The sequence below is a fragment of the Lathyrus oleraceus genome, chromosome 5 (genome assembly GCF_024323335.1).
Source record: "Lathyrus oleraceus cultivar Zhongwan6 chromosome 5, CAAS_Psat_ZW6_1.0, whole genome shotgun sequence".
In the NCBI taxonomy this organism is placed as follows: Eukaryota; Viridiplantae; Streptophyta; class Magnoliopsida; order Fabales; family Fabaceae; genus Lathyrus; species Lathyrus oleraceus.
Window position 1 is genome coordinate 534,055,377 of NC_066583.1, and position 72,089 is coordinate 534,127,465.

The 72,089-nt window shown below is 34.6% G+C and overlaps 4 protein-coding genes and 1 pseudogene across 4 annotated transcripts; all 5 read right to left on the reverse strand.

Annotated features, from left to right (window-relative positions):
- Positions 1-13,026: 13,026 nt before the first annotated feature.
- LOC127081882 (uncharacterized) lies at positions 13,027-14,049 on the reverse strand. Its single transcript, XM_051022111.1, has one exon. It carries the CDS (start codon positions 14,047-14,049, stop codon positions 13,027-13,029), a length of 1,023 nt encoding a protein of 340 aa, XP_050878068.1.
- An 8,947-nt stretch (positions 14,050-22,996) lies between these two features.
- On the reverse strand, positions 22,997-24,483 carry LOC127083028 (40S ribosomal protein S11). Its single transcript, XM_051023254.1, has 6 exons — positions 24,472-24,483; positions 24,346-24,386; positions 24,150-24,250; positions 23,398-23,542; positions 23,215-23,304; positions 22,997-23,087 (listed from the first exon to the last, which is right to left on the reverse strand). The coding sequence occupies exons 1-6, from the start codon at positions 24,481-24,483 to the stop codon at positions 22,997-22,999; spliced, it is 480 nt and encodes a 159-aa protein (XP_050879211.1).
- A 1,785-nt stretch (positions 24,484-26,268) lies between these two features.
- On the reverse strand, positions 26,269-29,583 carry LOC127081883 (uncharacterized). The gene is made up of 7 exons (XM_051022112.1): positions 29,542-29,583; positions 27,340-27,452; positions 27,006-27,241; positions 26,785-26,921; positions 26,601-26,683; positions 26,358-26,415; positions 26,269-26,283 (listed from the first exon to the last, which is right to left on the reverse strand). The coding sequence occupies exons 1-7, from the start codon at positions 29,581-29,583 to the stop codon at positions 26,269-26,271; spliced, it is 684 nt and encodes a 227-aa protein (XP_050878069.1).
- An 8,666-nt stretch (positions 29,584-38,249) lies between these two features.
- On the reverse strand, positions 38,250-41,817 carry LOC127081884 (uncharacterized). Its single transcript, XM_051022113.1, has 7 exons — positions 41,743-41,817; positions 39,464-39,576; positions 39,131-39,365; positions 38,909-39,046; positions 38,726-38,807; positions 38,578-38,625; positions 38,250-38,386 (listed from the first exon to the last, which is right to left on the reverse strand). The coding sequence occupies exons 1-7, from the start codon at positions 41,815-41,817 to the stop codon at positions 38,250-38,252; spliced, it is 828 nt and encodes a 275-aa protein (XP_050878070.1).
- Positions 41,818-44,227: 2,410 nt separating this feature from the next.
- On the reverse strand, positions 44,228-47,169 carry LOC127081885 (uncharacterized; annotated as a pseudogene).
- Positions 47,170-72,089: the final 24,920 nt, after the last annotated feature.

The window sequence follows — 72,089 nt, forward strand, 5'->3', positions numbered from 1 at the left end:
AAAAATAATGTAATAAAAATGTTAATTAAAAAAAGAGAAAATATAAAGAAAAGGAACGAGAGAATTTTCCACAAAAAAACACTTTCATTCTTTACAATTATTCTCTTTTTAAAACCAGAAAGTTTTGAAGTTGCTCTATGTTTACTCTTCAAATGAAATTAGTTGCAATGAATAAATTCAACCATACAGACTTAAGCAAGCGCCTCGCTGTTGGTTTGCAAAGTTGTCAGGTGCTCTGAAACACTATGGTTTTCTGCAATCTCGCTCTGATTATTCACTTTTTGTCTTACAAAAACCTGGGGTACACATTGTAGTGTTGGTGTATGTTGATGATCTCATTATTACAGGTGATAATCATGATGATATCACTGATTTTAAAGCCTATCTACATGATTGTTTTTATATGAAAGACTTGGGGATTCTTAAATATTTTTTAGGCGTTGAAGTAGCGCGATCCTCAGCTCGTATATTTCTTTGTCAACGCAAATATACTCTAGATATTATAGCCGAAACTGGGCTTATGGGAGCTTAGCCATCAAATGTGCCAATTGAACAGAATCATCGGTTGACACTCACTACAAGTGGGTCATTTCCTCATCCAGAATAATATAGGCGATTAGTAGGACGCCTTATTTACTTGTGCTTTACTAGACCCGAGCTTTCATATTGTGTGCATGTTCTCTCCCAATTTATGCAGGAACCTAAAGTAGATCATTGGGAGGTTGCTCTAAGAGTAGTTCGATACTTGAAAAGGGACCCAGGACAAGGTGTTTTACTACGAAGGGACTGTGATATGCAACTGTCTGGTTGGTGTGATTCCGATTGGGCTGACTATCCTTTAACTCGTAGATCTCTCACTGGATGATTTGTTTTCCTTGGCTCTTCTCCAATTACCTGGAAGACTAAAAAACAACAAAATGTATCTCGTTCCTCCGCTGAGGCTGAGTATAGTTCAATGGAAGCTATAATAGGAGAACTGAAATGGTTAAAAGGTCTTCTTTTAACTCTTGGTATTGCACATCCTCAACCTATGAAAATTCACTGTGACAGTCAAGCGGCGTTTCATATCGTCAAGAACCCGGTTTTCCACGAACGAACTAAACACATTGAAGTGGTCTGCCACTACATTCGTGACGACTATCTTACTGGGAATATTGCACCAGCTTATGTTCCTACACAAACACAACTAACAGATGTCTTTACTAAGGCTATTGGGACCGCTCACTTCACTTCAGTGTTAAGCAAGTTGGGCATATGTAATTTACATGCTCCAACTTGAGGGGGGTAATGTAATCATTACAGTAATGAATGGCTATTAGTGTGCTAGTTGTCTCATATTAATACCATATAATTCTCTATTATGGTCTAGCCGTAAACATAGGATATTTCCATTAATACCATATAATTCTCTATTATGTTCTAGCTGTAGACATGAGTCACATTGCTTAGTGTGGTATCGGGTTTCTACTGTATGACTTTGGGCTTAAGGCCCTAAAATTTCTTTTAAAATTTAAAATATTAATTATTATTTTATTCAATAAAAATTTATTAATTAATCAAATATCCTATTCATCACGCCATGTCATAAAAAATAATTTTGTATGAGTTGAATTTCAACTTGTACATGAGCAACATGTGATCCATCTTCCCACCTTCGGGTCCCACCCTCTCTGTTTCAAATCAGCATTCAAACAAAAAGTATAAATGGTTTACTTAAAAACAAATATAAGACAATAGCATGAAGTAGATAAGTGGTACATACCAAATTAAGCTCTAGATATTAGTGTGTTAAAAACAAATTTCACCTTTTAAAAGATACAATTTCTTTTCTCAGCATCTAATTAAAAATTATAAAAATAATGTAATAAAAATGTCAATTAAAAAAAGAGAAAATATAAAGAAAAGGAACGAGAGAATTTTCCATAAAAAAACACTTTCATTCTTTACAATTATTCTCTCTTTAAAACCAGAATGTTTTGAAGTTGCTATATGTTTACTCTTGAAATGAAATTAGTTGCAATGAATAAATTCAACCATACGGACTTAAGCAAGCGCCTCGCTGTTGGTTTGCAAAGTTGTCAGGTGCTCTGAAACACTATGGTTTTCTGCAATCTCGATCTGATTATTCACTTTTTGTCTTACAAAAACCTGGGGTACACATTGTAGTGTTGGTGTATGTTGATGATCTCATTATTACAGGTGATAATCATGATGTTATCACTGATTTTAAAGCCTATCTACATGATTGTTTTTATATGAAAGACTTGGGGATTCTTAAATACTTTTTAGGAGTTGAAGTAGCGTGATCCTCAGCAGGTATATTTCTTTGTCAACGCAAATATACTCTAGATATTATAGCCGAAACTGGGCTTATGGGAGCTAAGCCATCAAATGTGCCAATTGAACAGAATCATCGGTTGACACTCACTACAAGTGCGTCGTTTCCTCATCCAGAGCAGTATAGGAGATTAGTAGGACGCCTTATTTACTTGTGCTTTAATAGACCTGAGCTTTCATATTGTGTGCATGTTCTCTCCCTATTTATGCAGGAACCTAAAGTAGATCATTGGGAGGTTGCTCTCAGAGTAGTTCGATACTTGAAAAGGGACCCAGGACAAGGTGTTTTACTACGAAGGGACTGTGATATGTAACTGTCTGGTTGGTGTGATTCTGATTAGGCCGACTGTCCTTTAACTCGTAGATCTCTCACTGGATGGTTTATTTTCCTTGGCTCTTCTCCAATTTCCTGGAAGATTAAAAAACAACAAAATGTATCTCGTTCCTCCGCTAAGGCTGAGTATCGTTCAATGGCAGCTATAACAGGAGAACTGAAATGGTTAAAAGGTCTTCTTTTAACTCTTGGTATTGCACATCCCCAACCTATGAAAATTCACTGTGACAGTCAAGCGACGCTTCATATCGTCAAGAACTCGGTTTTCCACGAGCGAACTAAACACATTGAAGTGGACTACCACTACATTCCTGACGAATATCTTACTGGGAATATTGCACCAGCTTATGTTCCTACACAAACACTACTAGCAGATGTCTTTACTAAGGCTATTGGGACCGCTCACTTCACTTCAGTGTTAAGCAAATTGGGCATATGTAATTTACATGCTCCAACTTGAGGGGGGTAATCTAATCATTACAGTAATGAATGGCTATTAGTGTGCTAGTTGTCTCATATTAATACCATATAATTCTCTATTATGGTCTAGCTGTAAACATAGGATATTTCCATAAATATCAATTTGTATAGCTCAATCTTAGGAGAGGGGTTTATGAGTCTCTTTGTATAAATTCCCACATATCAGTGCATACAAAACAGATCAGAAAATTATCTGTCACTGGTTCCTTTAGTATACCACATGTCCCATATGTTCTGAGAGTAAAGTTTATTGCACGGACCCATGGACCATAGAATTTTGAGATGAAAGAGTATTGAGGCATAAGAGTACCAGACCAGAAAAAGCCATTTGAGATGAAAGAGTATTGAGGCATAAGAGTACCAGACTAGAAAAAGTCATAAGCCAACAAGTATTCATAATCCATCTTCGTCTCTTTGTGTATTTTAGGATTACTTGAGCTCTTTTAATTGGGATCTATGTTGGAGATTTAAGAGGGATTTTTTTTATATAAGGAAATTCTTTTTTTAATTTAATACTTTTAATAAAACAATTTTGATAAATAAATCTTGATTAAATTATTAATCATAAATCAAACATCAAAATAATTTTTTTAATAATATCTCTTGAAATATACTTTGGATTTGATAAAGTACTTTGGATTTGATCACGAATGTTAAAAATACTAAGATCTCTAAATAGTTCACGCGAGAACGAAATCAAATGCGATTGATAATTGTTTTCTTATAGAATATAAAAATTAAGACTCATAGGAAATAAATCTCCCCTGTATGTAGAGATGCTATTAAAATTCTAATACTCTAATTTTTTTTATTTTTTAAAATAAGCCCAATATTATTTATATTTACTTAACATGCTTTAATAAAATGAAATAAAATATTATTTAACTTAAATCATAGTTAATTTAATTAATAGTCAATTCTCATATATTTAATTATATTATATTTAATCAAATAAAATACATTTATATTAATATATTAAATAATACAATTAATATCTAATTAGATTTAATTTTATTTAATTTAATTATTTGTTTCATTATGCAATGAGAAGGTATTAGCACCTTTCGCATCTGATGTACTCAATGAGAATCATTTAGTTAGATTACGATTGGACTGTTAGCTTACGTTATTGGCTTTCGTCGAGTGATAAAATATTGAAAAGGAAAAGAAAAGGGATCGAAAAAAGGGTTTTATTAGGGTGTTTAAGGAGATTGTGGGTGTCGATCCTACATAACCTCAGGTGCGATGAGCAATTCAAAGCAACATAGTTCTTCGTAGAAAACTACGTATTGGTTAGTTAATTTTATTGAACAAATGTTTAGATCGTGCTCTAGTGGTAAAATGTTGTGTGTGCTCGCAATTGGAGGCTTAAAGTGTTTGTTTGTATCACGTTATGATGGACTAAACAATGTTCTTTTGGTAAAAAAAGGGTTTTCGATCGCGTGGGGTGAGAAAAGATAGATTTGATGTATTTAGTGTTTTTAAGCGGAAGAAGAGTGTCCACGCAGCGAGCTCTACAGCCAGTGTATGAATGCTCGAGGAGAAAAGAGATTTAAACCCAATTAATCATTTTTTGTCCAAATTTATTGTGAAAGATGTATGGTGAATTAAGTTAAGGTTCTTTAATAGAAGATGGATCTTCGCACATCGAGCTCTACAACCAGTGTTCCAATAATCTGGGAAGGATAAAGTCTACACCTAATCAATCTTTTTTCTTCTATATGAGAACAAACTAAATCCATATGAGTATTGCGTTTTAATATGGATGACAGTCTTCGAATATCGAGCTCTACATCCAATGTTCAAATACTCGAGGAATAATAAGGCCTACACCTGATTAATCTTTTTTTGTCCAATTTATTATGAAAATAAGATAATAGGTATTTTAATTTGATTTGGAAAATAGACTCAATGAATGTCGATGTTTGATTCGCGTTAATTCAAAATCGATCGAAATGATTTGAAAAAATACCATTTGACGTTGGATCAAGGGTTTTAAAATCATTGAGAATATTTATTTTATCTATCATTTATTTATTTAACAAATTATGACAAACAAATAAAAAAAGAAGATAATAAAGAAGATAAATAAAACTAAAAGGATAGGGCAAAACTATATGGGGGTGATACAATTATCCAATGTAATCAAATAATGGCCCAAGGCCCAAAATAAACAAAAAAGAAGCTAAAAAAGAAAAAAAAAACTGTAGCAAAAAGAAAATGGGTGTGTGCAAGTAGTATATGAGGCCCATAAGGCCTAACGCGCCAAGTTGTAAGGGGGACAGAGTCAACTTCCGTTGACCCAACCTCAACCGCTTGATCTGATTACCACAAGATCAGATGGTGGATAGGAGGAAGATGTGTGATAAGGAGTGGGACGTTGCACACATAGTCAGGTCAAACCACACTGGGTCAGCTAATCCAAAGGCTAGGGCATTGCCAAATGGGGGACACGTGTTGATGCACGGGAATGTGAGGAACGGTAAAAGTGAGGGAGTCCAACAAACTTGGTTCATTTGCATGTCATGATATTTGGTATGGAGATGAAGATGAGATTGTGGTGATGGGAATGAAGAGGAAATTTGTGTGGGGACCTCCAACAAACTTGGATAATCCTTTTTTCTATGTTATAATGTATTTTTCTAATCTTTTTTATTAAAAAAAAAAAAGAAATGTAATAAAACTTATTTTTATTTTCTATTGGTTCTATTTGTGTATTATTTACCTTATCCAAATGATGTAAAAATGAAATGTCTATGTAAAAAATGCATCCTTTTTATGGAAACTTGCTCAAAGATGGCTAGTTCTAAATTTTAAAGGCTCAATAATCAAATAATCATAACAATGCTTTCATATTTTCTGAAAGCAAAACCACTGGAACAAAATCCAATTATCTTTAATGTTTGGTATATGTAAAGTAAGATAATGAATGAATGTATCAAATGACTAACAAAGGAAATAAGACAAATGTTAAACCATGTAAAATGCAAGAAATGACATGTGACCTAAGATGACATAAAGACTCAAAGAACAAGGTCATACTCAAGTTCTAAATGTGAATGCCCATGGTCATAAAGACTCAAAAATATTAGAGGTGATATTTACTATTCCAAATCTCTATTTTAATATTTAATAGATTTATTATTCGATAAGACTATTAACTAATTTGAATAATTTAGTGTAAGTGGTCAAAATTAAAATATGTAATAAATATGTTTAAAAGGACATAATTTTTTAATTAAAAAGTAAAATAAATATAATAAATTCAATCAAATGCTTAGACAAAAAAAAATCAGTCAAATATTCATTTATAACTTTTATTGAATTATGTTTGAAAACGTGTAATACTTTTGACCAAAAAACCTTTATTAAGTACATATGACTTGTTTGTTTTACCTTTAAAAAAATAGTTTTTTTTTGTATTTTCAAAAATGATTTTTATGAAAATGCTTTTAAAATATTAAAAAAAATTCAAAATTTGTTTTTTATAAATTGAAAGACTATTTTTGACATTTTATACTATAAACATATATTATTGAAGTCAAAACATAATCAAAATCGCAATTCTTTCGAAAAGTTGTCAAATATGTCGCTTATATTAATGAAATAACAAAAACTTTGTAAAATGTTTCTATGTATTGAATATTCTGCATAATTTACGATCATTATATAACTATACAAAGAGACAAATGGATTCTATTTTAGGAAGTAATTCATTCTAGACCTTGACAAATTAACTCTAAATCATTGTCACAATCTGTCACAATGAATGCTAATAGACAACTTATGACAGCTTGACAATAATACTACAGCTCATTACTCCCCCTCAAGTTGGAGACTGAGGATGATGAGATCCCAGCTTGCCTGATAGTTCTCGAAATTGTTTTGTTCCCAAAGACTTTGTGAAAATGTTTGCTTGTTGTGACTTAGTTGGTATGTGGACAGTAGCTATAATTCCCTTGACAAGAAATTCTCGAATGAAGTGACAATCGACTTCAATGTGTTTCGTTCTTTCGTGGAAAACCGGATTCGAAGCTAAATGAATAGCAGCACGGTTGTCGCAATGCAGAACTGTAGGAGAATCACATTTTACTTGTAGGTGTGTAAGTAATCTTCGTAACCATATGACTTCACTTGTGGCGTGGGCCATTGCTCTATAATCTACTTCACTCGAGGACCTTGATACGGTAGTTTGCTTCTTGGTTTTCCAAGAAATGGGAGCTGTTCCTAACTTCATGACATAACCTGGTATTGATCTTCTAGTTAGTGGACATGACGCATAATCTGAATCACAATATTCAACTAGTCTGAGGTCATTATCTCTTGGTATGATAATTCCTTGCCCCGGTGAAGACTTCAAGTACCTCAAAACATGCATGGCTGCGTCCCAGTGCCCCTGGTGAGGTTCCTGCATAAATTGACTCAGAATATGGACAAAATATGTTAATTCATGTTCTTTCAACACTTGCAAAATATCTTTTAAATGTTGATAGTGAGCTGCCCTACTCTGGCTGTATATCAAAATGTCGTCAAAGAATACTAGTACTAATTTCCTTAAATAAGGTTTCAGCACCCGATTCATTAGAGCTTGAATTGTAGAAGAGGCGTTGGTCAACCCGAACCGTATTACTAAGTACTTGTAATGGCCCTCATGTGTTCTAAATGTTGTCTTGGCAATATCTTCGTCCTTCATTCTGATCTGATGGTAACCAGATTTCAAGTCCACCTTCGAAAAAACCACTGCTCCACCTAACTCATGTAGCAACTCATCAATGACAGAAATAGGGAATTTATTAGGGATGGTTACCTTGTTTATTGCTCTGTAATCGGTGCAGAACCTCCACCCTCCATCATTCTTTTTCACTAATAACACTGGACTGGAAAAAGGACTAGCGCTATGTCTCACTATCCCAGTTTGCAACATTTCCTTTACGAATTTCTCTATCTCATTTTTCTGGTAGTACGGATACCGGTACTGTCTGAGATTAGGTATACCAGAGCAAATGCTCCTTAGAGGAGAGATGATTCTCTTTCTGCCCAACCCATTAGGTTCCTAACTGAAATCATATTCTCCCCTTCTCGCTAACTAACCATGTCCTTATATAACTAACTCCCTTTTCCTTCTAACAGATTGGTCCATAAGCAGGATTAAACAACTAACCAATTCACTACTATTGGGCTATACTATTGAACTAAGGCTCAAACCAAGTATTCTAACAGTTACTTAGTTTAATGGGGGTAGTTAGTAGTTTTACTGAGAGGTAGTTACGCCAAATAAATAAGGCATGCTTCCTATAAATAGATAGGAGGATTAGAGAGGGCAGCATCTTGTATGTTGAGAGGAATACGACCATATGGCATCGGGAGGTAGGCAGACCCTTGAAGTCCTGTCATTGTTGTAAGCAAAGGGGATTCTTCCCCATTTTCTGTATAATATACCAGTTGGTTCCATCAATACCCCTGTGTTTGGACACTTAACAACATTAAAATGAGGAGTGTCAAATTAACAAATACATGTTTATAGGTAGGGACAGTACCAACCAGATACAATAATATCTTTAGCTAATGTCATTTTCCAGCAGTGCTATCAGTATTTAAAGTTAAGCAATCTTCAGTTTGTCTCAAACCATCAAACACAAACTCAATATATTATTTCAAATATTTCCAATACTTTCACTTAAATGTGACAAAATTAAAGCTGGAGCGTGGTAAATTTAATATTCATTAATCATGTCTCTCAAGAGAAATATAAAATTAAATGGCCTATTTATATAGATGGTCCATTAAAAAATATTAAGGAATCATTTAATCCATGTAACATATTGCCACACCTTGCAACTGAAGCTGTAACCCCTCACACACCCCTTGATTCCTTACCCTTTCACCATTTCCAACTTCAATCACATAGACTAGGGTCTCCACCACCTTCAAATTTAACTTTGTCACTAGCTTTGAGTCAATGAAATTACTAGTGGCCCCTGAATCAGTCAATGTTAACACCTTTCTCTCATTCACAGTTACCCATACCTTGAAAGATTTATCGGAAGTAAATTCTTCAGTCTCCTTCCATGTTTCCTCCACTGACTCCTTTACTACTTCTTTTTCCTCACTACTACTTTCACATAGTCTCAAACTTATGTGTTTGAACTTACAAGTATGGTTCCTATTCCAATTGTCTCCACATTTGAAACATAACCCTTTTTTACTCCTTTCTTCTCTACAGGGTCTAATCTTCTTCCCATGTATCTGTCAGTGTGCCATATCATTTTTTCTCACTTTTTGTTTTACTACTACCTCCTTTTCCAGGGTCGTTAAATTTATAAGTTCCTCCTCTATCCTTCCACCAAGTACTCTTTCTCCTCATTACTTCATTTTTTTCTTCAACTAACAACGCACGACCCATCACCTCTGCAAGATCCTGATTGTCATAGAGCTTTAACTCAAATTGAATTTCTTCCTTTAATCCATTCAGAAAAATAGACCCCAGCATAACTCTCTCTCCTCTTCGCAACCGAGCTACCAATAGTTCAAACTTGCCTTAATATTCCATGACAGTGGTCGTCTGCTTCAGGCTCAACAATGGTCCCAGTGGGTCATGTAGCAGCCCAGGTTAAAAACATTTAATCACAGCTATTTTGAACTCCTCCCAATTCCTCAATGGTGCTTGTTCTTCCCACCATTGAAATCAGTTCAACGTCCTGCCATCCATCGCCAGCACCAATGCATCCCCTGAAAAATAAATATTTATAAAACCTATTCAGAACCATTTGATAAATTGGTTTACATTTTAAAATAAAATGACAAAAATTAATTTATGTTCTCAATAATAATAATAATAATAATATTGTATTTTATATATATGTAAAGTAAAAACCCTGAAATATGTAAAGTAAAAAATTATAGTTTATTTTAAATTATTGTTCTAAAATAATAACTAAGTAAAATAAATTTATATTATAAATTTTATGAACTTACCCGCCACTACTGCGGTAAGGATCTCTTAGTCCATTTGAAAATATAATATTGCTTCCAAACTTTTGAAGAACTAACTTTATATTATGTACTTAGTCACAAAATGTTAAAATTGATTTTTGTTGCTAAGAATAGTCATAATCTTGAAATTGATACTTAAATGTTAGCTTATACATAAAATACGTACATGACCTCCATAATACTTGACATGTATGACACCAAAATCTTTCATACACTTTTTAGCATAGCTCTCAAAGTTGAATGGTTTGGGTTGAAATATGGAAGAATTCCCAATACCAATGGGCATCACAATTTCACAGCAAATTTGTAAAGCATATATTGTTTTTACATCAACAATAGAGAGATTGACCTACTTGCCCCTGCCCTGAATTTTTTTCCCCAAAATGTCATTCGCTGAAAAAAATTGTCCAAGATACCATTTTTTTTGTCCTGTAGTGGGATTAAAATATTGTTTTACAGGGTCCTCCATCCTAGATGGCGGACGCCCCCAGAGATGCAGTTGGGATGCGCCATCTGGGATGGAGTGTGCATTAAAATATATTTTTTTTGTTTTTTAATTTCAGAAAATATATAAAATGATTATAATAAATTTTTAATATTAAAAATTAAAGAAAATATTATATTTAATAAAAAATAAATATAATTTAAAAAAAAAATTAACTACTTTGATATATAATATTTTTCATAATTATTTAATATTAATTAGTTATATTTACTTTTACATATAATTTGTAATAAATATATAATACTAATTAAGAATTATTAATAATAATAATTAATTAATTAAAATTTCAAAATTATATTTTTTTTCTGTAATATTTGTTATAAATATTTAATATTACATAATATTTCGAAATTAATTTAAAAAAAGAGAAGTTTAAATTTTTTTAATAGAGAAATGAATATTTTTAATGATACTTACAATAAATTTATTAAAAGTAAAGTTATTAATATTTGTAATAAGTATATAATAATAATAATTAAAAAATAATATTTATAACAATTAATTAATTAATTGTTTTAAAAATAAATTGTTCTAAAATTAAAATAAATAATAAATAGTGACATGTTATTAGCAAATAATATTTATAACATTTATTTTTTTCCGCCCAAATAATATTTTGATATAGAGTTTTCCCGCTTAAACCATAGTATAATATTATTTTTTATTTTCAATAGGTATCCTATAAATATTGGAAGCATATGATAGATGAATATATTAGTTGTGAATGATGTCTGTGTGTTGCATTGTTTTCTTTGAAACAGATAAGCAAATGAGGGTTTGTTTGAATCCACAATGGAAGTTCAGGCAGTTGGTTTCTGCCATCAACGGAAGTTTTGGACAACTGGGTGGTCCGATTCGACGTGTTAGAAAAATTGAATATTATTGTCCTTACATAACTCTTACGGATGCTAGCACAGATGGGACATACATGCATTATTGGGATCGTGTAGAAAATGATCTGGATGTTACTTATATGTTTTCTGCGCATAGTGGAGAGGTTAGTCGAGGTGTTGAAGATCCACTTGTCTTAGCTGTTGTCGTTTAAAATGATAATATGATCAAAGGTGTTGTAGTGATTAGTTGTTATAACATGTTGGAATAGTTGTAGTTTTTTATCTTTAGATGAAGTTGTTATTATGTTGTAATATGTCTTGTGTTGTAGAAGATAATGTTACGCTTCTAATAGAACTTGTTTTTGGAAAAAGGAAATACACAAAATATAATGAAAATTGAATATACTAAAACTTCAGACATAACTAAGTAGAAGGGTCAGGCCCGGTTGGACATTTTCTGCGCATATGTCCTATTTCTCGACAAATACCACACCTCCTTTTTTCTTTTTCAAGGTTGTCCATTTCAGTTCTAATCCCACAACTGTTTGGGCGACCTTTCTTGTTTCTCCGCATGCGGTCGTTGTGGAATAGCGTGTCACCTTCATATTGTGGCCAACTTGTTTCGGTCGGGATCCCGATGAAACTTTCCTCGTAGACCTTAAATACGTTTACAACTTTGAACACGTCAGCTATATGCACAGAATAGTCTTGTCTTATGCTTGAACACGCTGCAATAACATGTGAGCAAGGGACATGAAACGTTTAGAATCTTCCACACTCACACGTAAGATTCTGAAGGTCGACGTTGTAATGGGTAGTCGGTCTGTCGTCACTATGATGAACAGTCTCCTGGACCAGGAAGCAGAATCTCTCACGATCAAATTGCATGACTGTGTGGCTATTTGATTTGATTACTTCCTCCTCAATTCCCTTAATGCAGTTTTCAGTGAACAATTTGCCAGAACCCAACATTTTAGTCCAATCATGTCCTCTTTTCCCAAACGGTGTGCCCATTCAATAATATGTTGATTTTACCAAAGCGGTAATAGGTAGGTTGCGTGTGGATTTTAAAACCGAGTTCATCGATTCTGCCAGGTTGGTAGTCATATGACCCCAACGTTTCCCTCCATCAAATGATCTCGTCCATTTTTCTCTTGGAATATTATTTATCCATTGTAACGCTTCTATGTTAACCTTACGTATCTCTCCCCTGTAGTATTCATATGTTGCCTCATTTAATGCATACCCTGAAAATGAAAAGGAAAACTAAATTAGTATGTAGAAGTTAATTTAAGATATGGTAACAAAGATATTTTTTGGAAGATACCCATGTTAATAATTTTTTTCCGAAGTTCCTTGTCTCTGAATTCCCTCATGAAATTTTGAGCTATGTGTCTGATGCAATAGACGTGTGAGGAGGGAGGGTGTTGCCAGCCATTATCCGGGTTATTATAGGCACTCTTTATTGACCGATGTCGATCTGATATCAAACATAGGTTGGGTTGTGGTGTCACATGCATTCTAAGATTTCTCAAGAAAAAACTCTATGCTTCTTCGGTTTCACCCTCTACCAATGCAAAAGCTATTGGAAATATGTTCCTATTTCCGTCTTGTGCCACAGCCATTAACAAAGTTCCCCTGTACTTTCCATATAACCATGTGCCATCTACTTGAACCACCGGTTTGCAGAATGCAAAACCCTTGATGCATGGTTGGAAAGCCCAAAAAAGGCGGTGAAAAACTCCAGCACCACTGATTTGAGTCCCTTCATTTGAAAATATAGGAAGGGTCTCGAGTTCTATTATAGTACCTGGTAGAAATGTTTTCATGACCAACAACCATTGCGGCAGGTCGTTGTATGCAGTCTCCCAGTTTCCATAAATAGCAGCGATAGCCTTATTCTTTGAAATCCATGCCTTTTTGTAAGAGATTGTGTAGTTGAATGTCTCCCGAATATGAGTGATTATGTGTTTCACTTTCAGTGAGGCATCACTGTTTATTAGAGACTTGATACTGTTACATATTAGATTAGATTCAAGTTTTCTATGATCTTGAGACATTGTGGAAGACATGCATGTGTGCGGACCGCTAACCTTAGTGATCACCCAGTTACCACTCCCCTTCCCCACATATGCTCTGCATTTGAAGGTGCATTCTTCGTTAACACACTTGATTATGAGTCGTTTAGAATCAGACTTATAAACGGAATAATCAAGACAGTTTCTGATGTGAAATTGGCGAATGGCGAATACACATTCCTCTTTGCTATTAAATTCCATGCCAAGCAACCCCCCCTCTATCTGTAGTGGCTCCGTGGTTTCGAAAATTGATGCATCTTCGTCAAGTGAGTATGTGGGATTTCTCATGTGTAGTGGTGGATTGTACAGATCTTGCACTTGATCTTGATGCACCACGGGGATATCATTGTCTGAGTTGTCACTTTCTCCACTGAAAAGATTCTGCATTTCTACGTACCTCGCTTCTTCATAGTCACTATCATCCCCGATATCCTCATCTGGAACTGGTGTCAACGACATTATAGTCTCTGGAACTGGTGTCAACGACATTATAGTCTCTTGACTCATTTGATATTGATGAGATTGAGAAGTTTGGGTCGGATACGTTAATTGATCACCCTCATCATTGTCACTACGCCAAAAACTGGAATAGACAGCGCACCTTAGAGGGCGCTTTATTACAAAAGCGCTCTCTAAAGTGAAGCGAAAAAATAAGGAGCAATAGACAGCGCACTTTAGAGGACGCTTTTGTAATAAAGCTCCCTCTAAGGTGAAGCGAAAAAATAAGGAGGAGATAGAGGGACAACAATACATGGCGCTTTTTAGAAAGCGCCCTCTAAGGTTACCCTTAGAGGGCGCTTTTAATAAAGTGCTGTTATAAGTCCATGTGCATTTCCAGTTTATAAAGCGCTTCTGGAAAGCCTTAGAGAGCGCTTCCATAAGCGCCCTCTTAGGCCCCCTTTAGAGGGCGCTTTTTTTCCACAAGCGCCCTCTAAGGTCCCCTTTAGTAAACATTAAAATTATAACATACTGCGCGTTTTGTTATTTCACTCTCTGTTATTTTCGTTCTTTTTCACGTTAGGGTTCTAAGGCGTTCTCCTTCCACCTCTGTTAGATCTACGACGTTTCCTCCTTCTACCAATCAAAGGTACACGATGCATACATTATTACTTGCACTATTGCTTTGTTTTAGCTTTGCCCCATTTCAGTTTTATGTTATTGTTGTCTATGCTACGTTTGTTTCGACCTGTAAAGTTTCAATATTCATAGTGATTTAAATAGTTTGGGTTTATTAGGCAATTGACGGTTGGTTTTTAGTGACCATGATAGCGCATGCAATGGGACAACATTACCCAGTAGTTAGGGTTATACGACCTATGAACATCTGATTTTGTGTCAACATCAGTATCATTAGAAACCTAGGTCCGAATGTGTTTGAATTCTTCATTAACAGCCAACCAGTATATAGCGTAGCTAGTAACTTAAGAAGTTTAGGTATGGATGTTATTTGATAGAGTAAATGGAGACATGAATGCCCTGCACAGAGTATCTTCTGAAATTGGTTTCTCTTCTGAAATTGTTTTTTGTTTATTCTAATTAGTAATGGATAATACATGGATGTCTTCCAATCGATTGTCGAGAGAGTACGAGAATGGGGTATCAGAATTCGTTAAGTTTGTCGTTGCGCATGCCGAAGACCCCAGTAGAATGATATGTCCTTGCTTGGGTTGTTGTTATGGGAAACGGGTTGACGCAGTTCAGTTGACATCGCATCTAATGAGGCATGGAATTGATCGAAGTTATACATGTTGGAATTTGCATGGTGAGAAAAGTAACGAGAATGTTGAACCGGGGGATAGTACGACCTATGCCTCAAACTATAGTGGCGCAGATACATACGATTGTGATCGAGTTGAAGAGATTGCAGAAGCACTTGAAGAAGATCTTAAGGATTGTCCCGAAATGTTTGAGAGGTTGGTAAGTGATGCAGAGAAACCTTTGTATGATGGTTGCACTAAATTCACAAGATTGTCTGCGGTATTAAAGTTGTACAACTTAAAGGCGGGCAATGGATGGTCGGATAAAAGTTTCACAGAGTTATTAGCCCTTTTGAAAGATATGCTTCCTGAGGCTAATGTTCTTCCCAATCGAACATATGAGACCAAAAAGATGTTGTGCTCTATTGGCATGAGCTATGATAAGATACATGCATGTCCAAACAATTGCGTTTTGTTTCGAAATGAGTATGCATCGTTAAATGAGTGTCCTAAATGCGATGTCTCGCGATATAAGAACAAGTTGTCTCCAGCAAAAGTCTTGTGGTATTTTCCTGTTATTCCAAGATTTAGACGCATGTTTCGTAGTGAAACCGATTCAAGACACTTGACCTGGCATGCAGATGAAAGAATTATAGATGGAAAGTATCGACATCCGGCAGATTCACCACAGTGGTTGAAAATTGATAATGATTATCCTGAATTTGGAGAAGAATCAAGAAACCTTCGCTTGGCATTATCTACTGATGGAATGAACCCACACGGTATCCAGAGTATCTCACACAGTACATGGCCTGTGATTATTATGATTTATAACCTACCTCCATGGCTATGTATGAAGCGTAAGTACATGATGTTGTCTATGTTGATTTCTGGACCTAAACAACCAGGGAATGACATAGACGTGTACTTGAAGCCCTTAATCGAAGATTTAAAGATTTTGTGGGAGACCGGTGTGGAGGTTTATGATGGATATAGGAAAGAAAGTTTCAACTTGAGGGCGATGTTGTTTGGCACAATTAATGATTTTCCAGCATATGGAAATCTATCAGGGTATAGCATAAAAGGTCAATGTGCGTGTCCTATTTGTGAAGATAAAACAGATTGGAAGCGCTTGGAGTTTGGTCAGAAGAATGTCTTTCTCGGTCATCGGAGATTCTTAAATTCAAATCATCACTACCGTGGATGGAGAAAGGCGTTCAATGGAGAGACAGGACAAGGCAGAGCTCCACCTATATTGACGGGTGATCAAATTTTTGAAAAGGTGAAAGATTTGGATACTCAGTTTGGCAAGCCTTTTGCCCACACACTTGTCAAAAGTGGGTGGAAGAAGAGGTCAGTTTTTTTTGAATTGCCGTATTGGAAGTCCTTGTATGTGAGACATTTTCTTGATGTTATACATATTGAAAAAAATGTATTTGAAAGTGTTATTGGCACGTTACTCAATATACAAGGAAAGTCTAAGGATGGCCTTAAGGCAAGAAAGGACTTGATAGCGATGGGAATAAGAACTGAATTAGGACCCTTGAATAAAGGAAAACGAACATATCTACCGCCTGCTGCTTATACTCTATCTAGAAAGGAGAAAAAAACATTGTATAAGTTTCTAAGTGAAGTTAAAGTTCCAGAAGGGTACTCTTCAGATATTAGAAGACTTGTGTCTATGAAAGACCTCAAGTTAAAGAGTTTAAAGACCCATGATTGCCATGTTATAATGGAACATTTTCTCCCAATAGGTATACGTTCTATTCTTCCAGAAAAAGTAAGAAGCTCTATAACTAAGTTGTGTTCTTTCTTCAAGTCAATTTGCAGTAAGGTGATCAATCCTGCGATCTTACCAATGTTGCAAAAAGAAATCGTTATTACTTTGTGTGAGCTTGAAATGTTTTTTCCTCCATCATTTTTTGACATAATGGTACATCTAGTTGTTCATCTTGTGAAAGAGACACAATTGTGTGGACCAGCTTATATGAGATGGATGTACCCTGTTGAACGTTATATGAAAATATTAAAAGGGTACGTGAAGAACCGAAGTCGACCAGAAGGTTGTATGGTTGAAAGATACATTGTTGAAGAAGCGATTGAGTTTTGTACTGAATATTTGTCTAATGTTCAGTCAATCGGACTCCCCAAGTCTCAGCTTGTCGAAAAGAAAGAAGGAAAAAATCTAATTGGAAATAAAATCGTGGCAGTATCAAGGGTCAAACGGGATCAAGTGCATTTGTATGTTCTGCACAATGAGAATGAGGTTGAGCCGTATGTTGAAATTCACAAGGATGTTCTCCGAGGTTTAAATCCCAATAGAAATGAAAATTGGATAGTACGAGAGCACAATCGATGTTTTATACCTTGGTTTAAGGATCATATTTATTCAAAGTATTATTCAGATCCCGCTTCAATAACAGAAAGGTTGAGATACTTAGCATATGGTCCAAGTTTCCATGTTTTTTCTTATAGCGCATACGCGATTAATGGATACACATTTTATACCAAAGAACAAGATGATAAAAGTACTATGCATAATAGTGGTGTCACCGTGGTAGCTGAAGCAATGCACATATCAAGTGTGAAGGACTTAAACCCCAAATTTGCAAATCTGTCGTATTTTGGTGTTATCGAGCGCATTTGGGTGTTTGATTATGAGAAGTTTCAGATTCCTATATTTGGTTGCAAGTGGGTTGAAAATAATAACGGCATTCGAATGGATAAGTCAGGATTTTTGCAAGTGGATCTTAATAGGGTGGGATACAAAGATGAGTCTTTTATTCTAGCCTCTCAAGCTAGACAAGTGTTCTATGTCAATGATCCGAAAAGTACGAAATGGTCTATAGTTCTTTTTTCCAACAAAGTAATTGATGAAAACACTGGAGATCAAGGTGATATTGATGTTGAGATTGAATCGTTTACCAGAAATGATCAAGATGAGAAATTATATCAAATGATTCATATATTAGAAATGATCATAATTAGGGTATTTGGATCAATCCAACCGTCCGTGTTGTTAAGAGACATGTAGAACATATTCCAACCAAGAAAAGAAAGAGAACTTAGTGAAAAAGGTACAGGTCAAATGATTTTAATTGTTTTCTTTATTACAGGTAAAATGACTTTTATGATTTTAATTGTTTTTACATTTGTCATCTGATTTTAATTGTTTTCTTTATCACAGGTAAAATGGCTATTATGAAGTCAATCATTCGTGCAAGGGGCAAAGGATACTTGAAAGTATCAATTGATATTTGTTTAGATGGAGATGTTCCATTGTCGTCAAGCCTCATTCGCGTAGATGATGATGCTGGATATTTGAAAGTATCCCTCTACGACAATGGAACATGTCCATCTAAACAAATATCAATTCTATCTTCAAAAGATAAGGGACCAAAAATATAAGGGGATTACGCAGCAAATCGAGTCAGTTGCATAAAAAAAAGGTATAAACACAATTATATGATATTTATGCATAGAAAATGTTAATTCTTGATCTTATACATCACCTAACTAATTTTATGATATTTTAGGTTCATGCTATTGATATTGAACAAAAAGAGGTTGTTGCTAAGAAGACTGCTGCTAGCAAAAAAAACATACATCTCAGAGATGCTTTTGCTACTTAGTTTTATTTCTTTTTAAGTTATAAATTGGTTGTATATTTAGAATCTTTAGAAGTTAAACGATTATATATCAGTGGATTGTTGTATATGTATGGATTGTTGTATATAAGGCTTGTTGAATGCAATGTGTGAAAAAGGGCTTCAAATTATACAGTTTTGGGTGTACTGCTTCAATACAGGTTGTCTAAAATAAATAAAAAAATATAGCGCTTTTTAAAAAAAAAATTTTAAATAACCACCCACTTTAGAGGGCGCTTCCCAAAATAAGCGCTCTCTAAACCCTTTAAATTTCCACTTTAGAGGGCGCTTTCCAGTAAAAGCGCCCTCTAAACCCTTAAAAGTTTCCACTTTAGAGGGCGCTTTCCAGTAAAAGCGCCCTCTAAACCCTTAAATGTTTCCACTTTAGAGGGCGCTTTCTTTAAAAAGCGCCCTCTAAAGTGGCCCTTAAAGGGCTTAAAGAGCCACTTTAGACAGCGCTTTCACCAGGAAAAAAAGCGCTGTCTTTACCTATGCCAACGCCAGATTAGAGGGCGCTTTAAAGCGCTGTTATAGGCCAAAAAAGCGCCCTCTTTTCCCTTATTTGGCGTAGTGTGTCTACTAAGCATACGTATAACTCAATCACATTTGACAAATTATACGTTGAATGGCACTGGAACATTAACCCGACGTCATTGTCGTCTTCTATTTTCGTTGTTGTATAAGTCACGATGCTAACACCGTCATTAAAACATGGATATCGATAATAAATATCGGTTATCTGTTGTTGGAGCTTGTTTTCGAGTCTTTCTTTTAGACGCATGTAATTGGATCTGGGGTGTATATTGATTTGCTGAACGTTGGTGTTTTGAAATATGACTCCGACATTAACATCTGGAAAAATACTTCCATTATAATGGATTTGAACTGTGATATTGTTTTGAGCCATTGTGTGTATGGTTTAATCTCAAAATTAAAGCTTCAATTATATACAAGAGTCGTTTGGAAATTGGACGTTGTATGCGTCCTCCATTTGAGATGGGGGACCTAAACTACATATGAAAAGTATGCTAGCATCCTCCTTTTGAGACGAAGTGACAAGGCGTGGGGGACATGAGCAGCATTGGGGTCCGCCATTTCAAAAGGCGTGCGCGTGCAGGTGCCCTCCGTCTCAAATGGCGCGTGCGTGCAGGTCCTCCATCTAGGATGGCGCGCGCGTGTAAGGCAGCATGCAATTGGACAAGTGTAGTGTGTGTCCTCCGTCTTGGTTGGAGGACCTAGGCGTGTGGCATTTTGCTTCTTCATTTGTCCACCAACTTGTATATATACTGCATGTTTGGTCTTATCAAACACAATGTAGAATCTAGACCTGAGAAATTTAAAAGTATCAGCTACCCACATGGCTCTATTAATTGGTTTAATATACATTATTAAACCAAAATCATCTAAAACAGTTGATTCTTGCAATGTTATTTCTGATCCAATATCAATCAGATTATTGGAAAACTTTGGTTTTGACGACATCCAAACTCAGATACTTCGTGTTACCGAGTTTGAGAGAGAAATTGTTGCTCTGCGCTATCGAAAACCATACATCAATTCAAATGGCATGCTACTGTATGAAGAAATTCGAATTTGTAATGATGAAGATGTACGTGAAATGTTTGACAATTATTTAAATTTCATTAACTTAGGGCCATTAGAGTTGTATGTAAGTCTTCGTAGAACTGCAGATGAAATTGTATCATTATGTAAAAGTGAAAACTAGAACACGTCATGAAAAGTTATCTATAAATACTCCTTCATGATTTCATTTTTACCACAACTCACTTCTCTATCATCATCTCAATTTTACCACAACTCAAACTTCTATCATTTTTACCACAAATCTCAATATGTCTCAAACTCCTTTTTTTTGGATGGGTGATAAACATAGGGGAACTAATGATAACATTCAAGCATTAGTAAGTGATACTTATCGTTCTGATAATTGTGTTACATTTGCTTTGATATTTTTTTAACAAATAAAAATATATTATGTATGTGTTATTTTGTTTATTGTTTTCTCTACATGTATCAGGTGGAACCTGAAAGAGCTTTTAGAACCCAAAATCATAAGTTAATTGATGCCCGACATTATATTCAACCTTTTTTGGATACCTCTGGTTTTGCAAACATCGTAAAATTGAAGGATATATTTATTGATACAAGTTTCATATATGCTCTACTTGAACGATGGAGACCCGAAACACATACTTTTCACTTCCCAACCGGTGAGTGCACTATAACCTTAGAAGACGTAAGTATGCTTTTGGGTCTATGCGTCAATGGGAGAGCCGTCGTAGGACCATCCGAGATTAGTGCAAGTGCATGGACCACGTTTTTGGGCCGTCAACCTCCAAAAAATCACATTAAAGGTAGACGTGTTCGTATCTCTTGGTTAAAACAAATACTAGAAGAAACTCTAATATCTGAAAATACCTCCCATGACGAACTCATTATATACACAAGAATTTATATTATATTGTGCATCTCCCTAACTTTATTCCCTGATAAATCGGCAAAAGATGTACATAGTATGTGGATACCATTTGTTCAGGATTTGGGTCAGTGTGGTGAATATAGTTGGGGATCAGCTGTGTTAGCGTATCTATATAGGGAACTGTGCAAAACAGTTGACGTTGATGTTGATGGTATGGGGGGGGGGGTGTTATTCTACTACAAACATGGGGATTTACACGATTACCATTTATACCACCAATTACTTCTGCAGTTCCAAGTCATCCATATGCATCAATGTAAGTCTTAATATTTCCATGAAAATCCATTTCTTTACATTTCTGTTCTCTGTGTCATATAAGATGTTAATCTTTCAATTTAATGTTGCTCTACTTTTTAGATGGGCTTCGACCAACAAGAAAAAAAATTGCTCTAGAAATCCTCGTCATTACCTTGATGGGTATCGTGTCATGCTCGATCACATGTCGTCAACAAACGTAATTTTGGTTTGACTAGTTTTTTATTACATGACACTCAAACAATAAATGGTAAACTTACGTATTTCTTTTAATACAATCACAGTTTATATGGAGGCCGTATCTTGGATACCCCCCATTGGAGAATGATGATCATTTGATTTGGAGCGCAACAACACCAATCTTGTGCTTTTGGATCGTTGAAATGCATCAATCAGATAGGGTCAAATTGCAATTTGGGTATTATCAAGACATACCCAATCCACCTAAATGCCTACAAGAAGAACATACCATGACTATGAAAGAGTCATGGAATTATAGTTACACAACATTGAATAGAAACGAACAACAACTTTGGGAAAACAGACACCGACTGTGTTTGACTGGGGTAACGTTTCAGGGAGAAATGAAGCCAACCGAAGACACTACAACAAACAAGACCTTAGACAGCACTTTTTTTAGCCTTAGACAGCGCTTTAAAGCGCTGTCTAAACCTCCGCTGCTAAAGGTTTAGACAACGCTTTTTTAAATCTTAAAAGCGCTGTCTAAGCCCCCCCCTTAGACAGCGCTTTGGCCAAAAGCGCTTTCTAAGACCCTCCTATTTTAATTTTTTTAGGTATACCTTAGACAGCGCTTTTCAAAAAGCGTTGTCTAAGCCCCCCCCCTTAGACAGCGCTTTTGCCTAAAGCGCTTTCTAATCCCCCCCTTAGACAACGCTTTTTACAAAAGCGCTGTCTAAGGTATACGAAATTTTTTGAAGCTTTTGTTTTAAACCACATTTTTTCCAGGTTTAGGGTTTAAATTAAAAAATATTTTTAATTTAAAACACATCCCATTGAAATTTGATAAGGTTGGGTAATGGGTTCTGTAAACTGAGGTTCTATGTTGGATCACATAGACTTGTTTAAAATACTAAACAGTAATTTAGGGGGAATTTTCTGTCCAAAATTCAAAATATTTGAAACTAGTATTCAATAACCAAAATAAGATCATGCCCAGTAAAATAAACATAATTAAAATATCTTTTATCAAATCACAGTACAGAACTTCAAAAGCAAACAAAAATTACCAAAACTGATAAGAACTTCACCATACAGAAATCGGGAATTACTTTCAACATAGATGATAAAATCTCTATACTAAGAGTGCCAACCAAATCTCATATGCCAGAAAATGCCTTCTTTGCACCACTGGATGATCCAGCTGGGATGACTTTCAATACATTGAACCTCACTGTCTTAGAGAGTGGCCTATAGAAGTGGCACAAGTAAAGGCTTAATCACACACATACATATACCAATATCTATATGATAATATACTAAAATAAAAGTATCTATGGGTTAATACAGAAATGATAGAATTCTGCTAGAGTTTCACCTGCATTGACCAATAATGACATGATCACCTTCCTTAACACGGAAGGCAGGTGACACATGAGCTGGAATGTTGGAATGCCTCTTCTCATACCTAAGTAGAGCACGTAAGGAAAAAGGTTTTACAAATTATGTTTATCCAAGCATGCAAATTAAAAATGAAGAGCATGCCATTAAAGGAGAATACCTCTGATATTTCTTAATGAAGTGAAGATAATTCCTCCTGACAATAATAGTCCGATTCATTTTGGCACTGTGACAGGTTCCGGCTATGATACGACCACGGATGGAAACATTGCCAGTGAATGGACACTTCTTGTCAATAAAGGTTCCTGTATTTGAAATTCAAAGGTCATTTCTGTATTAGAAGCAGAAATAAAATAACCATAACCATATAATAATACAGAGATATATTAAGAATAGTCTGCCTCTATATATTGAGACCATTATTCTGTTTGCAATTAACACTTTCATGAAGCAAGATACAAGCATTTACATTTGCCCCACATATATACCAATTCTTTCAAAATAGATACCAAAACCATTCATTAAAAAGCAACACCTAATAACTTGAACAAGTATTGAGGATTTCTAAGCACATCATAGAGACCCGAGACCTCAATACTTCCAATAGGAATACAATACAAAACACACAACAAAAACAGAGTTGGCAACCTCACAAGTATGAAATCATAGAAAAATATAGAGATGTAATTAAGCATCCACTACACAAATCCAAAATGCTCTAGTAGTATTCTATTGCATTATTTCTATCTTTCTCTAATTTTGATTTGCATCAATTCGCTATCAAAGTGTGTTCATCACTCATCTCCTTCAAAAGGCTACATTTATACATTCAAAACCAAACATCAACACACTCTCGAAGACACTCCATATATATACAAACACTGAGATATATAAATACAGAGAGAAAGGAACCTTCGATGGCTTCTTTGGGGGTCTTGAATCCAAGACCAACAGATTTCCAGAAGCGATTTCCACCTTTACCGGGCCTCTTCCCCTTACCAGATTTCTTCGAGCTACGAAATTGAGCAAAAACAACAAACAAATATGGATCAACAATCATCACAGTTAAAAACAAAACACACATTGAGATATGAAGTGCTGAATATACCATAAAAACACTTTGGGTTGTTTGAGATAAGCCTTCTCAGTCTGTAACAGATTAAAAAATACACATCAATGGAAAATCGAAACATAGCAGAATGAAAAAACGAAAAACAAAGCAACAAGAAGTTACTTGTTCAGCCATGGTGGAATTGCGGAGGAGGGATTTGGTGAAGCCGCACGCACTGGAAACCTTCTCGCTCAGATTTTTGGTAGAGGATGAGAAACCCTAACCTGATTGTTATATGTCTACCCGGTCAAACCTTAAACCTAAACCTGATTGTTCTAATTTTTTTTTAATTGAAAGACTTTAAACAGCGCTTTCTCAAAAGCGCTGACTAAGGTCTATATTTAAAAGCGCTTTCTAAAAGCGCTGTCTAAGGGGGGGTCTTAGACAGCGCTTTCTAAAAGCGCTGTCTAAGACCCCCCCTTAGACAGCGCTTTCATTATTTTTTTAGAACATTTTCCGTGTTTTATTTTTATTTTAACCTTAGACAGCGCTTTCTTTTAAAAGCGCTGTCTAAGATGCGCTGTTAAAAAACCTTTTTGGCGTAGTGAGAATATATTAATTGGCTACGACATCTTCCATTACAATACGCGTCAATTGAGAAACTACTTATTGACCCCCACCAACATTGTAACACATCACAAATTTCGACTGCACCACGACCACCATTAAGAAACCCCCGAACAAGAATCCCTCCCAACGAATATTATACACAAACTTCAACTTCCACCCAACATGAACCACAAAGTCAATATACACAACCCTACCAACAACAAACACAAAACACCCAATACCATCAACCAAACTACCAAACCCAAACACAACACACTTCATACCAACAACCAAACTTCCACACAATAACCCAACAAACACCTAATAACTACCCATACCAAACACCACAAAACCCAATACACTACACTTCTCAAACCCAACAACAACCATACATACGCCCCCCACATAACTACACACCCATCCCACCACCTAACTTTGATTACTCTACTACACATCAACAATCAACAACCACCGATGTGAACGACTATTACATCGCAACCATAGAAACTTTAAACCCAAACCCAACCTCATTCACACAAATATTAAATAACTTTTCTCCTAGTATGGATTTTGAAAATTTTGAGGCATTCAAAATTTTTCGTGAGCAACCACCCATTCTTCAAACCACTGATATTCCATCATCAACTAATGCCCCTACTATACCTACCTCAACACAACCATTAGGTCGTGGTCACCGTGTTCGAGTACGTGCAGGATGTGGAACTGGTAGTCATTTCGTCGATGAAGATCCCAATCAACGTCGTAATTAATTGTTTTTAAATCTAATTTTCATTGTAATTATTGTTTTTAATTAATATTATATGAAATTATATTTTTTATTTCATTTATAAAGTTTACTAAAATTAATATGTAATCATCGATTAAAAAATTTATTCTTAATAAATTTATTGTAACTATCATTAATTTTCTTTTTTATTAAAAGTATTACGTAACAATTAAAAAAATTTAAACTTCTCTTTTTTTTAAAATTAATTTCGAAATATTATGTAATATTAAATATTTATAACAAATATTACAGAAAAAAATATAATTTCAAAATTTTAATTAATTAGTTATTATTAATAATAATTCTTAATTAGTATTATATATTTATTACAAATTATATGTAAAAGTAAATATAACTAATTAATATTATATAATTATGAAAAATATTATATACCAAAGTAGTTAATTTTTTTTTTAAATTATATTTTTTTTTATTAAATATAATATTTTATTTAATTTTTAATATTAAAAATTTATTATAATCATTTTATATATTTTCTGAAATTAAAAAACAAAAAAAATATTTTAATGCACACTCCATCCCAGATGGCGCACCCCAACTGCACCTCTGGGGGCGTCCGCCATCTAGGATGGAGGACCCTGTAAAACAATATTTTAATCCCACAACAGGACAAAAAAAGTGGCATCTTGGGCAATTTTTTTCGGCGAATGACATTTTGGAAAAAATATTTCAGGGCAGTGGCAAGACTGTCAGAGATGTCATTCAAAACCCTGAAATATATGTATTCAGGTAATACCAAGACGCCCATACCATTAACCATAGGAAGTGCAACTGTCAGAGATGTCATTCAAAACCCTGAAATATGTAAAGTAAAAAATTATAGTTTATTTTAAATTATTGTTCTAAAATAATAACTAAGTAAAATAAATTTATATTATAAATTTTATGAACTTACCCGCCACTACTGCTGTAAGGATCTCTTAGTCCATTTGAAAATATAATATTGCTTCCAAACTTTTGAAGAACTAGCTTTATATTCTGTACTTAGTCACAAAATGTTAAAATTGATTTTTGTTGCTAAGAATAGTCATAATCTTGAAATTGATACTTAAATGTTAGCTTATACATAAACTACGTACATGACCTCCATAATACTTGACATTTATGACACCAAAATCTTTCATACACTTTTTAGCATAGCTCTCGAAGTTGAATGGTTTGGGTTGAAACATGGAAGAATTCCCAATACCAATGGGCATCACAATTTCACTGCAAATTTGTAAAGCATATATTGTTTTTACATCAATGATATATGTGCCCGAAATAATGAGAATCTTCAATAATTATTTAAATGCAACTACCTGCCAATGCCAACCGTAAAATGGCTTTACATCATATTCTTTTGGATTAACTTTACATGTGTTGTTTCCTTCGTAAACAACAGCAGCTCCGTATATCTTACTGAGGACATCACTTCCAAAGGCAGCTCCATCAATGGCCTTACAGATATCCCTAACTAGAGGAAAACTGTACTGAGCTACAGAGTTATAAAGTAACCGCAAATAGTCTTTCAATTCATGGCTATGCTCTAATGGACTTCAAAAGATAGAAGTATGAAATAAGTTTTATTTTAAATTTAAATAGTATTTCAAACAAAACAAAAGAGAGGAAATAAATAGAAATATTATTTTTACTAGCATATGTTGAATTTATTGCTCAAAATGGAAAGACCATTTGGCTGAGAAGCAATTTTGTCAATGACGTCCCAAGAATTTAGTATAACTTTGTAGCAACTTTCACTGGTTTCCTGCATAACAGATAGTTAATTAAGACAACGTTATATATACTTTCTTGTTTTCTCACAAATGTCAGGTAGGGGTGTGAAAAAAACCGGTTATCCATAACTAAATTGGTATCGAAATTGATTCACTTTAAAAAAAACCAAACCAAATACTAAAATAAAAATTTGGTTATCCATTTTGTTATCCAAATATAAACTGTTACCCCTTATAAAAATTTGGTTTTGTTATTGGTATCCAAATTTTCCTATGCGTTAAATTTTTATATTGGTATGTTTTCATGTTTTATCACCTTATAAATCAATTTTAAATTTTAAATTTTTTTAAATTTTATAAAAAAATTATTATAAAAATAAAAATCAGATTTTTTTTCTCTTTTCACCAAAAATATTATATTTGGATTTTATTTTCGAAAAAATTATATTTGATATTTTTTTTCAAATAAAATTATTATTTTTTTCTAAATAAAAAAAAATATTTTTTATCAAAAATATTTTGTATTTTTTTCAGTAAAAAAATGTTTTTTAAAAAATAATAGATTTTTTAAATTATTTTTTTTATTTTCAGAATATAATTTTATTATTTTCAGTTTTTTTTTATATATTTTTTTTCTTTTTTCTGAATATTTGTTATTTTTTTAAAAAAAGATTATTTTTTTTTATGTTTTTTAAATTTTAAAAGAAAAATTATTTTAAAATCTCATAAAATTTGTTTATGAACAATTATGAGAGATTTTAGAAATTTGAACAATTTTTTTGATAAATTATTTATTTTATGAACAATTATGATTTATAGAGATATGATTCATAATTATTTTATTTTATGACCGTTTTTATGTAACACATCATACTTTGAGATTGTTTTTAATTGATATATTATTTGTGGTAATTATAAAAATCAAATTTAAAGTAATTTTTTAAAATGAATATTTTTTTATATAAAATAGTTTTATAATTAGTGAAAATAAAAAAGTTAGTTAAAAGAAAATAAAATTATTTTTGATATAAAACTGATTTTTAAAAATATAGTTTTAAAAACTATTTTTTTTATAAAATTGATTTTGAAATTGATTTTTTTAAGAAAATAAAAAATTGGTTTTAAAGAAATTGATTTAAAACTGTTTTTTTTAAACTATTTTTTTTTTGAAAAACCGGTTTAAAACCGAACCGATCCACTTATAAACCGATTTCTAAAAAATAAATTGGTTTTATGAAAATGGTTTTAAGAACCAAACCGAACCATATATATGGTTCAATTTGAGTTGGTTCATGATTCATGCACACCCCTAATGTCAGGTATAAGTTCTTGCTTTCTTTATAAACCACAATTAATTTCCAAAATTGTAGACTCATGTATTTAAGTTTTTTTTTAACTGAAAAAAACAAATACTCCTAGAACAGGAAATAAAATACATATTTTCTTTGTGTCTATGAAAAGAAAGAGAAAATTTAAACAATTACATATGAGATTAAAAACAGGGAGAAAAAGAGAGTTTCTTGAGGTTGATTTGAGAATTTGAGAAATAAATAAATAAATACTATTCCAAAAAAAGTTTGTTTTGTAATGTCTATTGATTTTGTGAATTAAAAGGCTGATTTAACAATTCTATTTAAATAAACCTTACTAGTAAATGTAAAATATAATACACATGGACTCATCAAAATTATCCATATCATATAGTATCGGTGGTCCCTAATAAAATTTTAAGGGTGCAGAAGTAATGACCAAGAAAAAATATTATCACTTAATTCATAAGGAATTTACTAAAACTATATGGGATGAAGAACTCAAGAGTTTTAGAAAATACCAAAAATTTAAAACAAAATTTAGAAACTTAACTCCCACTGCACGATCCTCCGACAACAATCACGGGAGATTTCTGAGCATGCAGCTTTTCTTTCAAGTGTATGAGCAGTGTGGCATAATCCTCAAGAGCTTGTGCGGAATTAAAATAGTCTAACGTATTTTTCCGTTCTTTATTGGAATCAAAAGACACAGAACTCCCGTAAAAACGATGTTAACCAAGAAAAAAAGAATTTCATTAAAATTTGTTATGCAAATGACTTAGATTTAAAGAAACGTTTTTTTCTTTAATACCTCAATATAAACTAAAAGAGCGAGCTTTGAACGAAGTTGCATTCTCAGTCATGATTCCTACAACTGAAGGGATACCATCAATTGTAGACTCTACTCCCAAAAGGACTAGTATTGGAGCGTTAGAACTTGCACCGCCCCAGTATTTAAAATTTATGAAGTACCTCTGTTGAAATTGTGTGTTGCTTCCTGGTGCATTGTTGAAATGATCCAACAACTGACTATAAAAATAAGTTTGGACATCATCTAAAACGAGGCTGGTAGGGATTGAAGTATTGATTGTACTTGTAGATAGGGAATTGGACATCTTCAAGGGAAGAGATAGGGAATTGGCAGCCACAACAAAGAAGAAAAGAAGACTATAAAAAATGATAGATAGTTTCATTGTAAAAGCTATTGAAGAGAAGTTTGAGGGTATGGAGAACTAGTTGTAAATTAAATTCATCTTAAAAGTAATGAGAGATCAATCATAACTGTGTATTTAAATTTATTTTTTTAAAACATATTAAAGTTATTGTCACTAGACGGGAATTTGTCCCGATATAACAAAATTCATATATATTATTTATATTGTGTGTGTTTGTGCGCGCGTGTGCGTGCGTATGTGTCAGAGAGATAGACACCATATCACAAAGTTTTTTAGAAACTAAAAATTAAATAAATAATATCCGTTTATATTTTGATGCGTGTGAATATTAAAAAAATAGACAAATAGGTAATATATCCGTTTATATTTTGATGCGTGTGAATATTAAAAAAATAGACAAACAGGTAATATATCTGTTTATATTTTGATGCGTGTGAATATTTAAGGAATGCATATTTTGATGCGTGTGAATATTTAAATTACTTCCACGACATGTTTAGTTTTGGACAGTTATATGTGGCTTTATCCAGGGGTGTTTCACATACTACAACAAGAGTTTTAACCAGGGAATGAAAATTGAAAGGAGAAGATGGTGACTACACAAAAAATGTAGTCTACAAACAAATTCTTTTATCGCACCCGCATGTATTTATTAAGTACATTGAAAAAATTGTTCACACGTTGATTCTCATTTTGGTTACACGATATACCAAGCTTATATTGTATTATTTATATCATAGATAGATAATAACTAAATATAATTTTTTTTTCCTTTAATATACAGCCAAACTAGAACACGGTGAAATCTTTCAATTATGTAAGGAGTTGAGACGAAAGAATGTTGAAACTTGCTTCGACATGAAAGTAAGATATACCTAATCATTTATTTTATGCTTTTATGTTAGATATAAATGGGGTGATAGTTATTCTCACTATTCCTATGCAATAAATTTTAGATAACAGGCTTTGAAGATAAATGGAACACATGAAAGGATGAACAAAGTATTTCATCCATCGGCAAACTCGACAATAAGGTGTATTTATCTTTTCCGTAATACGTATAAAAAAATTCTTGCACTTTCATCACTCTTTCAGTAACATTTTTATCATCCTCATTAAAACAGGTCAAACGTTTGAAAATTTACTCCATCGGTTGGAGCTCCACAGTGATAACAGATAAAACACAACTTTGGAAAATGGTGAAAAGAGAAATAATATCTCAAAGAATGGAGAGGTTTTTATTTAATTCATTTAAGAATATATTTACTCTAGATTATTTTTGAATGCATGAATTTAACTGCTATTTGTGGTTTATGTAAATAAAACCATATATATTTACTAAGTCCATTGTTTTCCTTATTTACCAGAAATCCAGATAATTCAGAAACAAGTCATAATTGTTGTTCTACCAAATCTACACTAAAACAAAGTATCTCCATTCTCCAGTATTATTTGTGTCACAATAAACCATATTATATTCAAACGAGTCAAGTGTTCTGAATGTATTTCTTTTATAATATGACATTTCGTCATGAATTTGTAGTTTTTTAAATCTCAAGAGCGCATTGATAAATGGATGTACGAAGAATTGATTCGAATCTTTATAAGGTAAGCAAAAACTTGATTACACTACTTACTATTAATTTTACTATCTTTTTTGATAAAAAAATTCTAATTTAAGAGTCTTACATTTTTTCTTTACTACGGAAAATAATTGCAGAGAAAAAGAAAATACTTCGAATGATTTCATGTTCGACATTCCTCTTAAAGAACGTCATTGATTACACAGTATCAATATTACTTTGCATGCTTCGATATAATTTTGAATATCTTTATTTACCATTTTTAAAATGTAATAATATTATTTTTAATGCGACCTAAAGTAGAAACCTCATAAAAAGAAAAATAAATATTTATTTTTCTCTATTGTGCGCATTAAAAAAAGTGGGCAGACAGGCACGGGAGTGCCCGTCTGTACGCTATTAGAAATAAAAGGGATGAACATTCACACCAAAAGTTCCACATTTTAAGTAACCATAATAGAAAGCAATGGAGAGATAAAGGGATATATTATCGTGGAGCAATGCTAAATTCATGGAAAATGTTTGAAACACATTTATGATTATATAAATTATTACTTTTCTCATTCATTCCTTAAATATTCACACGCATCAAAATATAAACGGATATTATTTTTCCACGCCTTACATTTATATTATATATTTAGACCACACTATACTATATCACCAAATTATTGATAAAATACAAACATCATACCATAAAATAAAAGTCTAGTGAAAGGGCGAGAGATTTGGTGAAACACTGTATTCAGAGTACACCACTGAAATCAACAATATAACTACTAAATTAAACTACTACCACTTTCTCTAATTTACCATCATATCTTCAAAACTTTTATACTACATAAAAGATTAATGGATAATTGTCAAATGCATAATTAATTCACAAATTAAACTTTTTCAATGACATATGGCACTACTTTCTCAAATTTCTTTCTTTTAATTTTGGTTTAATTACAATTTTAATAGTTCTAATTTGTTTTTTCTTTATCTCCTTTTTTATAAACTATGATTTTAGTCATTTTTTTAAATTTTGTATTAAATTTTGCTCCCTTTCTTAGGGTTAAAATTCAACACAAAAATTTAAAAATAAAAAAATATGTTTTTTAAAATAGAGGATCAGAATCTAAAAAAAAAGTTTTATTCATTGCTTAGGGTGGATTTTCTCTTTGCTTTATCTCCAATTTAGTCTTAAATTTTTTGAATTGATGCTATATTTCTATTAGTAATTGTTAATGCTTATGTATTACTAAACTTTCAGGTATTAGTACCATGATCATCAACTTTTGTTTAAGTGTACTACAAGATAGGAAAACATGATAATATATTTGATCTTGAAAGTCATGTAGTAAATAAGGTACTTTTACCACATAAATTTGTGATTCTTGAAGTAATTCAAAACATAGAGCCAATATGTTTTTATTTTATAATTTGTTTGAATTTCAAACATCACACTCATACATCTAATAGTGAACATGAAAACAAATTTTACAGTATTATACAATGAACCTTGTTTGTATTTTGTGAGCAAGCAAGCCCATGCAAATTGAGATCAAGATCGAGCTTCCTTATTGCAAATAAAAGGTGAATTTTGTGAAATTTTTCTTCTTCGATTCTCCCTCAGTTCTCCATCATTTCACTTAATTTTTAATTGACTGAAGTCCTACCAATATAGGCAACAAGATTGAGTTGCTTTGAGGTCAAATCGAAGCAACTGAGTTCATACTCCTCAATTTTCAATTCCATGTATCTTTCAATATAACAAGAATTGAAGAGTTTTGAGGACATATTTCGATTCCTGACAATTTTATCTTCAAAATAATGTATGCATCTTTTATTTTCATGCAAGTTGGTGGTGGACCAGTCCGGTGAGGTCCACCGGAGAAGATGATCGGAGCCCTAACTCCGGTGATGTGGTGGCCTGCTTATATCCATAAGATAATCTCCCATCGTTCTAATCCTGATCATCTATTGTGATTACCATTGTTCCAACGTATTGACTGAAGTGCATGGTGCACCATGAGCGTGTGGCCATCAGATCTGTCACCTCCATTAATGAGGGAGATCTGATGACCCTTGTTTTTTTATTTTTATTTTAATTTCTGATTTTCTTTTAATTACTTCTATTTTATTTAATTCATATAAATTTTATTTTCAATCCAAAACATATGGGACTTTCACAAAAAATCTTTAAATATTTTCCTCTTTCATATTTTGAATTAAAATAATTTTTTGGATTAATTTTGATATTTTATGTGAATTAAATGATTTTGGACTTATTTTTAAATATTTTAAAATACTTCTGACTTTCTAAAAATTCTCAATTTTTTTGTCTAAGGTCATTTGACCTTGTTTGACCTATGATAAATCCCTTGGCCTTTTATTTGGTGATTTGAGGGATTTGAGGTTTTGTCCATTTAAAAATACATTTTAATTCATTTTAAAATTGATTTTTAATTGTTTAATTGTTTAAAAATATTATTGAGTCATTTGGTTGACCTTGTGATGTTTGACTTTCTGCTTGGCCTTGATCATGGTTGATTTGAACTTCCATTTGATCAATACTATTGGATTTAGGGGGTTGATGAAATGTACATTTCATCCCTCAAAATAAATGGTTAGTATTAATCAGATGAAATTCCCCATGTGTTCAATTTGGTTTCTATTTCCCTTTCCCTTTTCATCTTCATCCCTATTCTTCCACAATCCATCACTGACCAATGAATTCTCTACAAGTCAAACGTTAGTTGATTCATCAATGACCTTGTGTTAGATGAATCAACATGAGCCTGATTCTGATAGGTCATTCCCACTTTATTTTTGTGTGTGGTATGTTTTAGGAGCTTGGTTCTTTGTAATAAGTGTCTAACATGTATTAATACCAATATCTTTATTGTCCAGCCTCAGATAGTTGTGATATCTACATAAGTCCAATTATGATTACTTAACATAAAGCTAAATTTGTCCCACAAGACATATCATTCTTGTCAGTGAGATTGTAAGTCTACCATTACTCATGGCATTGTGTACAAACTTGACATTTTTTCCATTCATGAGAGCTAGTGGCATACTTGTTTATTTATCCAAGTTGGAGCCCTTCTCATGGATGATGTCTTGGTTCATGTCTTCATACTTGTGAATGGATGGTTGAGTGTTCTCCGAGGAATGACTTAAACAATAAAAGTTTTCCATTAACAATTGACTAACTCCTTCTTAACATTGCTCTACTTTCAAGTCATTTACTTAATGCAATTTAAATTTCAGTACCTTTATCATTCCCTGCCATTTACATTTCATGCAACTTGTTTATGTTTTAGTCATTTTTACTTTGCTCACTTGAGCCATATCTTGTGATTGTATATATTGTGTGCTTGTGATTCTGTTTATGGTCTTAGGACCTTAAGATACTTAATAAACAACAAAAACCCTAAAAAATATGTTGGTGGACTGTTGGATCTCTCCCTTTGACTTGATCTGAACTCTGGGACTTAGAAGTAGGCAATATTCCATATGCTTTTAAGGACTTGGCCAATGCCATTATTTTGAGACTGAATCATCCTTGATAATGCCTTTCATCTGATGCAAGCCTTGTGATTTCCACTTGGGTTCATCTGTTACTTTTTCTCTGCACTTAATTGTTATATCATTATTATTATTGATATCTGATGATTATCTTTGTGAGTTTGCCAGGGAATATCTGCATCTGATACATTTGAAGGCACTAAAGACTGCTTGTTATTGGAGTGCTTGCTTGGATTTTGTGGTTATCTTTATTTGATGCTTTGGTCTTCATTATTCTTGTTTGGATATTGCTTATGCTTATTGTCTGCTTAATAGTCCAAAAGAAATGGGTTTCTATCTGACATTCTTGTCTTGTGGATTGCTTTCCATTGGTCATATCTTTTCAACTCTTGACTTTTAATTTTTGTCTAGGGTAGCCTCTTCATCTCCTCCCACTTCTTTAATTTCAAAAATTCTCTCCCTCTTCTCAAAACTTTTTTTGTTTTAATTTCAACTTAGACATGTTTTAATGAGTAGAAACTTTAGCGTTATGCCAATGAATTTTTTGAACTTCTTCTTAATAAAACTTGTAAATAAACTTAATCATATTGACCTCAATTTCAAAAGACAAAAAGAATCAACAACTTTGTTTAAATATTTTGGCCACTTTGTGTCCCTTTTCATTTAAAACTTTTGTTAAAATCAATCCACCAATCTTTTTGAAATTTTTACCACAAACTACGGAGTTTTGATCTCTCATTTTTATGTTGGTACATAGGCATAAGACCGAAGGTCTTGTCAAACATACAGATATAATAAATGAATTCTTTTCTCATCTCCCTATTCCATTTTTATCAAACATCTTTTCGACTAAAACACTTGCACACAAAAAAGGGCTCCCTAGGAGTACCCAGGACACTTTGGGTGATAATATCTTCCCTCTGTGTAACCAACCCCCTTACCTATAATCTCTAGCATTTTATTAGTTTTGATTTGAAAACTTCTTATCTTTGGGTTTTGATCGTACTTTTCCCTTTTCATTTAGAAACAAATAAGATGCAGTGGCGACTCTGATTTTTTAATTTACGTCGGGTTTATCCGTAGCTCGATGGTCAGGAATGCACCACTACAAAAATAATATGGCGACTCTGCTGAGGAGTAGTCCTCAATGGATTTAGCCTACTTTTTTGTGTGTAATATTTTGTTGATATTTGATGTTTATTTGTGGATATTGTTTGTGTGATATAATTTGTCTATTGTGCTTGGTGATCTCTGAGTGATGAGATAAGTCCTAACCCGAACTTGAGAGCAATTAAGATAAGAGGATGGTATAATCATGTTCGACTCGTGTGGATTATTCCTTAACGAGTTGTCTTGAGACCCGCCTACTTAGTGGAGACCCCCTTGGAATTACTGATGTCACACGAGTAAGTCGTGGATAGACATTTCTTTTTCCGACCTGGGAGTCCGAGAAGATGAGGGTCGTAGAACATTTAACCCAACTTGGCTTATTTAGGACGTAGTGCAAAGACTGTTCAAGTATAGACTTGATAACAGTTGTTACACGATACTACACTCAGACGAGTTTCTCTTAAGAATACTATGCGTTGATGATTCAGTCATCTAAACCTATAGTATCCGATAGACGGGACCACGACTATAGAAACTTTTTTAGAACATGCTCTACAGGTGTTTATACGTAGTACACTCCTTTGAGATGGTTCTTAACCCGACTTCATGCCCATGACTCGCAACAAACCCTTTGATTCTCGGTTGATCCGATCGGTCTCATCAAAATCAATGGATCTTAGGTGTTGATAAGGAGAAAAACCATAATCCCCCAAAATGGGTGATTGATCTTGATGATGAATTGATCCATCCCGTGACCTTTGTTTGTTTTCCTTGTGTGTGATCCCTTGTATGTGATTGTTACATCATGCATTCATGGGCATCATAACATTCACCATAGCCATAAATTTTCAAGGAACTAAGGTCTTATTAGCAAATAATTTTCAGAACATGGATTATGGACGAAGGAACACCAAAAAGTACAGTTTCAGATGTCCTGATTTGAAGGAGTTAAGGAAGTTGTCATCCTTTGCATTAGATCCCTTGGATTTCAAGCAACGTCATGGGAAGCTTTTGTTCGTGTTATCTACTGATGTGGTTGAAGGAATCCTGAGTGTCTGGATCCAATTTTATGATCCGCTTTATCGGTGCTTCACTTCTCCGGATTATCAGCTTGTGCCCATGTTGGAAGAGTATGCCCATCTCTTGGGTATACCCGTATCTAACAAGGTGCCCTTTAGTGGATTATAAGAGATTCCCAAATCTCAAGTCATAACTGAGGCTCTTCATTTGAAGAAAACTGATATTGATGCCAACATGGTTAATAAAGGAGGGATTCAAGGGTTGACTTTTGAGTTTCTCATTGGTAGAGCTACTACTTTTGCTCAAGCTGGTAGCATGGACGCTTTTGAAGCCATGTTTGTCTTGCTCATATACAGATTAACTTTGTTCCCTAATATCGTACCCCAAAATTTCCCCTCCTTTTTTCATTTTTCTATCTGACCTTTGGATTGTGTTTCATCTGCATACATTCCTGTCAATCTCATGTGTATCATACAAGCATCTTAGCGTCTATAAGCATCTTCATAGACTCTGAGGTTTGTAGTTGGAGTCATGACATTGTTTTCATGAGGTTTGTCCCCCAAACCCTACCTTTTATCTGTGGGATGCTCTTGGCTCTTAATTCAATCCTAAACCCTAATGCTAGAGGCATATGATACGGGCTTGCTTCTTGAGCCATGGTCTATGTTCACTTCACCTTACATCTTGATCATGTTAAACCCTAATTTGTGACTGTGAGGCTTGCAACCTCTGTTGTTTGATTCATCAGTGCTTGGCTGATCATCTTTGTCCATGTGATTTGCCTAGTGGCTTGGGGTTAAATATGAATCTGTATTTTAAGGGGGTCCATCATTTTGGCTTGACTGGTGATCCTTTTGATCCATATGCATTATATCATCCAAATTCATCCATACTCATTATTTATAGTGCATTTTTAAATTATTCATAATTCATTTGATTCATACTTCGCCATTCCTAATTCACGACTCCATACATGATCCCTTAGTCCGTTAATATAGTTAGATCCATTCATTTAAATTCATAATACATGTTTCAAAGCAAAGCAATTCAAATATGAACTCGGTGGGAAAATGCCAACATTATTTTCTATGAACTTGATTCAACACTTCATTTCATATCCCATTTGCATCAAGTTCATCGTAGTATTCTCTAATCCACCTGTGGATAATCATCACTTCTTTCTTCCTTTGCTCAACCAACCAGCTGGGATCGTCTTCATCGGCAGCAAGAATATCCATACAATGGGTTCCTGAAAAATAAATATTTATAAAACCTATTCAAAACCATTTGATAAATTGGTTTACATTTTAAAATAAAATGACAAAAATTAATTTATGTTCTCAATAATAATAATAATAATATTATATATATATATATATATATATAAACAAAACAAATATTTGAACTATATGTATTCAGGTAATACCAAGACGCCCATACCATTAACCATAAGAAGTTCAACAAGACTGTCAGATATGTCATTCAAACCCCGGAAATATGTAAAATAAAAAATTATAGTTTATTTTAAATTATTGTTTTAAAATAATAACTAAGTAAAATAAATTTATACTTTAGATTTTATGAACTTACCCGCCACTACCGTAAGGATCTCTTAGTCCATTTGAAAATATAATATTGCTTCCAAACTTTTGAAGAACTAGCTTTATATTCTGTACTTAGTCACAAAATGTTAAAATTGATTTTTGTTGATAAAAATAGTCATAATCTTGAAATTGATACTTAAATGTTAGCTTATACATAAAATACGTACATGACCTCCACAATACTTGACATGTATGACATCAAAATCTTTCATACACTTTTTAACATAGCTCTCGAAGTTGAATGGTTTGGGTTGAAACATGGAAGAATTCCCAATACCAATGAGCATCACAATTTCACTGCAAATCTGTAAAGCATATATTGTTTTCACATCAATAATATATGTGCCCGAAATAATGAGAATCTTCGATAATTATTTAAATGCAACTACCTGCCAATGCCAACCGTAAAATGGCTTTACATCATATTCTTTTGGATTAACTTTACATGTGTTGTTTCCTTCGTAAACAACAGCAGCTCCGTATATCCTACTGAGGGCATCACTTCCAAAGGCAGCTCCATCAATGGCCTTACAGATATCCATAACTAGAGGAAAACTGTACTGAGCTGCAGAGTTATAAAGTAACCGCAAATAGTCTTTCAATTCATGGCTATGCTCTAATGGACTTCAAAAGGTAGAAGTATGAAATAAGTTTTATTTTAAATTTTAATAGTATTTCAAACAAAACAAAAGAGAGGAAATAAATAGGAATATTATTTTTACTAGCATATGTTGAATTTATTGCTCAAAATGGAAAGACCATTTGGCTGAGAAGCAATTTTGTCAATGACGTCCCAAGAATTTAATATAACTTTGTAGCAACTTTCACGGGTTTCCTACATACCAGATAGTTAATTAAGACAACGTTATATATACTTTCTTGTTTTCTCACAAATGTCAGGTATAAGTTCTTGCTTTCTTTATAAATCACAATTAATTTCCAAAATTGTAGACTCATGTATTTAAGTTTTTTTTAACTGCAAAAAACAAATACTCCTAGAACAGGAAATAAAATACATATTTTTTTGTGTCTATGAAAAGAAAGAGAAAATTTAAACAATTACACATGAGATTAAAAACAGGGAGAAGAAGAGAGTTTCTTGAGGTTGATTTGAGAATTTGAGAAATAAATAAATAATACTATTCCAAAAAAGTTTGTTTTGTAATGTCTATTGATTTTGTGAATTAAAAGGTTGATTTAAGAATTCTATTTAAATAAACCTTACTAGTAAATGTAAAATATAATACACATGGATTCATCAAAATTATCCATATCACATAGTATTGGTGGTCCCTAATAAAATTTTAAGGCTGCAGAAGCAATGACCAAGAAAAAATATTATCACTTAATTCATATGGAATTTATTAAAACTATATGGGATGAAGAACTCAAGAGTTTTGGAAAATAGCAAAAATTTAAAACAAAATTTAGAAACTTAACTCCCACTGCACGATCCTCCGACAACAATCATGGGAGATTTTTGAGCATGCAGCTTTTCTTTCAAGTGTATGAGCAGTGTGGCATAATCCTCAAGAGCTTGTGCGGAATTAAAATAGTCTAACGTATTTTTCCATTCTTTATTGGAATCAAAAGACACAGAACTCCCGTAAAAACAATGCTAACCAAGAAAAAAAAGAATTTCATTAAAATTTGTTATACAAATGACTTAGATTTAAAGAAACGTTTGCTTTGAACGAAGTTGCATTCTCAGTCATGATTCCTACAACTGAAGGGATACCATCAATTGCAGACTCTACTCCCAAAAGGACTAGTATGGGAGCGTTAGAACTTGCACGACCCCAGTATTTAAAATTTATGAAGTACCTCTGTTGAAATTGTGTGTTGCTTCCTGGTGCATTGTTGAAATGATCCAACAAGTGACTATAAAAATAAGTTTGGACATCATCTAAAACGAGGCTGGTAGGGATTGAAGTATTGATTGTACTTGTAGATAGGGAATTGGACATCTTCAAGGGAAGAGATAGGGAATTGGCAGCCACAACAAAGAAGAAAAGAAGACTATAAAAAATGATAGACAGTTTCATTGTAAAAACTATTAAAGAGAAGTTTGAGGGTATGGAGAACTAGTTGTAAATTAAATTCATCTTAAAAGTAATGAGAGATCATCATTAAAGGATACTATGTATAACGAATACAAAACTAAACTGTGTACACATATTCCCAAAATAGATGAGAGATCAATCATAACTGTGTATTTAAATTTAATTTTGTAAAACATATTAAAATTATTGTCACTAGACGGGAATTTGTCCCGATATAACAAAATTCATATATATTATTTATATTGTGTGTGTTTGTGCGCGCGTGTGCGTGCGTATGTGTCAGAGAGATAGACACCACATCACAAAGTTTTTTAGAAACTAAAAATTAAATTAATAATATCCGTTTATATTTTGATGCGTGTGAATATTAAAAAAAATAGACAAACAGGTAATATATCCGTTTATATTTTGATGCGTGTGAATATTTATATTTTGATGCGTGTGAATATTTATATTTTGATGCGTGTGAATATTTGAGGAATGCATATTTTGATGCGTGTGAATATTTGAGGAATGATTATTTTGATGCGTGTGAATATTTAAAATACTTCCACGACATGTTTTTGGTCATGGACAGTTATATGTGGCTTTATCCAGGGGTGTTTCACAGATTACCACAAGAGTTTTAACCAGGAAAGGAAAACTGAAAGGAGAAGATGGTGACTACATAAAATTTTTTATCATCCTCATTAAAACAGGTCAAACGTTTGAAAATTTACTCCATCGGTTGGAGCTCCACATTGATAACAGATAAAACATGACTTTGGAAAATGGTGAAAAGAGAAATAATATCTCAAAGGATGGAGAGGTTTTTATTTAATTCATTTAAGAATATATTTACTCTAGATTATTTTTGAATGCATGAATTTAACTGCTATTTGTGGTTTATGTAAATAAAACCATATATATTTACTAAGTCCATTGTTTTCCTTATTTACCAGAAATCCAGATAATTCAGAAACAAGACATAATTGTTGTTCTACCAAATCTAGACAAAAACAAAGTATCTCCATTTTTCAGGTATTATTTGTGTCACAATAAACCATATTATATTCAAACGAGTCAAGTGTTCTGAATGTATTTCTTTTATAATATGACATTTTGTCATGTATTTGTAGTTTTTTAAATCTCAAGAGCGTATTGATAAAGGGATGTACGAAGAATTGATTCGAATCTTTATAAGGTAAGCAAAAACTTGATTACACTACTTACTATTAATTTTACTATCTTTTTCGATAAAAAATTTCTAATTTAAGAGTCTTACATTTTTTCTTTACTACGGAAAACAATTGCAGAGAAAAAGAAAATACTTCGAATAGAGATTTCATGTTGGGCATTCCTCTTAAAGAACGTCATTGATTACACAGTATCAATATTACTTTGCATGCTTCGATATAATTTTGAATATCTTTATTTACCATTTTCAAAATGTAATAATATTATTTTTAATGCGACCTACAGTAGAAACCTCATAAAAAGAAAAACAAATATTTATTTTTCTCTGTTGTGCGCATTAAAAAAAGCGGGCAGACAGACACGGAAGTGCCCATCTGAACGCTGTTAGAAATAAAAGGGATGAACATTCACACCAAAAGTTCCACATTTTAAGTAACCATAATACAAAGCAATGGAGAGATAAAGGAATATATTATCGCGGAGCAATGCTAAATTCATGGAAAACAATATGATGTTTGAAACATATTTATGATTTTATAAATTATTACTTTTCTCATTCATTCCTTAAATATTCACACGCATCAAAATATAAACGGATATTATTTTTCCACGCCTTACATTTATATTATATATTTAGACCATACTATACTATATCACCAAATTATTGATAAAATACAAACATCATACCATAAAATAAAAGTCTAGTGAAAGGGCGAAAGATTTGGTGAAACAGTGTATTCAGAGTACACCACTGAAATCAACAATATAACTACTAAATTAAACAACTACCACTTTCTCTAATTTACCATCATATCTTCAAAACTTTTATACTACATAAAAGATTAATGGATAATTGTCAAATGCATAATTAATTCACAAATTAAACTTTTTCAATGACATATGGCAATACTTTCTCAAATTTCTTTCTTTTAATTTTGGTTTAATTACAATTTTAATAGTTCTAATTTGTTTTTTCTTTATCTCCTTTTTTATAAACTATGATTTTAGTCATTTTTTTAAATTTTGTATTAAATTTTGCTCCCTTTCCTAGGATTAAAATTCAACAAAAAAATTTAAAAATAAAAATATATGATTTTTCAAATAGAGGATCAGAATCTAAAAAAAAAAGTTTTATTCATTGCTTAGTGTGGATTTTCTCTTTGCTTTATCTCTAATTTAGTCTTAAATATTTTGAATTGATGCTATATTTCTATTAGTAATTGTTAATGCTTATGTATAACTAAACTTTCAGGTATTAGTACCATGATCATCAACTTTTGTTTGAGTGTACTACAAGATAGGAAAACATGATAATATATTTGATCTTAAAAGTCATGTAGTAAATAAGGTACTTTTACCACACAAATTTGTGATTCTTGAAGTAATTCAAAACATAGAGCCAATATGTTTTTATTTTATAATTTGTTTGAATTTCAAACATCACACTCATACATCTAATAGTGAACATGAAAACAAATTTTGCAGTATTATACAATGAACCTTGTTTGTATTTTGTGAACAAGCAAACCCATGCAAATTGAGATCAAGATCGGGCTTTCTTATTGCAAACAGAAAGTGAATTTTTTGAAACTTTTCTTCTTCGATTCTCCCTCAGTTCTCCATCATTTCACTTAATTTTTAGTTGGTTGAAGTCCTACCAATGTAGGAAACAAAATTGAGTTGCTTTGAGGACAAATCGAAGCAATTGAGTTCATACTCCTCAATTTTCAATTCCATGTATCTTTCAATATAACAAGAATTGAAGAGTTTTTAGGGCATATTTCGATTCCTGACAATTTTATCTTCAAAATAGTGTATGCATCTTTTATTTTCATGCAAGTTGGTGGTGGACCAGTCCGGTGAGGTCAACCGGAGAAGATGATCGGAGCTCTAACTCCGGTGATGTGGTGGCCTGCTCATATCCATCAGATAATCTCTCATCGTTCTAATCCTGATCATCTATTGTGATTACCATTGTTCCAACGTATTGACTGAAGCGCATGGTGGACCATGAGCGTGTGGCCATCAGATCTGTCACCTCAATTAGTGAGGGAGATCTGATGGCCCTTGTTTTTTTTGCTTTTTATTTTAATTTCTGATTTTCTTTTAATTACTTTTATTTTATTTAATTCATATAAATTTTATTTTCAATCCAAAAAATATGGGACTTTCACAAAACAATTCGAATATGAACTTGGTGGGAAAATGCCAACATTATTTTCTATGAACTTGATTCAACACTTCATTTCATATACCATTTGCATCAAGTTCATCGTAGTATTCTCTAATCCACCTGTGGATAATCATCACTTCTTTCTTCCTTTGCTCAACCAACCAGCTGGGATCGTCTTCATCGGCAGCAAGAATATCCATACAATGGGTTCCTGAAAAATAAATATTTATAAAACCTATTCAGAACCATTTGATAAATTGGTTTACATTTTAAAATAAAATGACAAAAATTAATTTATGTTCTCAATAATAATAATAATAATAATAATAATAATAATAATAATAATATATATATATATATATATATATATATATATATATATATATATATATATATATATATATATATATATATATATATATATATATATATTTTTTTTTTTTTTTATATTTATATATATTAATATTAAAATATGTAAGATATAAACAAAACAGATATTTGAACTATATGTATTCAGGTAATACCAAGACCCCCATACCATTAACCATAGGAAGTGCAACAAGACTGTCAGATATGTCATTCAAAACCCTGAAATATGTAAAATAAAAAATTATAGTTTATTTTAAATTATTGTTCTAAAATAATAACTAAGTAAAATAAATTTATATTTTAGATTTTATGAACTTATCCGCCACTACTGTATGGATCTCTTAGTCCATTTGAAAATATAATATTACTTCCAAACTTTTGAAGAACTAGGTTTATATTCTGTACTTAGTGACAAAATGTTAAAATTGATTTTTGTTGCTAAGAATAGTCATAATCTTGAAATTGATACTTAAATGTTAGCTTATACATAAAATACGTACATGACCTCCATAATACTCGGCGATCTAATGTCAATGAGGTATGACACCAAAATCTCTCATACACTTTTTAGCATAGCTCTCGAAGTTGAATGGTTTAGGTTGAAACATGGAAGAATTCCCAATACCAATGGGCATCACAATACCACTGCAAATCTGTGAAGCATATATTGTTTTTACATCAATAATATATGTGCCCGAAATCATGAGAATCTTCAATAATTATTTAAATGCAATTACCTGCCAATGCCAACCGTAAAATGGCTTTACATCATATTCTTTTGGATTAAATTTACATGTGTTGTTTCCTTCGTAATCAACCGCAGCTCCGTATATCCTACTGAGGACATCACTTCCAAAGGCAGCTCCATCAATGGCCTTACAGATATCCCTAACTAGAGGAAAACTGTACTGAGCTGCAGAGTTATAAAGTAACCGCAAATAGTCTTTCAATTCATCGGTATGCTCTAATGGACTTCAAAAGGTAGAAGTATGAAATAAGTTTTATTTTAAATTTTTTTTTTTGATAATCACTTGTATTAATATGCACAAGGGGTGCAACCCAATACAAAAGGAACAAAGTTACAATCCAATGCAATTAGCAGGATTAGCAAACCACAAATCTCTAGTAATATCTATAATCCCCTTAGACAAAATAGAAATCCAATCCCACCCAATTGATTTAATAAGCAATAAAATCTCAACCACATTCCAATTAGAGTGTTCAAAGACCAAACTATTTCTAGCATTCCAAACAAAACAAAAGAGAGGAAATAAATAGGAATATTATTTTAAATTTAAATAGTATTTCAAACAAAACAAAAGAGAGGAAATAAATAGGAATATTATTTTTACTAGCATGTGTTGAATTTATTTCTCAAAATGTAAAGACCATTTGGTTGAGAAGCAATTTTGTCAATGACGTCCCAAGAATTTAGTACAACTTTGTAGCAACTTTCACTGGTTTCCTGCATACCAGATAGTTAATTAAGACAACGTTATATATACTTTCTTGTTTTCTCACAAATGTCAGGTATAAGTTCTTGCTTTCTTTATAAACCACAATTAATTTCCAAAATTGTAGACTCATGTATTTAAGTTTTTTTTTAACTGAAAAAAACAAATACTCCTAGAACAGGAAACAAAATACATATTTTCTTTGTGTCTATGAAAAGAAAGAGAAAATTTAAACAATTACATATGAGATTAAAAACATGGAGAAGAAGAGAGTTTTTTGAGGTTGATTTGAGAATTTGAGAAGTAAATAAATAAATACTATTCCAAAAAAAGTTTGTTTTGTAATGTCTATTGATTTTGTGAATTAAAAGATTGATTTAAGAATTCTATTTAAATAAACCTTACTAGTAAATGTAAAATATAATACACATGGACTCATCAAAATTATCCATATCACATAGTATCCGTGGTCCCCTAATAAAATTTTAAGGGTGCAGAAGTAATGACCAAGAAAAAATATTATCACTTAATTCATAAGGAATTTATTAAAACTGTATGGGATGAAGAACTCAAGAGTTTTAGAAAATAGCAAAAATTTAAAACAAAATTTAGAAACTTAACTCCCACTGCACGATCCTCCGACAACAATCACGGGAGATTTCTGAGCATGCAGTTTTTCTTTCAAGTGTATGAGCAGTGTGGCGTAATCCTCAAGAGCTTGTGCGGAATTAAAATAGTCTAACGTATTTTTCCGTTCTTTATTGGAATCAAAAGACACAGAACTCCCGTAAAAACGATGCTAACCAAGAAAAAAAAAGAATTTCATTCAAATTTGTTATACAAATGACTTAGATTTAAAGAAACGTTTTTTTCTTTAATACCTCAATATAAACTAAAAGAGCGAGCTTTGAACGAAGTTGCATTCTCAGTCATGATTCCTACAACTGAAGGGATACCATCAATTGCAGACTCTCCTCCCAAAAGGACTAGTATTGGAGCGTTAGAACTTGCACCGCCCCAAAATTTAAATATTTAAAATTTATGAAGTACCTCTGTTGAAATTGTGTGTTGCTTCCTGGTGCATTATTGAAATGATCCAACAACTGACTATAAAAATAAGTTTGGACATCATCTAAAATGAGGCTGGTAGGGATTGAAGTATTGATTGTACTTGTAGATAGGGAATTGGACATCTTCAAGGGAAGAGATAGGGAATTGGCAGCCACCACAAAGAAGAAAAGAAGACTATAAAAAATGATGGACAGTTTCATTGTAAAAGCTACTGAAGAGAAGTTTGAGGGTATGGAGAACTAGTTGTAAATTAAATTCATCTTAAAAGTAATGAGAGATCATCATTAAAGGATATTATGTATAACGAATACAAAACTAAACTGTGTACACATATTCCCAAAATAGATGAGAGATCAATCATAACTGTGTATTTAAATTTAATTTTGTAAAACATATTAAAATTATTGTCACTAGACGGGAATTTGTCCCGATATAACAAAATTCATATATATTATTTATATTGTGTGAGTTTGTGCGCGCGTGTGCGTGCGTATGTGTCAGAGAGATAGACACCACATCACAAAGTTTTTTAGAAACTAAAAATTAAATAAATAATATCCGTTTATATTTTGATGCATGTGAATATTAAAAAAATAGACAAACAGGTAATATATCCATTTATAGCGTGTTTCTTTTATGGATTCTGATGATGATAATCATCAAAACAATTTGATCAAAAATGAAGAACTTGTAGAATATCCAAAAAATCTGGATAAACTCAACAAATGGTCTCTTCCCCAGGAAATAGATCCTGAACCTATCCTTAATAGGGATATAGATCAAATAATTCAAACTACTGAAGGAGACCTAGAAATAAACTTCACTCCTAAAAGAATAATTAGGATACCCAGATCTCTATCTGCTAGACACTCAATTAGTGAATTTTTCACAGCTTCTATCAAATTACCTAGACCTTCTACTTCTCAAACAAGAGAAGAGACAAAGGTCGTTGAGAATATAAGAATTAGCGAAAATAGAATTCTCCAAGGAATTTATCAAAAACCTAATACTCCAAGAGTAGAATCACCTACTCCGTCAGACATGGATTTCCAGTTATAATGTTAGATTACTCCCCTGGTAGCAAGATGAGACAACTCATCAATGATGAGTTTTAACATGAGAGATATACTCAATTCAGAGAATGGTTTTTTTTCTAAATTCAAAACCCGAATTAGCTCAATTTAAAGATGAGTACTACACTCAAATGAACCTTGTGCAGAATTTCATTCCTTTTGTGAAATGGTTTGTTAACTATTTCATAAGTAAAAAATAAGAAGAAATCCTTGTTTTACAAAGACCTTGGGAAAATGTTAGAGGAGAGAAAATGGAAGCTCCTTTTCCCCCTGAACTAACGATAAGTTTGAGTCAAAATACTGAAGCTACCCCTTACCTTAACCTTCAGTTACAAAGAGTTAAACAAAATCAAGTTACTCTTAAGGAATTAAATTCCGTCATTAGGTCTCAGAATTATACCAATGCTTAACTTGTTTGCTTAGGAGAACAGTTTATCTCTATGGAAAAAGATCTATTATCCATAAAAAATCTTTTAGAAAAACAAATAGCACGTCAAGATATCATTATTGACCTCATAAATAAACATAAGGACCATATGTCCACATCCACTATTTCGGATGTTCCTATAGTACAACCTCTTGTTTCCATAGAGGGATTTAAAATGGAAACCAATGGTCAAGAATTTGTTCGTATTTTAGAACAAAAGTTAAAAGGTCTTAATATCACAGTTATGTCCCATGAAGATTATTCTGAGGATAATAACGAAAACCATATTGATCAATTATCTGATACGTTTGCTAATTTAGACATTAGTAACCTTGACATTAATAATACTAATAATATAAACACTGTTTATTCTCCTAGACCTATAGAAAAGTATTATTACAAACGCCCCTCACCGCAAGATTTGCTCTTTGAGGAACCTGAACTATTCCAGAATTCTTATTCAGGAAAAGCCATTTATGAATGGAATGTTGATGGTCTTAATGAAAAATAAATTATAGATACAATCCATAGGATGATCATGTATTCTACTGTTTGCAAGCAATATGGAAATTCAGATAGTTCTATAGCATCCTTTATAACCAAAGGATTTGTTGGCCAACTTAGAGGCTGGTGGGATCATTATCTCACCGAATCCCAGAAACTAGAAATTCTTAATCATAAGAAAATAATTAAGATCGAGATAGAAACCAGTAGAAGCACTACTTTGGCTACGACTACCACGGGAGAAGAAGATGCAGAGTATACTCTGTGTCTCTCCATCTTACAGCATTTTGTAGGAACCAGTGTCCCCATTGGAGAAAAAATCTAGACACTCCTCCAAAACCTTAGGTGTCCTTCTCTTACCCACTTTAGATGGTATAAGGATACTTTTCTTTCAAGAGTTTATCAATTAAACAATCCCAATTCTTTGCATTGGAAAGCAAAATTTATTGATGGATTACCCCATTTCTTTTCTGAAAAGGTTAGACAATCTTTAAGACAGAAAAATGATGGGATAAATAAAAAATTATTCTGATCTTACTTATGGTCATATAATTAGCACTTGTGTTAATGAAGGATTAACTTTATGTAATGACATAAAGCTTAGAAATCAACTTAAAAAGCAAAAGCTTTCGGAGAAACACCAACTTGGTGAATTTTCCGAACAATTTGCTTTTGATCTTTGAAAATATCCAGATAATAATAAGAAAAAAGGAAACACTTTCCGCAATAAACCTTATAAGGATAAGTCAAAAAATTCTTATAAAAATTCTTATAAGAATAAGAAAAAGGGTCACTACAATAAAGGTAGACCTAAAGAAAAATCTTTTGACCCTAAAGGTAAAAGAAAAGCCAAAAAGCTTGACATAACGTGTCATAAATGTGGCAAACATGGTCATTATGCCAACCAATGTTGGACTAAAAAAGCTCTTAATGAGATAGAAGATGAACAATTGCGTTCTCAATTAGAAAAAGTTTTACTTCTCAATTCTAATTCTGAAAATTATTCTTCAGAAGAGGATATTAATATGATTTATGAATCCTCTACTGAATGCTCTTCTGAAAATTCTGGCAGTAATGATTGTCAATGTAATCAATTAGATTATTGGAAATCAATTGTCGATATGAATGAGTTAAATGTTTTAACCTCAGAACAAGACGAAGCTATAAAAGCTATAGAATCTATTTCTAATAAAGAACTAAAAAGAAAAATGCTTGAGGTCTTAATACAAGAAAACTCTATAAAAGATTTTCCTGTTATTACAGAAGCACCTTACCAATTAAGTGAGGTTTTGTCTAGATTTCGGCAGTCTAACATCCGTGAAACTCCTGTTTCTATTATGGATTTAAATAGAGAAATAAATCTCTTAAAGAGTGAGATATCTCAGAATAAAAGAGAAAACTTTGGTTTATCTCAAAGACTCACTTTGTTAGAATCTAGTAATTCTAAGGTTGAAGAGATATCTTCAACTAGTAATCCTTCACCTAGTGATGAATTCCTTTCTCTCATTGATAGGGTGACCTCTCAAAAATGGTTTGTTAGAATAACTTTAGTTATTAATAGAAATTTCATATTAGAAAATGAAGTTGCCCTTATTGATAGTGGCGTTGATTTAAACTGCCTTTAAGAAGGAATTATTCCCACTAAATACTTTGATAAAACCACACAATCTCTTACCCAAGCTGGAGGAGATAAACTCACGGTTAATTATAAGTTGTCTAATGCTTATATCTGTAACAAAGATATTTGTTTACCTACTCATTTTATTCTTGTAAAAAATTTAACTCATAGAATCATATTAGGAACTCCTTTTCTACATAAAATTATGCCTCTAATTAATGTTGATCAAAAGGGAATTACCTCCATTATCAATAACAAAAGAATTACTTTTGAATTTATTATTGATCCTCATACTAGGATGATTAATGAAGTTAAAGATATTCTTCTTAAAAAAAGAAAAACTTATTTGTTTTCTTAAAGAAGAAGTAGATTTATTAAACATTACTTCTCAACTTAAGAAACATGAAATTCAAAATCAAATTAAATTAATTGATCAACAGTTTAGAGATGAAATCTGCAATGATTTACCTAATGCCTTTTGGGATAGAAAGAAACATGTTATTTCTTTACCTTATCTTGATGACTTTAATGAAAGTCAAATTCCCACTAAAGCTAGGCTTGCTCAAATGAATCATGAGTATTTGGATTTATGCAAAAAGGAGATAGAATCTCTTTTAGAGAAAAATTTAATAAGAAAATTCAAATCTCCTTGGAGCTGCACAACTTTTTATGTTAATAATGATGCCGAAAGGGAACGTGGGGTCCCTAGACTTGTTATAAATTACAAACCTCTTAATAAAGTGTTAAAATGGATTAGATATCCTATTCCTAATAAAAAATATCTTTTAGATAGATTAAACAGTGCTTTAATCTTCTCTAAATTTGATATGAAATCTGGTTATTGGCAAATTCAGATTAATGAATCTGATAAGTATAAAACAACCTTTATTGTTCCTTTTGGACATTATGAATGGAATGTCCTTCCTTTTGGCCTTAAGAATGCCCCTTCTGAATTTCAATATATTATAAATGATATTTTTAATCCTTATACTGAATTTATAATTGTTTATATTGATGATCTCTTAGTTTTTTCTAAAACTATAGATCAACATGTTAAACATTTAAAAATATTCAAAGGATTAGTTAAACATAATGGATTAGTTATATCTGCTCCTAAGATGAAACTTTTTCAAACAAAAGTTAGATTTTTAGGTCATGAAATTGACCAAGGAACTATAATTCCTATACAAAGAAGTATTGAATTCGCTTCTAAATTCCCCAATATTATTATAGATAAAAAACAATTACAAAGGTTTCTTGGTAGTCTTAAGTATATAGCAGATTATTATGAAAATATTGCAAAAGATATTGCCATATTACATGCTAGGCTTAAAAAGAATCCTGGCCCTTGGACTGATAAACATTCTCAGGCAGTCCAAAGATTTAAAAATAAAGTTAAATATTTGTCTTGCTTATCCCTTGCTAACCCTAAATATTTCTAAATTGTTGAAACGGATGCTTCCGAATCCTTAAACAAATTATACCTGATACATCAAAAGAAGTTTTAGTCAGATTTACCTCTGGAAAATGGAATCCTGCCCAATCAAAATATTCTACTATAAAAAAAGAGATGCTCTCTATTATAAAATGCATTTCAAAATTTCAAGACGATCTTCTTAATAAGAAATTTTTATTAAAAATTGATTGTAGCTAAGCTAAATCAATTATTGAAAAAGATGTTAAAAATCTTGTTGCTAAGCAAATTTTTGCTAGCTGGCAATCTCAATTATCTATGTTTGAATTTGACATTCAACACATTAAAGGTGAAAATAATTCACTTGCTGATTATTTAACTCGTGAATTTTTGCAGGGAAAAAATGATGACCCCGTATAGGGGAAGAGGCCGCGGTTATGGTCGTGGGGGAAGGGGGAGTAACAATATGTTACCCCAGTCAGAATCAAACATTCCTCTAATATGGGATTAGACTACAATTTACAAAGGTAGAAAAATGCAATAATTACCTGCATCTTTATCTAAAAAGGAAGATATTCCTTCCTCCTCCTCTAATAAAATTACATCTTACAAAGAAGTTGCGGTTAATAACCCACCTCAAGAGCAATTGGATTATTTTGAAAATCCAGTAACTGAAAAAATCATGTATATTGATGAAGAAGATATCAAAATCAATCCAAATGATGGATGGTCTATCAAAACTAGATACCTCGAATCAAGAGGATATCCAGGCCTACATGGAAAATCTAGGCCTCACCTAGAAATTCTTCTAACCGTTACCGAATCGGTAACATTTATTCACCATTACCAGAATAATAATCCTGAAAGTTTTATAAACTTCAGTAAATGTCACATTAATAAAATCATGTTACCGGGAGAATGGGGTCTTAATCCAAATGGTGAAAAGGAAATAAGAATTGCAGAAGGAATGTATATTTACTTTAATTACTAGGACTATGTCCAAGCTTTTACTCAAGCTTTTTATTATCAAAATCCCAAGAATAAGCATTCTTGGTTTTTCATTATTAATCCAGAGATGATTAGTAGACCTATACCAAATTGGTTTTATGAATGGTGGACTAAATTTGGTCCGTCTTTGGAAATACTACCCAAAGAATTACTTGATTTATACAATCCCTGGTGTGACAATAGCCCACTTATTGCAAATATTTTATCTGATAATTTAATCACTGGACAATGTCCATTTTGGTTCTTTACCAAATTTCAGATTCCATGGATATGGAGATGGTCAATCACCATATCTCAGGATAAATTCAACATACCCATTTTAGAAAGAAATTTCTTCTATAAATGGTGGAACAAAATGAGTTCCGAAGAAGTCCATAAAATAGGAAAATTAATTCAAACAGCTATAGCTAAAGACCAAAGTAATAAGGTCAAAGAGCAAAGCTCCCAACAAATGTCTATGAGAAATCTGAAGAACTTCTTCCAGAGAAAATATCCAAATGAATCAGAAGATGAAATCATGGTTAGAACTTTGGACCATATGAAAAACCAATTATTCTCCACTTTTCCAACAAAAGCATCAAAATATGAGGATTCATCTATGAAAACCAGCTCTTCCATGGGATCAATTGATTCCCACAACTTTGACTGTTTGGCAGGAGAAACCCAAGCAGAGGACCCAACTGTAGAGGATTTCTGGGACGCAATGATTCAATCCATGGCCCAGAAAGCAAAAGAGAAAGCAAAAAATAAGAATCAATAATCAAAGGCAGAAGATAAGAAAGAATCCTATCTTGTTTGCCATTTCAAAGCAATAATGAAAAAGAATCAATAAACAAAAGCAAAAGACAAGGTTAATGGAATAAGAATCTTGTCAAAAGCAAAAGACAAGGTTAATGGAATAAGAATCTTGTCAAAAGAAAAAGTTGCCAAAAGCAAAAGATAAGAAAGAATCTTATCTTCTTATCTTAAGGGAATAAGAATCTCTTGTCTTTAGGCATAAATGTATGCACTTAATTTTCTTTTGTAAAAGTTTTTTGTTTTTAGTCCACCTACTATTGTAGGTAGATGTTACCGGCTTAAATAGTAAGCATTTTCTTCCCTATATAAGGGGATTTAAGTTTCTTTTGTAATCAAGTTTTTGCAAGATAAGTTTCTAAGAAAATTCTCTATACTTCTCTAGACTTCTCTACCATTTCCTTTAGTATTATATATCTCTCTGACACATACGCAGGCACACGCACGCACAAACACACACAATATAAATAATATACATGAATTTTGTTATATCGGGACAAATTCCTGTCTAGTGACAATAACTTTAATATGTTTTAAAAAAATAAATTTAAATACACAGTTATGATTGACCGTTGTCGTATGCCCTAGTCCACTTCTCCAATGGAATATTGTCGATCCACCGTACTGCGTCTGCGTTTGACAATCTTATTTATTTGCGGTAGTGTTTGAAAGAAGATTCTAATAATGCGTAACCTGCGTTGACAACCTTCTTTCGCAACATTTTATTTTTGATCTCCCGCATGAAATTTTGAGCGATATGTCTAATGGAGAAGACATGCATCGACAGAAGATCCTGCCAGCCATTATCAATGTTTTTATATGCACTGACTATTGAAGGGTGTCGATCGGAGATCAAACATAAGTTAGGTTGAGGAACAACGTGCAATCGGAGATTTCTTATGAAAAATTTCCATCCCTCAGCAGTTTCCCCTTCAACAAGGGCAAAGGCGATTGGAAAAATGTTGTTGTTTCCATCTTGTGTCACTGCCATCAGTAACGTTCTTTTATATTTTTTGTACAACCATGTACCATCAATTTGCATAATAGGTTTACAGAAAGAAAAACCTTTGATGCATGGTTGATACGCCCAGAAGAGACGGTGGAATATTCCATTTCCAATAGCACAAGTCTCGTCTGATGTATACATCGGCAACGTTTCCAACTTAACAATAATCCCTGGAGCATATTGTTTAAGAGCCAACAGATATTTTAGAAGTTGTTTGTAAGACTCCTCCCAATTGCCATACACTTTTCCAACCGCCTTTGTTCTAGCTATCCAAGCCTTCCTGTATGATGGAGTATAGTTATATTGTGCTACAATATGCGAGATTATTGTACTCACCTTTAACGATGAATTGTCGCTAATGACAGACAAAATTTCATCGCATATTAACTGAGACTTAAGTTTTCGATGGTCTTGCATTGGGTTCGTGAGCATGCATGTGTGAACTGGACTCACGGATCCAATCTCCCAAGAATCACTCCTCTTCCAGTATGAAGCTGACAATTTGAAAAGGCAGTGCTCCTATTAGCTGGTAAATTTCGGCTAGGGGAAAAGCCAATTTAGACCAGGGGTTCCGTCGGAAGCTCCTCGACAGACGGGTGGACGAGTCTGTTGGTCGACACATGCAAGCTTCGGTCGAAGTCGAAAGGTTTTGAGCGGAGAATGAGAACATGGGCACGTAAAGAAGTCGTGGGTAGTTATGCGCCAAGATAGGGGAAGTGGACCGACACGTGGCACCTCAAGAGGGCTTTGTAACCTCCCGACGGTTATTTTGAACTAGTATTTAAGTCAATGTTAGGTGAGAATTCAAAAGGTGGAAATTTGAACATTTACAGTAGGGGTAAAGCTTGAAGTGCCAAAGCGTTTACGAGAAAAAAGTTAGTCTCCTCACAAACAATGTATTTTGCCTCCACTTTATAATTACAAGTTATTTAATCTTCGCAAAGCTTATCTTTTGTCTTGTCTCACTTTATCGTTTATCATCTTTCTTTCAGTACTTTATCGTTTCTACTTGTCATTTTATCTTTATTATTTCCTTGACTCGTCAAGAGTCTCGTTTACACCTTTTCAACCGTCAGAAACATTGTTTACCAAATAGCCATACACCAAAAACACTAAGTCTGGGACTCCTTAGCTGGTCCTGCAAGTAAACCTCATATAGAAAGGCTAGAGATTGTTGCGCAAAACAATAGCTCCTCCTTAACATAGTCTCGTACTCGGTTGACTATAAATTTATTCTTGCTTTGTTGGAGAGATGGAGACCCGAGACCCACACATTTCTCCTTCCTTTCGGTGAGTGTACCATCACACTTGAGGACGTCTACATGTTATTGGGTCTACGTATCGATGGTAAGGCTGTGAGTGGTAAAGTTAACCAGGATAACTCTATCTGCAATGAATTATTGGGTGCCCCTTCGTGTGACAATCAAGTTGCGGGAGAGACATCCGGTCAAGCTAGGGGGCAAGGTATTAATTTAAGATATCTCAAATAATATTATGCGAGTATAACATTGACCAAAGAAACTACCAAGTACGAAAAAATAATTAAAGTTCGGTGTTGTATTATGATTTTATTTGGTAATTTTTTATTTTCCAAAATTACTGGTAATACAAGAAATATTATGTATTTACCGTTGTTAGCAACATAAATAAGGTAAGCACATATGGTTGGGGTTCAGCTGTTTTGACTCATCTATATAGTGCGATGTGTAAAAATACCAACAACAAAAATACTTGTACTTTTTATTCATGCGCGTATTTGCTACAAGCATGGGGTTGGTCAAGAATGTCGTCACTCGCCCCGGTAAATGAGAAGTCATTCATATTTCCGTTTGCAACAAAGTAAGTTTAAAACTTTACCATATAATTAATTAGACTTTATATTACAATTAACTGTAAATAATACTTTTCAATTTTTTTTATCTAGGTGGTCAGTTAAAGGGATGAACTATAATAGGTGTCTGAAACACGCTATAGTAGTCTATCGCAACCTATTGGATCACATTGGGCTAGACGATGTAATACTCCTACACAACTCTATTTTAATTTAAAAATACTTATCAAACTATTTATCATCTAATCATGTCGTATTGTTGTACAGTTTATTTGGAGGTCATATTTGGGTTTTGATCATTAGGTTAACCATGATGATCTTGCAGTTTGGACAGCAAAGACACCAGTTATCTGGTTCACTACTGTAGAGATGCACCAGAGTGACCAGGTAAAACTGCAGTCCGGCATGCAACAACAAATTCCAAAACCTCTGACGTGTTTGGGAGATTGGCATCAAAAAAGAGTCGATGTCCAATGGAATTATTTCGACTAGAGAGACTTCGTAAAAGAGATGTATCATCATTTGAGGAATCAAAGACAACACATCTTAAACGAACCAGTCATACATGGTGCTAGACCAACTCAACAATATATGGCATGGTTTAGGTCGGTTACAACGCAACAATTTGTGTCTGAGCCAAGGTATTTGATTGATCCATACCAACTAGCTTCGTCATCATACGCCCAACAACAAGTCTCCGTCCAACACCAATGTCAAACCACCCAAACCCAACAACCAACCTCACACTATCACCCTACCACATACACCTAACAACCAAACACCCAACTTCATAACCCATTCATGCCAAACACCCAACCCCGCAATCCATTCATGTCACACACCCAACCTCGCAATCCATTCATGCCACACACCCAACCTCAAAACCAAGAATCAAATCCTACCCACTAACAACAATACGCAGCCACCACAACAGTCTATAGCCGAGATGATTCATATGATTCACTTCATCGTAGCCCCCCACCAATGACCACCTAAACATCTCATCACCACAACACTCAATCATTGTTTAACTATAATACACCCCGGGAACCATTGCTTTGTTTCCAAAATGATTCAATGTCCCGATTTGGACAACTATACCGTCCATAATTCACCCAACCACATTGACCCAACTACGACAACATGGGCACTGAACTCCATTACGGAAGCGTCGTTGGCCAGAGCCCCCGGCTATTGGAAACAAATGATAACACATCTATCAAATACCACGAGACCTTCCACCGAACCTTCACACCAACCACCATTGGATCATGTCAGCACTCAAAGACCCCAAACACCTTAGAAAAATCATGGGAGACCTCGAAGACAGGTTAACGCACTTGGATGTGGAACAAGAGGCGTTTCGATCGGGCCGGTCATTGAATTTTTTGTCAATTCCATGTAATTTTTATTATAATATAAATTATTATTTTTCAATATTTTATTTAATTAATTGTTAAATAAATCATTAAAAATTAAAAATATATATATTAAGGTGTATGCGCCAGATGAACTGGCGCATACACCAATGCATCAAACACATGCGTCATGGTTGCTGGCGCCTCCATACAATGCTTTGAAAGCATGCGTCAGCACCCGTGACGCCTCCTCTTCATGTTAAATGGATGCGTCAGATCAGTTTGCACATCTGTTTGGAAAGGTTGTTATTTCAATAAGTTTTTTGAAAAAATAATTATTTTAAGATTTAATTTGAAAAATATAATTATTTTTTTAAAAAAATTGTAATCTATAGTATATTCCTTCCCATAATCTGAAAAGATATAAAAATAAATTTATTGTACACATTTTCTATGAAGTGTAGTAATTGTTCATTCAGATAATCTAAAAACTTACAAAATTAGACTTATTGTACGCTATCTAGAACGGCTAATTAAAGGGAACTTAATTTCTAAATTAAATTCACAACTTTGTCTTTTCCAAATATTATCAACAATTTCAGATTTTAAAATATTACAATAAAAATTAAGTTAAAATATTGAAGATACAAGACGAATAAACAATGGTGGATCTTTGGAAAGCGGAAGGTGCTATTGCACCCTCAAAAAATTAAAAACAAATTTTTTAATATAATAGGATACTATTTATCCTTTGAAAGGAAAAACTAAATGTGTCTAGCATTGCTATTTAAAATGGATGTGTCTTATTTAACCAGTTTTCTTATTATTTAAAGTTTTTATATAATATTATATTTTAATTAATATAATATTTGAATTAGTAATTAAGGCTCCCCCTAGTATTTTAGAGAAGATTCGTCCCTGCGAATTTTTTACCAAAATAACCCAATTTTTCAAGGAAATTTTCAAAATATCCCTGATTACAAAAAAAATCTCAAACTACTCCACTTTTAGGAGGAGACGTAAATTCAATTGACGATTCCTCTTAAAGATTGAATGGAAGCGCCAATTGGATTGGCTAGGGCATGTACCCTAGTCAATCCAATTGGCGCCCATGTGTATTTTTACAAAGGAGACGCTAATTGGATTGGCACCTCAGTGTAAAATGCAATTTTTTTGTTATAAATAGATGTGTTGTGTGATTCATTGTTCCACATCTCAATTAATCATTTGGCAATCATGTTTGGTGTTCTTCGCCGATACGGAAAGGTGATTTATGCGAGAGACAAACCTCAGATGCTGATGCTCTTTTGGAACATCACTAGGTTCGAGCAACTGAAGAGGGAGTTGGTTCGTTGGTTAGATGGGAAAATACCAGAAGGGGAAAAGTTAGAAGTATTGAGAGACTCGACAGGATCTTTGGTTGGGTGTGAATGAAGACTGATAAGGATGCTAGGGAAATGATGTTCGATCGAGATGACATCAATTTGATTGTTGTAATCAGTTAGAAATATTTATGTTTTCAGTTAGCTTATTTTGTACTGATGTTTGTGTGAGCCTCGTTGTAACAAAAACTTTATGATATATAATGATTGAATGTTACAGAAATACAATGTTACAAAAAGCTTATGACCCAGATGATGCTCCTCAATTGGGACAACTGTTCTTATTGTGTCCTGGTTAACGACAGATACTATATAATCTTATCATTTTATCTGTCGAATCCATTTCTATCCTGATACGTGTGTTGTTTTGCCTTCCTTTTTTCTTTCTACGCATCTCGTCGTTGTGCCAAACTATATCACCTTCATATGGAGGACAGTATTTCTCCGTTGATAGTACCGAGAAGCTTTTATTATATATATTCATGACGGTGACGGCCTTGTACACATCAGATAAATGGTTGTAAGCATCTTGACAAGTATATGCGCATGCTGCAATGACATGGGAGTAAGGAATGCGGAAGGCCTGGAATTTTCCACAGTCACACCAACTTCTGTTTAGTCTAATAGCATAGGCAAAATTTGGTTTCCCCACATTGTGGCCCATTGTTTCCTGGACGCTGAAATTTTGTCTATGACGGTCAAAGACTGTTACAGCGTGTGTGCTAGCTTTGATGCTCTCCTCTTTCATGACTTTCATGCAACACTCACTGAATACTTGCCCAGACATTAACACAACACTCCATCTTTCACCTCTGGTTGCGAACGTAGAAGCCAACCTATAATAGGTCGATCTTACCAAGGCGATTATTGGCAGATTTCTAATTCCTTTGGAAAACCCTTCATGCATTCCACAAGGTTTGTTGTCATGTGGCCCCATCGACAACCTTTGTCAAATGCCCTTGTCCACTGCTCAACTGGTATGTTATTTATCCATGTCCTTGCGTCTTCATTAGATAGTCTAATTTCATCACGATAATATTGAAATGACAGCTGAGTTAGAGCATACCCAGCATTCACCACCTTCTTGCGAAGATTCTTATCTTTTATTGCACGCATGAAGTTTTGTGTAATATGTCTAATGCAGTAGACATGGTGTAGCAACCTGAAAAATACAATGCGCGAAAAAACAACCGGCGAAAGAAAATGACAGAAGAGTCGCCACCGCGCGTTATTCATCCCAAAGGAGGGAAAGGAAACGCTCGAAGTAAACCTTAAAAAGGAAAGGACAAGACGGGGTCTCGCAACCAAATCTTGGGTTCGGGAGTCGGTTATGCGAAGGGAAGGTATTAACACCCCTACGCATCCGTAGTACTCTACGGGATCCACTTTTGTAGTTTTTGTCTAAAGGGTGTGAGTTTATCTTGTGATGTTTACCCAAAAAAAAGGTTAAATGAAAATGACTCGCGCGGATGTCGCATCCACTGCATACGTACCTCATCTGAATATGAGAATCAGAGTCTTCGTAGCTCGGCTGACCTATGGGTTGGGGGGATGTGTGCTTGCTAAGACATCGCGTCTTGTGCCTACGTATCTCATCTGGAATGAGAATCAGAGCAAGCCATAGTTCGGCTAACTACGGGGTTATGGAGTGGGTTTTGGACGAACGACGTTACTATGTAATCTACCGGATGCTCGACCTTTGGAGACTTACTCACCTGTAGTAGAAGGAGTAAACGTGTGTTTAGGAGAAGAAAAATCAATGAAGGGTTAGGGTTTGGTGAACTCATGCAAAAAGGCAGTCCTTGACGAAGGAACCTGTAAAAAAACACACAAAAACATTGCCTCCTATCGAGGTCTTCCAGCTAGGAAAGCAGTAAAATGCGGGAAAAATGTAAAAGTACCACGCGGATAAAGATCCGAAGTAACAGCAGTTAGAGGAATGGGAAATCCAGGGATCCTTCCAAGCTAAACACCATCAAAGAAAGTGAGTCAGTACAGGTAATCGGAATGAAACCTCCAGGGGGTATCCCACAAATAAAGTGGAAAACCACGCAAGTTATCCCTGCAAAAGTCATGTGAGCCCTCACAAAAACTCAACAAACAGGTTAGAGACAAAAAATAGGGTAATCAAGGGTTGCCCCCAAATCAAAATGTAACCACATGAATCATGCCATTAAAATTCACAAAAAAGACATGCATCAAAAGGGTATCAAAAATTCACCCATAATACCTCATACATTTAGAGCATTCAAATTAAAGGCATAAAGATGATGGATATAGGGTAAACCTAATTGGAGAGCTTGATTGAAATTGAGTTGCACCCGTGAGGTTTACAAAACAATCTTTAGGGTTTATGTGAGGCAGAGGTGATTCTGTGCAGTTGAGTTCCCTTCAGGGTTTGGAGGCTGCTCTGAACTTTGTTAGCTCTTCTCTCACTATCTTTTTCCTCAGGGTAATAGGAATAGAAAATCCATCTTTGTTTCACTGAAACTCTAGTATTTATAGCCTAATATTGGTAGCTTAGTGGGCTTTTGAGAGAGGTCCAAGTCTGAGATTTTTTCTTTTATTTATTTATTTATTTATTTATTTATTTATTTTTATTTTTATTTTATTTTTATTTTATTTTATTTTTTTAAAAAAGTTTCTTGGATCTAATTCTGATTGACATGATGAAATGCAATGTATCTAATGTTAAATGACCTAAAAATGAATGCATGCATGAGGTGCAAAGCGTATGCTTTCAGGAAAAATGAAGGGTAAATTTTGGGGTATTACAGCTGCCCCTATTCAATCAACTGGAGACCTGGAAAGAAGATAGCAGCGGCCTTCGTACTTTCGAGGTATCAAGGGATTGAATACAATAAAAGCCCAAAAATTTGCACTGAAGTGAAATGAAGTAACAATGTCTGTCAGAATCGGCAAAGAGGTGGTCTTGAAAGAGGAATCCGTCTGGTACGGTGAGAGTCAGTCTGAATACCAAAAAAGAATGTTAACTTGGATACCAAAATAAATTGTAACACAGAAATAACCATGGCCTGAATGCCGCTCATCAGTCTGAATACTGGAAATGACTTCGATCTGAACATCGGGAGATATGAGATTATTAATATCGGTCTGAACACCGAGAGGCTGGCCTGAATGCCACAAGTTGCGTCGACCTGAACGTCGGAAACTTCTTCGATCTGAACATCGGAAAATTGGCCTGAATGCCACAAGTTGCATCGACCTGAACGTCGGAAACTTCTTCGATCTGAACATCGGAAAATTGACCTGAATGCCACAAGTTGCATCGACCTGAACGTCGGAAACTTCTTCGATCTAAACATCGGAAAAACTGGCCTGAACGCCACTTCGGTCTGGATACCGGAAACTGGCCTGAACGCCACTTCGATCTGAATATCGGAAATTGGCCTGAATGCCACTTCGGTCTGAATACCGGAAAATTGGTATGAATGCCATTTCGGTCTAAATACCGGAAAAGTGGCCTGAATGCCACTTCGGTCTGAATACCGGAAAATTGGCCTGAATGCCACTTCGGTCTGAATACCGAAAAAGCTTCATGTCTGTCAGCATCGGCAGAAATAGGGAAAGATAATAGAGGCGGCGCATGGGCCAATGACACTTGCTGGGGATAACAAAGGTAAGTTATGAACAATCTTCAGTCTGAGTACTGGAAACAACTTCTAGCTTATCACTTGGGATACCGAGAATGTTTTATGCTTACATGCGTATGTTTGAATTTTTCAATGGCGTAATGCTCCATGAAAATGGAAATGCTACGCGATTTGGAAGGATGCAATGCAATATGATTCTACATGCAGGGATGCGAAATGCTGGGTAGAATGCCAATCTGAGGCAAGGGGATCTGCTGGGGAAATGATCACCATCTTCTGGACCCTAGCAAGGCTGCGGGAGATGCACAGCGCAAAAAATTACATGGGGAAATGACCCGCCACACGGTGTTCTAGCAATGACGAAATGTCGAGATTCAGACCGGGGAGAGAACGACACTGAAAACCTGCTGTTAGGGAAAGCGATAGTGGTTCTGGCAACCACGATCTGCGAGAGATGACTCAGCAGGGGAAGCAAACACTGATACGGTACCGAGGTTCTGCTTCAAGGAAATAAAACATGGATCTGGCATTGGGATTATCGATCTGGCCTCGAACTCTAAGGAGCAGCCACTTCTACTAGGAAGATACAGTCTGGCACTGTCAACTCCGCTGGGGATATATATTCTGGCACTGTCAACTCTACTGGGGAGTGTATGTCCTGAAACAAACGCTTGGGGAAGTACAGTGGAGATAACCTGCTGGGGATTGAAGAATCCAACACTCTGATCAGCTCTGCAGGGATAAGACACCGGTTTCGTCTGTTGGCGACTTCACTGGGGAAGATATTCACGATCATCTGCAGGGGATTTTAAGGAAATGCCCTGAGGGTATCTGTTCTGAATAGACGATCCAAAGCACTTAAAATTTACAGCAATTTTGAATGTTTATTAAGCATGTACCTGTAAAGCCCTTAGGTGTCATGATGCAATGTTTATCAAAAATTCGGACGTCATTTTTGCAAACAAAACAGTAAAATGAAAATGAAAATAGAGATATACTGAATAACATGATTTTATTGATTGGATGGCCTCTGAATAGGCATTTACATCAGGAAGCAATCCCTGGAAAGAGGTAATCGCACAAAAGATAAAAACAGAAATTAATCTAATGGCAATGTGAAATGGATTTCTATTGGGTTCCAATTCTGCTATGACTTGCCCGTCTCCAAGATCCTCCAGATGATCAGCCTTCTAAAAAGGTGATTGGACTGTTTCCTACCTTTCGAAAATTTCCAGTCATCGACATGAGATGAGATTCAGAACTAACTCAGAACGCAGTCATTCGCTTAATCCCTAACTTTTGCCTGGATCGCCCTTTTCGGGTTTTCAATCCACCGGGATACCCATTTTTGCCTAAGTTGCCTTTTCAGGTTTTCAACTTACCGGGTGTACGATCTTTTCATTTTTAATCCCTAAGTTTTGCCCGAACCTTTTCATTTTCTTGGTTCGTCGGGATGCCCATTTTTGCCTGGACTATTCTTTTTACTGTCCAGCGGGTCTATTTTATGCGAAGTATTTTTTAACTGCGTCTGAGTTCACAGGGGAAGTGAAGTTTTCACCATCCATAGTTGCATGCATTAAGGCCCCACCATCAAAAACCTTGGTGACAATATACGGTCCATCATAGTTAGGAGTCCACTTGCCCCTGTGATCTGTCTGAGGAGGAAGGATCCTTTTCAACACTAAATCTCCGACTTGGAAACAACGAGGATGCACTTTCTGATCAAAGGCTCTCTTCATCCGACTCTGATACAACTGCCCACGACAAATGGCTGCCATTCGCTTCTCTTTGATAAGACTCAACTTATTGAACCTTGTCTGAATCCATTCGGCTTCGTCTAACTTGACATCCAACAGGACTCTTAGAGAAGGAATCTCCACTTCAACAGGTAGGACTGCTTCCATACCATACACAAGGGAGTAAGGGGTTGCCCCGGTCGATGTACGTACTGAAGTATGGTACCCATGCAAGGCGAAAGGTAGCATCTCCTGCCAATCTTTATACGTAACGACCATCTTCTGCACAATCTTCTTTATGTTCTTATTTGCCGCCTCAACAGCACCGTTCATCTTAGGGCGGTAAGGGGAAGAATTGTGATGGTGAATGTTGAAGTTCTGGAACAACTCCTTCATCATTTTGTTGTTGAGATTAGAACCATTATCAGTAATGATTCTTTCGGGAATCCCATAGCGACAAATGATTTCTTTCTTGATGAAACGGGCAACCACATGTCTGGTGACATTCGCGAACAACGCTGCTTCGACCCACTTGGTGAAATAGTCGATGGCAACAAGGATGAAGCGATGCCCATTGGAAGCAGTCGGCTCAATCTTTCCAATCATGTCAATGCCCCACATAGCAAACGGCCACGGTGAAGTCATCACATTCAGAGGATTTGGCGGCACATGCACCTTATCAGCATAAATTTGGCATTTATGACACTTCCGAGCATATTTGAAGCAATCTGATTCCATGGTCATCCAATAATAACCCGCTCTCAACAATTTCTTAGCCATTGCATGTCCGCCGGCATGAGTACCGAAGGAACCTTCATGAACTTCATGCGTTAACATGTCTGCTTCGTGTCTATCCACGCATCTGAGCAAAACCATGTCGAAGTTCCTCTTATACAGCACATCGTCTTTGTTCAAGAAGAAATTGCCTGCCAATCTTCTCAGAGTCTTTCTATCATTGTTGGATGCCCCTGCAGGGTACTCTTGATTCTTCAGAAAGCACTTGATATCGTGATACCAGGGCTTGTCATCGACTACCAGTTCAGCAGCAAACACATACACGGCCCTGTCAAGGCGCATCACATCGATCCTGGGAGCATGGTTCCAACGAATTACCTTGATCATAGAGGATAGAGTAGCAAGTGCGTCTGCCATCTGGTTCTCATCACGAGGTATATGATACAATTTTACTGTTGTGAAGAAAGTCAACAGTCTTCTCGTGTAATCTCTGTAGGGGACCAGAGTGGGCTGGAGAGTATTCCAATCACCATTCACTTGATTGATCACCAGAGCTGAATCTCCGAAGATGTCCAGAGTCTTGATTATCATATCAATGGCTTGCTCAATACCCAAGATACAGGCCTCTTACTCAGCTTCATTATTTGTGCACTCAAAAGTCAAACGAGCGGTGAAAGGCATGTGGGCACCTTTCGGAGTAGTAATGACAGTGCCAATTCCACTTCCTCTAGCATTGACAGCCCCATCAAACAACAAATTCCACTTTTCGTTTGGATCAGGTCCCTCCTCAACAACTGGCTCTTCACAGTCTTTCATCTTGAGGAACATGATGTCTTCATCTGGAAAATCAAACTTCATCGGCTCATAATCATCAATCGGCTGCTGAGCAAGATAGTCTGACAGAATACTCCCTTTGATGGCTTTCTGGGATGTATACTGGATATCGTACTCTGTCAGTACCATTTGCCAACGAGCCACCCTTCCGGTGAGAGCTGGCTTCTCGAATATGTATTTGACTGGATCCATCTTGGAGATCAGTAGGGTTGTGTGAGACAGCATGTATTGTCTCAAACGCTTAGCAGCCCATGCAAGTGCACAACATGTCTTCTCAAGCATTGAGTATCTCGACTCGCAATCTGTGAACTTCTTACTCAAGTAGTAGATGGCATGTTCTTTCCTACCTGTCTCGTCGTGTTGACCGAGAACACAACCCATAGAATTGTCCAGTACTGTCAAGTACATAATCAGCGGTCTCCCTGGGACTGGAGGCATAAGGATAGGAGGATTCTGCAAATACTCTTTTATCTTCTCGAAAGCCCTTTGACAATCTTCATTCCACCTGATAGCCTGATCTTTCCTCAGCAATTTGAAAATTGGCTCACACGTGGTTGTTAGGTGAGAGATGAACCTTGCAATGTAGTTCAACCTCCCTAAGAAACTATGGACTTGCTTCTCTGTTCTTGGCTCTGGCATTTCCTGTATTGCTTTCACTTTGTCAGGATCCACCTCAATCCCTTTTCCGCTAACAATGAAACCCAGCAATTTTCCCGATCTCACCCCGAAAGTACACTTGTTCAGATTAAGTCTCAGTTTGAATTTCCTTAACCGTTCAAACAATTTCTGCAGATTCACCAAATGTTCTTCTTCTGTCTGAGATTTGGCAATCATATCGTCCACATAAACCTCGATTTCATGATGAATCATATCATGGAACAGAGTCACCATAGCCCGTTGATATGTCGCTCCGGCATTTTTCAGACCAAACGGCATCACCTTGTAGCAGAAGGTGCCCCATGGGGTTATGAAAGTTGTCTTTTCCATGTCCTCTGGTGCCATCTTGATTTGGTTATAGCCAGAAAAGCCATCCATGAAGGAGAATACCGAGAACTGAGCTGTATTATCCACCAAAACGTCGATGTGAGGTAATGGGAAATCATCTTTAGGGCTAGCTCTGTTCAGATCCCGGTAGTCGACACACATCCGTACCTTTCCATCCTTCTTAGGTACTGGGACGATGTTTGCAACCCATGGCGGATAATTGGTGATTGCTAGAAACCCTGCATCCAACTGCTTTTGCACTTCTTCCTTTATCTTGACAGCCATCTCTGGTCTTGTTCTTCTGAGCTTCTGCTTGACCGGAGGACAACCTTCTTTGAGAGGCAAGCGGTGTACCACGATGTCTGTGTCCAGCCCGGGCATGTCCTGATAAGACCAGGCGAAGATGTCAACGTATTCTTGTAGCAATTCAATCAGCCCTTTCTTCACATCATCTCCCAAAGCAGCCCCTATCTTGATTTCTCTCCTGGCGTCCTCGGGGCCGAGATTAATCACTTCAGTAGGCTCTTGATACGGTTGAATGACCCTTTCTTCCTGTTTTAAGAACCTGGCAAGTTCTTCAGGGAGTTCACAGTCTTCATCACCCTCTTTTTCAGCTTGAAAGATTGGATTTTCAAAGTCGAAGCGAGCCATAGCAGAACCGTTATCAATAGGATTCGGTGACGTGCATCTGCATGAGTGATGGTATGTGCTTATGAGTGTGAAAGAAAAAAGTGGAAACTAAACAAAACATTGCCATTTTTTTTATTTTGAAAAACTGCAAAAATAGAAAGACGGGGAACGAAATATTTGAATGCAAAAAGACGTCCTTTATTTATGATAAAAAATGCAAGTGTCACATAGATGAGCCCTACAATGAGTCATTACGCCCTGGGCGGAACGTAAGACTTGGACATGCATGAATAAACAAAGAAAATTACTCCTTCAGAAAAGTGACTTGGACAATCTCCTCAGAAGACCAATTTTTGATGACTTCACCCGGGATCCTCGGACGCACCCAGTTGTCGATGTCGCAATCACTATCCCCATCTTCATCGTTGATTGTAGAGATCTGGCCATACTGAATGATATCAGCACTGGAGACATTGGGAATTACAAAATCAGTAGGAACAACATTTGTAAATTCATCAGCAGCATCTTCAAACACCTCTTCCTCAACCCCTTCCACAGACTCTTGGACAGACAAATCTTCAACCTGGAGGATACCTTTGTCGAGCAAGGCCTGGATACCTTGTTGTAGCTTCAAACAACCTCCACTCTGAGTGGCACAATCCAAACAATCCTTCCCACAACCGGGGAAAACATCGGCCTTCAGCAAGCATCCTTTGATATCCAACAATGGAGTCTTCAACTTCAACACATCCTTAATGGACTTGGCTTTTCCTTCCATCATATTAATATTTGCACCACCATGTTGCGGCATGGGATTGTTGACGACATTAGGAGTCGGTGCAAGGTTGATGGCTTTTGAATCTATGAGGTCCTGAACTACGTGCTTAAAAGCTTTGCAGTTCTCAATGTTATGGCCAGGTGCCCCAGAGTGGAAGTCACACCTAGCGTATCGGTGAACTGATTCATCTGCCTGAGCTCTTGATGTCCCTGAGCCATCCCTTGAACCACATCCATGAACTAATTCATGCGGATCTTCATCTCGGCGAGTTCTGCTTGAACTTGATCCATGATCCTCTGTTGATTTCTTCGGGTACCGTATCGGTGAATGCCTGAGTCAGCTATCCTGCTGGAACACCAAACAAACTAAGAACACTGTGGAGGTACCTGTTATGCAAGACATGCTAATGAATATGTAAATGCAATGACATGTTTATCAATTCCAAAGGTATTCTACCCCCTTGATTCCAGTCTCTCAATAGATAAACGATGTAAAAAAAAGACTAAGCCGTTGATGAGAACCAAGAAAATTCTGACTAGAATCAAGTAGAAGATATAAACCCCACAGAAATGGATAAACATGCGTGAATGATTATGAATGCAAAATGATGTGATGCAAAATGATGTGAATGCAATGCAGTGGCATGGAAATCAAGATTGCTGTATCTGCTTGAACATCTGTCGGGTTGCACTGTCTGAAGAGAAAACCCACTGAAGAATATAATATAAGATCAGATCTCTGCTCCAGAAAACCGGGTTGGTCGGAGGTTAAGGTTTTCTGAATTTAGCCTGCCCCTCACTGGTAGGTTCTAAGAACAGAAGTTCGTCAGCTTCAGCCCTTCAGTCGCGAATAATACGTTTACCACTGAAGGTTTGGTATTATTACGGGACAAAAGACCTCCGTTGACTCCCCTCAACAGGACATCCTAATAGCAAGTTCCCAGTCTCGGGGTCCTCGGATTAAGCAGCGAGAATGCGCCCACCAGAGCTAACATAATCACGTCTCGTAGGAGAGGCCTCGACTGAGTTCTCGGGAAATGGTCACCAGAGTCGACGATTTCTAGAGGAACATCCTGCCGTTATGGAACACCCGTAAGACATAATATATCCAAAAGAAACCTCATCTGGGTGTGGTTCTTCACGAACGACTTAACGTGGCAACACGCCACGCAAGCCTCATGATTATCCACTCTAAAAACTGTGTGTACACTCAAGCCTGGGTAATGGGCTTATCTCTCATAGAACACCCCATCCCAACAAACAAACAAACAAATCCAACAGATACAACAGATGCATGCAAGCAGGTAAGCAAATAAATGTACAAAAGCATGAACACCCAATAAACAAGAAATCACACAAGCTAGGAGGGACTCGCTAAGGGAAGATGGACCAGCAAGAGGTCAACTTCTTAGTGTCCCCTAGCAGAGTCGCCAGCTGTAGCAACCTGAAAAATACAGTGCGCGAAAAAACAACCGGCAAAAGAAAATGACAAAAGAGTCGCCACCACGCGTTATTCATCCCAAAGGAGGGAAAGGAAACGCTCGAAGTAAACCTGAAAAAGGAAAGGACAAGACGGGGTCTCGCAACCAAATCTTGGGTTCAGGAGTCGGTTATGCGAAGGGAAGGTATTAGCACCCCCTACGCATCCGTAGTACTCTACGGGATCCACTTTTGTAGTTTTTGTCTAAAGGGTGTGAGTTTATCTTGTGCTGTTTACCAAAAAAAAGGTTAAATGAAAATGACTCGCGCGGATGTCGCATCCACTGCATACGTACCTCATCTGAATATGAGAATCAGAGTCTTCGTAGCTCGGCTGACCTATGGGTTGGGGGGATCTGTGCTCGCTAAGACATCGCGTCTTATGCCTACGTATCTCATCTGGAATGAGAATCAGAGCAAGTCGTAGTTCGGCTAACTACGGGGTTATGGAGTGGGTTTTGGACGAACGACGTTACTATGCAATCTACCGGATGCTCGACCTTTGGAGACTTACTCACCTGTAGTAGAAGGAGTAAACGTGTGTTTAGGAGAAGAAAAATCAATGAAGGGTTAGGGTTTGGTGAACTCATGCAAAAAGGCAGTCCTTGACGAAGGAACCTGTAAAAAAAAACACACAAAAACATTGCCTCCTATCGAGGTCTTCCAGCTAGGAAAGCAGTAAAATGCGGGAAAAATGTAAAAACACCACGCGGATAAAGATCCGAAGTAACAGCAGTTAGAGGAATGGGAAACCCAGGGATCCTTCCAAGCTAAACACCATCAAAGAAAGTGAGTCAGTACAGATAATCGGAATGAAACCTCCAGGGGGTATCCCACAAATAAAGTGGAAAACCACGCAAGTTATCCCTGCAAAAGTCATGTGAGCCCTCACAAAAACTCAACAAACAGGTTAGAGACAAAAAAATAGGGTAATCAAGGGTTGCCCCCAAATCAAAATGTAACCACATGAATCATGCCATTAAAATTCACAAAAAAGACATGCATCAAAAGGGTATCAAATTCACCCATAATACCTCATACATTTAGAGCATTCAAATTAAAGGCATAAAGATGATGGATATAGGGCAAACCTAATTGGAGAGCTTGATTGAAATTGAGTTGCACCCGTGAGGTTTACAAAACAATCTTTAGGGTTTATGTGAGGCAGAGGTGATTCTGTGCAGTTGAGTTCCCTTCAGGGTTTGGAGGCTGCTCTGAACTCTGTTAGCTCTTCTCTCACTATCTTTTTCCTCAGGGTAATAGGAATAGAAAATCCATCTTTGTTTCACTGAAACTCTAGTATTTATAGCCTAATATTGGTAGCTTAGTGGGCTTTTGAGAGAGGTTCAAGTCTGAGATTTTTTCTTTTATTTATTTATTTATTTATTTATTTTTATTTTTATTTTTATTTTTATTTTTTAAAAAGTTTCTTGGATCTAATTCTGATTGACATGATGAAATGCAATGTATCTAATGTTAAATGACCTAAAAATGAATGCATGCATGAGGTGCAAAGCGTATGCTTCCAGGAAAAATGAAGGGTAAATTTTGGGGTATTACACATGGATAGAAGGAGGATTGTAACGCCCTGATTTTTATTAAGCGTTATTATTATTATTTTTATAATGTTTGATTTATAATTATTTCGGTAAAATATTTTATTGTGTGTTAATATATTATTAGAGTTTAATTATGAGAATTATGGTATAATAGCTATTGGGCCTAGTGGTGTATATAGTAATTAACGGAGGTGTAACAATTAAGCCCATTAGTTAGTTTTTATTTAATTAAAACAAAGAATAGAAATAGAAAGAAGAGAAATAGAAAGAAGTAGAGA

What these genes read in the sequence shown, in the direction of transcription:
- LOC127081884 (XM_051022113.1), bottom strand. Translation starts at nt 41,817, where the DNA reads ATGGAGATACTTTGTTTTTGTCTAGATTTGGTAGAACAACAATTATGT. An exon ending in CTGAATTATCTGGATTTCTG is followed by an intron (nt 39,577 to 41,742) that starts GTAAATAAGGAA and finishes TCTGGTATGTAG; the next exon opens with GAAACCCGTGAAAGTTGCTA. An exon ending in AATAAATTCAACATATGCTA is followed by an intron (nt 39,366 to 39,463) that starts GTAAAAATAATA and finishes TACCTTTTGAAG; the next exon opens with TCCATTAGAGCATAGCCATG.
- LOC127081882 (XM_051022111.1), bottom strand. Translation starts at nt 14,049, where the DNA reads ATGTCGTTGACACCAGTTCCAGAGACTATAATGTCGTTGACACCAGTT.
- LOC127083028 (XM_051023254.1), bottom strand. An exon ending in CAACCCAAAGTGTTTTTATG is followed by an intron (nt 24,251 to 24,345) that starts GTATATTCAGCA and finishes TCAATTTCGTAG; the next exon opens with CTCGAAGAAATCTGGTAAGG. An exon ending in TTCATTAAGAAATATCAGAG is followed by an intron (nt 23,305 to 23,397) that starts GTATTCTCCTTT and finishes TGCTCTACTTAG; the next exon opens with GTATGAGAAGAGGCATTCCA.
- LOC127081883 (XM_051022112.1), bottom strand. Translation starts at nt 29,583, where the DNA reads ATGCAACTTCGTTCAAAGCTCGCTCTTTTAGTTTATATTGAG. An exon ending in TTACGGTTGGCATTGGCAGG is followed by an intron (nt 26,922 to 27,005) that starts TAGTTGCATTTA and finishes ATGCTTTACAAA; the next exon opens with TTTGCAGTGAAATTGTGATG. An exon ending in TCAAGTATTATGGAGGTCAT is followed by an intron (nt 26,684 to 26,784) that starts GTACGTAGTTTA and finishes GACTAAGTACAG; the next exon opens with AATATAAAGCTAGTTCTTCA.